The 62,413-nt window shown below is 41.3% G+C and overlaps 2 protein-coding genes across 4 annotated transcripts; one reads left to right on the forward strand and one right to left on the reverse strand.

The window, feature by feature from the left end:
* Positions 1–6,599: 6,599 nt before the first annotated feature.
* Positions 6,600–19,759, reverse strand: CCDC15 (coiled-coil domain containing 15). 2 transcript variants are annotated; one of them, XM_087706311.1, is made up of 11 exons: positions 19,685–19,759; positions 18,126–18,321; positions 17,345–17,494; positions 16,694–16,876; positions 16,461–16,577; positions 15,384–15,524; positions 13,945–14,046; positions 12,790–12,893; positions 10,667–10,867; positions 8,935–9,083; positions 6,600–7,631 (listed from the first exon to the last, which is right to left on the reverse strand). In XM_087706311.1, the coding sequence occupies exons 2-11, from the start codon at positions 18,288–18,290 to the stop codon at positions 7,513–7,515; spliced, it is 1,431 nt and encodes a 476-aa protein (XP_087562437.1). In that variant the 5' UTR covers positions 18,291–18,321; positions 19,685–19,759; the 3' UTR covers positions 6,600–7,512. The 2 variants fall into 2 exon arrangements, with proteins under 2 accessions (XP_087562437.1, XP_013917700.2); XM_014062225.2 differs by lacking the exon at positions 19,685–19,759 and adding an exon at positions 19,469–19,486.
* A 2,915-nt stretch (positions 19,760–22,674) lies between these two features.
* Positions 22,675–49,859, forward strand: HEPACAM (hepatic and glial cell adhesion molecule). Of its 2 annotated transcripts, none has more exons than XM_087706312.1 (7): positions 22,675–22,865; positions 35,117–35,458; positions 37,904–38,185; positions 42,117–42,210; positions 44,716–44,789; positions 46,161–46,231; positions 48,813–49,859. In XM_087706312.1, exons 1-7 carry the CDS (start codon positions 22,778–22,780, stop codon positions 49,116–49,118), a joined length of 1,257 nt encoding a protein of 418 aa, XP_087562438.1. In that variant the 5' UTR covers positions 22,675–22,777; the 3' UTR covers positions 49,119–49,859. The 2 variants fall into 2 exon arrangements, with proteins under 2 accessions (XP_087562438.1, XP_087562439.1); XM_087706313.1 differs by lacking the exon at positions 22,675–22,865 and adding an exon at positions 23,091–23,210.
* The last annotated feature ends 12,554 nt before the right edge of the window (positions 49,860–62,413 follow it).

Here is a 62,413-nt window from a genome sequence, read left to right on the forward strand (position 1 = left end):
GTCAGTGGCAAATGTTCTGAATATTTAAGAAATCATAAGCCTGCATAGTAACTTTACTACATCTGCTGAAGAAAAAAGAACAGCAACAAGCATTTTCTCTATTGCGGATTTAATACTTATTTTGTTTCTTCAAGAATCTAGTAACCAACATTACCAACCTTAGTGGTAATTAGAGTATAATGGGACCAGTTTACTCACCTGTAATGCAACTTGGAACATGTTGAGACCCATTGCTATTTCTGTATATAGGACGGCCAAGGCTGTCTGGAAAATATAGGCCAAAGATGGATACTAACAAAAACATTCTTGATTAATTAGTGTGCCTTTCTGTACCAGCATTTATCTAGCAGTTAGCACTTCAAAGTAGCAGTTAACACTTCAAAGGCAGGAATGCGGAGCTGCTCACTTTCCTCCCTTCCCCCTCCCTATTCCTTATCTCTCTTCTCCTGCCGGGGGGAAGAAGCAGCCCCCCTTGCCACGCACCCCCTCTTTTGCCCAGAGACGAAGCTTTTTGCCACGCTGTATATTTATCATTGGATTATTTAGTCATGTGCTTGTTGATGTAATATTGTATACACCTTTCCTTTGTTTGGGACTAATAAAAAGGCTCTCCCGGGCATTGCTCGGGGCCAGAGTTCATCACAAGAAGGATTTGTCCGGTGTTTCTTCTTCCCATTCAGCTACAAGCATGAGCGGCCCATCAGAAGTGTGAAAAAGCCGCAACTGGTGACCTCCGACGTGATTGCTGATCAATCCGTCCCATTTGGAGTCCTCTTACTCATCGGCGAAGGAACGCCTCTTGCATACCAGGACCGGCCGTCGTAGACGGAGCATCCTCCCAGATTCGTGAGTAATGGGGGCAGAATTCTCTAAGCCTCAGGTTGCATACCTTTTCGAACTTAGAGAATTGTCCAAATCCTCAATATTAATCTTAAAAAACAATGGGAACTTTCTCCCCATCCCTTCAAAAAAAGATCTTACTAATTTTCTCAGGTACATTTATCAAATTTGTCCCACATATCCTGAGAAGGGCTCAATTCGAACAAACATTTGGGCAAAATTAGGGAAGTATTTTCTCCAGCCCCTAAGGGCACCAGCGAAAATATTCTCTACTTGGCAGATTGTCATGGAATGCTTAAAAGTTCATGAAAAGGCCATGATGGGGGGACCGGACCCCCCCCTGCCATATTTGGAAACCTCTTCACTAAATTCACACTTTGAATCCAAGGCTTTCTCTTCCCTTGTATGCATGCCTTTGTCACCCTCAGCCTTTGAAGCTCCCCGGCATTACATTCCTTTAGAGGAAGCTTCTGCCTGCTTTCCAACCTGACTCATAGTCGGAAAACTAAGCCAGCCTCACAGAAAAGGCTGCTTCTTATCTTCCTTCTTATTTCAAACTCTTGGCATGCTCCAATGCCTGGCTCTTCTTACTTTCTTCCGGTCATCCTGGCTACCTCTATGTCTCAAGGAGTTCTCCCTTTCTTACTGACTCTTCTGATTTCTTTTCTGTTGCTTTGATGATATTTTCATGCCTGAGCACCTGAATCTTTTTCACAGATGCTTCAAAGAGCAATTGATTTATAGGATCTGAATTGGAATGGAGAAAAATGCTTTTGTGCATGCATGAGTGTGTTTGTGTGTGTGTGTGTTTGAGGGAGTAATAGAGAAAGTGACTGAAGAATGGAAAAGAGAGTGAAGAGAAAGTGATAAGAGTGGGAGAGAGGAAGAAAGAAAAAAGAGTGACTGAGACTGAAAGAGGCAAAGAGAAAGAGTATGAGAGAGACAGAGAGAGAAGAGAGAAAGAGGAAAGAGATATCCCACAGCCTTTATATTACTCCTGTGTTTGTTATAAAAAAGAAATCTGGTAAATGGCGTTTTTTGCATGATTTGCGGGCTGTTAATAAAATTCTCCAACCCATGGGAGCACTGCAGTGCGGCCTCCCCAATCCAAATTTGATTCCCCAAGGGTGGGATCTCATGATTATTGATTTAAAAGATGCCTTTTTTTCTATACTACTCCATGAAAAAGATCGCAAACTGTTTGCTTTTACTGTCCCAGAATTTAACAACTCCAAACCTGCTTCTCGCTTTCAATGGACAGTCCTGCCTCAGGGAATGCTCAACAGCTCCACCTTGTGTCAATATTTTGTAGACAAAACTTTGCAGCCGTATCGGACGGCACATCCTCACTTTTTAATTTATGGGTGACATCTTGGTGGCAGCATGTGGGCCCCCAGGCACGGTTTTAGCAACATTACCATTTTTAACTAATCTTCTCCATAAAAATGGCCTGCACATAGCTCCAGAAAAGGTTCAAACAGCACAACCTTTTTCATATCTGGGCCATAAGCTTTTGGCCTCTCATGCTGCACCTGCAATGCCAAAATTGGACTTGCCACACACTCCCACATTAGTACAGTTACAGCAATATTTGGGCTCCATTAATTGGGCACGCCCATATATGGGGCTCACAACCCCTCAATTGGCTCCATTGTTTTCTGCATTAACAATGGGCAAAAACCCTGCAGATGTTATTAAATTAGATGAAACACATCAGCAAGTTTTAAAAGAGGTAAATGAGGCCCTTTCACAAATTTGGGTGGATCGTTTTCAGGATAACACTCCCTTAGCTTTCATCATATGTAACACTCTTGGGCTCCCAACAGGAGCCGTGGTGCAAAAAACTTCAAAATTATTAATTATTGAATGGGTACATTTGTCTCACACCCCAAAATCCACAATTTCTCAGAAACCTGCACTTTTTGCAGCTCTAATTACAAAAGCCCGTGTCAGAACAAAATTGTTGGCAGGAATTGAACCTTCCACAATTTTTGTCCCTTGTTCTTTATCAACTTGGGAGACCTTATTTGCTAATTCGGAAAACCTTCAATTTGCACTCGCTGACTGGCCAGGTGAGATTTCTTGCCATGCACCCCCTGACCCAAGATTGGCTCTTTTGAAAACTGTTCCCCTGCAATGGCACACTCCATATTCCCCCCTCCCACTTCCTCAGGCCATGACTATTTTTGCTGACGGAAGCAAAACCTATGGTGCTTGTGCCTGGCAGGAGAATGGTCAGTGGTGTACAAAAATCACCCCCCCGCAGACTTCTGCACAGCGTGCGGAGCTTGCTGCCTGTATTTTGGCTTTTTCAACTTTTCCAAATACACCCTTTAACTTGATTTTGGATAGCCTCTATGTAACTCAGATTGTGAAATCAATTTATGAGGCCTATCTTTCTCCCTCATTGGAACCACAATTACTCTCGCTCTTTTTATCTTTGCAGAAGTTAATTTCTGCCCGCACCCACTTTTTTCATGTTTCCCACATTCGAAGCCATCAGCCCTTCCCTGGGCCTCTCCAGGAAGGCAATGATGTGGCCGACACTGCGGCAGCGGCTGCTGCCAACTCTTCTTCTCTTTTAACCTTGACAGCTCCCACGCCATGGGAGAGTCATTCTTACTTTCATCAGAACACGAAAGCGCTCATGAAACAATTTGGCATTACTGCAAATGAGGCTTCTGCTATTATTCAGCAGTGCCCTTCTTGTAGCCAGCATTCAGGCTACATTATGGCATCCCCCCAAAGGGGCGAAGCCACCAAACATGTTATTAATCATTGTATTCGGACCTTTGCATCGCTGGGACGCCCAAAAGAATTAAAAACAGACAATGGCCCTGCTTACACAAGTGCAGCCTTCGCTGCCTTTTGTAACCAATGGGGCATTGTACATAAATTTGGCATTCCTTATAACAGCCAGGGTCAGGCGTTGGCTGAGCGCGCCAACCAGACATTAAAACATGCCCTGGACAGATATATTGGCAATAGGGGAAAAATACCCCCTGGCCTCCCAGCAGTGCAAGACACGCTTAACCTCTGCCTTTATACCCTGAATTTCTTAAATCTTACCGGCAGCCCACCATCCTCAGCAGCGACTCGTCATTTTGCAGCTCCACCTACTGCAGACACCCCCCGTCCACCTGTCTACTATCGCTGCCTGCCTGACCTGACGTGGCGAGGACCTGCTGACCTGATCACTTGGGGACGGGGATACGCTGCCATCCAGCTAAAAGACAAGGTGCTCTGGGTGCCAGGAAGACACGTAAGACCTTTTCTTCCTAAATCACCACCACACACTTCCAGGGATGGCGATCGTCCGTCAGTCCCCAAATGAGGTACAGCTTGTGGAGGTTGCCTCCTGGCCTGACCTGGAGAACAGGCCTGGACACCCTCCACCATATGAGAACACAGAGGCTGTTTCCTGCCCCGACCAGGAAAACGGGGAAGGACACCCTCCACCGTATTCACCACCAGAAGGATGTCCCTTATTTCGAAGAAGACCTCCAGGTTATCCCCTGTCGCGGTGGCAGGAGTGTATGAAACCTTTTAGTTTTAGAACTTTCTCATATCATTATGTTATTTTTTCACTGTGTGGCATAGTTTTAGTATTGCTTGCACTTTTTATACGCTGTGAAATTTCCCATCGTGCCTCTTACAAGTTACAGGAACCATTATATGTGCCTACTAGATCTCTCACACACAGGGTGAAAAGGTCAGCTGCTTCTCACAGTCTGCACACTCGAATGACATACAACCTGTGGATGCGTTTGGCAGAACAGGCAAACGTATCCAATTTTTGCCTAAGCGAAGCTGTGGACCTGAACATGTTATTAGGGAATTGTTTAATACCAGTTTGCACACCTCTTTCTGTTATTTTAAAAGACACCCAGCTAGCCATGTTTAAAAAAAGAAAGGAAGTTAATTACGGTGACTCTATGGTGTGGGGCCCTTTCACAAGACGGCTCCCAGCTGATGCCATGTCTCTCACCACACCCTTTGTAGCTAGTGGACCCAACGTTACATGTGCACGCATTCAAAATTGTACTGCTTCTTTCACACAATCCTGTATGCCCACGGGAATCTTTCCCGCCAACTGTTCCACCTACGAGAACATTTCCTATAACCGGGCTCACGTTCTGCTTCCTGCTGGTTGGTTTTTCACATGTGGTCAAAAAACTTTTAATTACATACCTGCTAATCTATCAGATACACGTTGCTGTCTGAGTCGCCTCACTGCGGTTCTACCAACCAAACAGGACCTCACTTCACGACCACAGAGGTCGGTAGTCCTTGATGAAACATGTGACAGCTCAATTAATCTTTTTAACGAGGCTGAATATCTTTCCCTTGCTACCTCTATAGTTGGTGTTCCGGCATTAGCAATGCATAACCACAGGACAGCCCATCGCATTGCCTGTTCCCTTGCAAAAACTATAAACATCACATCTGCAGCCATAGCTGCCTTGAATATGGAACAGGCAGAGATCAGACATGCTGTCTTAGACAACCGTGCTGCCATTGATTTTCTGTTACTGGTACATCATCTAGGCTGTGAATCTGTCAAAAACATGTGTTGTTTTAACCTGTCAGACACCTCTCACTTGGTTAAGCATCAGATCAGTTCCTTAAAGGAGTTGGCTTCCCAGATTCGAGAAGACGTCCTGCCAGCCTGGTGGGATGGTCTGTGGTCCTGGCTACCGGATGGCTCCTGGTTAAGAAGCATTTTTTCCTCCATTATATGTATTATAGTAGTGCTGGTGTCCCTTTGCTGCTGCATTCAATGCCTACCCTCCCTCTTTCAGCTATTCAAAGGCCTTTTTTCCTCAGCTAGGAAGAACGTGCTTATCCACGAAACTAAGTCCCTTCTGGACGCTGAGGACGACCATGAGTTGGACAACAATTCGTTTGTAAAGGTGTTTGCTATAACCAGTGATGATGAAGAATCTGCATTTTGATATGTTTGCTTTCCTCCTTCTCATTTTAAAACAAAAATGAGGAGATGTTGAGACCCATTGCTATTTCTGTATATAGGACGGCCAAGGCTGTCTGGAAAATATAGGCCAAAGATGGATACTAACAAAAACATTCTTGATTAATTAGTGTGCCTTTCTGTACCAGCATTTATCTAGCAGTTAGCACTTCAAAGTAGCAGTTAACACTTCAAAGGCAGGAATGCGGAGCTGCTCACTTTCCTCCCTTCCCCCTCCCTATTCCTTATCTCTCTTCTCCTGCCGGGGGGGAAGAAGCAGCCCCCCTTGCCACGCACCCCCTCTTTTGCCCAGAGACGAAGCTTTTTGCCACGCTGTATATTTATCATTGGATTATTTAGTCATGTGCTTGTTGATGTAATATTGTATACACCTTTCCTTTGTTTGGGACTAATAAAAAGGCTCTCCCGGGCATTGCTCGGGGCCAGAGTTCATCACAAGAAGGATTTGTCCGGTGTTTCTTCTTCCCATTCAGCTACAAGCATGAGCGGCCCATCAGAAGTGTGAAAAAGCCGCAGGAACACACTTAGGTCAATATTATTTTGTTATTTAAAAATCTTGGATAAACAATGAAGGAATATACCATCATGTGTTTAGGGAAGGCACATAAACATTAAAAATGTAATTATGTTATAATCTTCTCACTTTCTATTGCGACATTTTTATAACTAATTCAATTTAAAAGAAGCAGATATAGTTTAGTAGAAAATCTTTTTCATATGCTATTATTCCCAGAATTCACAACAGATAAGCAGAATTGACAGTAGACACTTGGATATAAAACATAAAACATTTTTATTGGAACCTCGGGAGCAAATAACTCTTTGTCTGCACGTTACCTAACAGATCTACAAAGTTTGACTACTGGATAAGCTGACATAACAATCTCTTCAGTCAACATCTACCAAAACCTGTTTTAAAGTTTCACTTTTTATATATAGTTCAGAGGCATTCCTTGTTCAAAAAATATATATCCAAATAATAATAAAAATGCATAGAAACATGTATTACTTCAAGACTCTTAGTTCTCCTATGTCAAATGTGCAAATCACAAACAAGAGACTCCCAGCCTACAGCCAACATCAAATTAAAAACAAGTCCTGTACAAGACACCCATTCATTTTATTCTAGAAACTGGGTTACATTCTCAATTTCTTCAATGTGAATATTTCTTCATCTTGTCTTGACGCTGACTAAGCATGTCATGATTAGTAGCAATTCTGTTCTTTTGGAGTAATCCCTTTCAGAAGTTTCCCCAAAGACCAAAGTTTACATTTTACAATTTACACTTCCAAATCTTGGAGGAAGCAGGTATCTTGGTTTGAAATTCAACATGAGACAGAATGTATCTTAATAATATATCCCACCCTCAAAGCACAAAAGCTACCTAAACTTTGAGCAAAGTCTCGCAGGATGACAGGTACAGATCTGGCTGGGCACAAAATTGATCTAAGAACATTTTCCACCCACAAACAAATAAAGAATTTATAGTTTTTGACAAATTATCCTTAGTAAATAAATCACAGAGTGTTACTTTCAGAAAAGTAAAGAAATGTGAGAAGACGTCTCTTCTGAATCTATTTATTTTAATCCAACCCAGGAGAAAATTCAGAAGTGATGTGTTTTTAGTCACCTACTTTCACAGACAACGTTGGGAAGGAGGCACCAATTACACACTTTTCTGTCAGGAATTTTTAGAACGAGCATGTGCAACAGCAAATGTATGGACGGAAAGTCTTGTGTTTGAGCCCCCGTCCAAAATATCGCAAGATGAGATGACATTTTGCAGAGCTTGAGCATACGCTGAAAGAGAAATGAGCTTTATTGGGATATATACAGTTTTGACGGCAAAGACAATAGAAAGCACGATTATGCGCTACTTGGAAAATAAACATTTTTCCTCTACAATAGTAGAGGCTATACAATCAATGTAGTAGTTCAAACCATGTTTATGGATTTAACTATCATAAGGTACAATCAGATTTAATCTTTTTTTTTAAAATATAGCAAAGGAAAATGAATTTAGGGAATGTCTTTTCTAAATGTCAATGTACCAAATTTTAGGAAGGCAGCAGTTGGGGTGAGACTTCCATTTTCATGGCTTTTGTTTTTCCCAATCATATGTTTGGTCAGTTAGCAACAGAATGCCAGTTTCAATAGATTTTCAACCTGATCCAGCATGGCAATTTATGTATTAAGAAAATTCATATGGCCACTCAACTCAGTCATCCTGACCCTAAGGCAGTTTAGAGAATTTCTTATCTAACTGCAAGGCTGTGAGTTTTATCAGTCTGATACAGCAAAATGGTTTCTTTCTTTACGCTGCATTGCTTGTCCATAAGAATCACAGTTCAAAGTCTTTGCATTATACACAAAGTCAGGAATTAAAACCTCCACAAAGGACTTTCTTCAAAGGAGAGAACAGTAACTGAAAATAATTACTACAGTATGAAGCAGCAGGGATTTTGTGTGACCAAACAGAATGTACAGCTGTGGATATAGGCAAAAAAAAAGAAGTTAAGTTTGAGTAACTTCTATTGTGAAGTACAGTATCCCACCTTCTTCGCTTCCTTTATTTCATGACTTTGAAAAGAAATATTGCTTTAAGTTCTGAATGAACAATACCTAATCACAGCAGGCAATCTTGGGACCTGTCTTTGTTTATAGCGTCTACACATTTAGAATCTGTCTGTTCAATTCTTTATGTGGTATTTAGTTGCCAATGTTTTTTTAGCTGGTTACTACAATTGTAACTTAGGTTCAGAGCTCTCCCTTTCACTGAACTGAAATGCTCTCAAACTGAGGCAGAACAGAAGCCGAATTTGTTTCAAATGTTACAATATATCAACAATTGCAAGAGAAAAGTGTGGAAGAAGATACTTCACTCGAAGTGTAATTAACAATACTTTCCCAGAGTTATGGCAATTAGAAACATCGTCTTACTCAATGTCAGTTTGCACATCTGTCATGGACAGTGACATCACTGGTGGTGTACTGAGTTGCCTTCTCTATTGCACCAGCTGTTTTAGAACACACTGAATCAAATCCAATTGTGGAGGATCGGTACTGAAAGTAATGGAGCAAGAGGGACTTCCAAATATGATACCTTTGTGGTTTTTGTAGAACATACAGTTGTTGGCACAGCTATCGGGATGAGTGTCCCAGAAATCTGACCCACAAAAGCACAAGGGAGGCAAATGTATATTATACATGTCGATCTTCTCTCGCATCTGGGCTCGTAATGCTTCCACATATCTGCAAAACACATTTCCCCCCCTGTTCAGCAACAATTTAAAAGCCTTAGTGCTAGAACCAAATTTCCTGGCTGAAATCTGCTCAACATATTTCACCTATTTTTCTTCTGCAACAAACAAGCAAATCAAGCAAGGAGCTATAGGATTTAGGTTTCCTGGGTTACAAGCTTTTCTAGACTAGAATCAAGTTTGCAAGATTCATAAAGTGTCGCTTTCAATCGGTGTGCAAATTAACATAAGCTCCTGAAATGTTTCATGATTAAAATTAAAGTAATAAAAATATTAAAATTAGATTCAATTTTAATTGCTTCAAAAATACTCTGCATCATTACATAGGACATCTTCAATCATATAGTTACAGAAAAGCTATTGAAACCTAATAGAAGTATAGTAAGTTCAAAATACAAACCTCAGATAAGAATCGGCAATATAATGAAGCCTGGATTTCATAGTTTAGGAATATGAGACTTATCGTATTTTCATCTAATGTTATATGCAATTTAATGGGCATTCAGCAATAAGGGACATTCCTTCTCCCCTACTGTGATCTTTTAAACCAGGGCATACTGCATATCTGAAATGCTTGAAAAAATTTGGAACGTCATCCACAATTAGGCCTAAACTTCTACCCATCCTCTCTTTTATTGATAGCTTCCTCACTTCTAATCATCTGGATGCCTACAGGAGAGGGCTGCAAATAAATTGATGGGCTCACAGAGGCAGCCATTTCTCCAAGTGCTTCTTGTATTCATGTTCTACAGTGGATGTGGGGCCTTAGGTGGCCTCGGGTCATTCTGCTTGCCCATAAGCACATGCTGCTGCTGATGCGCCTGACCCAAAGGGATCATTCCTACAACTGTCAATCCTACAACTATCACCAACTTACTATAATATCCTGGAGCAGAATAACCAAGTGAAAAGGTTGGCTGGAGGCATCTGCAAGTATTTTGACCAGGTTATGTTTGCTGGGTTAGCAATGTGATATAACTCTTAGAAATATAGGTAGTCCTCGACTTACAAGTTTATTTAGTGACTGTTACAATGCCACTGAAAAAAGTGACTTATGACCGTTTTTCACACTTACGACCACTGTGACATTCCTATGGTCATGTGATCAAAATTCAGATGCTTGGAAACTGACTCATATTTATGACGGTTGCAGTGGTCAGGAATCATGTGGTCACCCATTTGTGACCTTCTGACAAACAAAGTCAATGGGGAAACCAGTTTCACTTAACAACCATACTACTAATTTACCAGGAACAGTGGTTCACTTAACAACTGTGGCAACCAATGTTGTAAAATGGAGCAAAGCTCACTTAACAAATGTTTCACTTAATGACATAAATTTGGCTTCAACTGTTGTCATAAGTTGAGGACTACCTATACTCAACACCTGGAGAAGTTCAGCTGCCTTCGGTTGTGCTGGTGGTGCTCCCTATCATCTATCTCCTGAATAGATACCAGTGACTAAGAAAGGCCCTGGCCTTTAGGCTTTGTCAGGAGACTGGACTAGGTAAATGTGTCTTCTGGTCCGGCAGTGCTTGCAAATGCATGTTTATTGGATTCCAAACTTTAACTCACCTAGAATATTCTTTACTTTTTTGTTTTTTCTTTTCTTCTGGGTCTTCCAGTTTCAGTTGTTGCAGTTTTTCACAGGTTTTCCCTCTGGGGTGAGCACTTTTTTGGGAAGCCACCTCCTGTGTCCCTTTCTCCTTTGCTCGTTGTGCCTCCTGTATTCTTTGTTCCTCTGCACGGCGCCGATACTCCTTTTCTTTCCTAATTCTGTGGCAGACAAAAATTCCAATCATTCAGAATTAGTTATTGGAGCACAGAATCAAATGTTAGAGGAACGCAGCTGTCCATTCTGTTCTGCTACCAAATCTCTATACGAAATAAAGGGAAGATTATAAAATCTGGCTAAAGGCATATTATTGTTACTTTAGTTTCAGCAGACTGAAAACATAGCAATCAGCTTTGCATCTTATTTAGCATATTTCTGCATGGTATACTTACTTGACTGTGTATTCCACATTACAACTTTTCCCCTTTACCTGCAAATGTTTGGTTTCTAATCAACTATATATTAGAACAACAACAAAAAAATAGCTCCAAGCAATAGTTAATATAAGAGAGCTAGGGGATAGTGCAAAAGAAAACTAAAGAGAAATAAGAGATTGCTAACAAAAATATTGACAAAAAGAGTATTTCAGCTAGAGAATTCTGTATACAGGTAGTCCTCAACTTACAACAGTTCATTTAGTAACTGTTCAAAGCTATAATGGCACTGGAAAAAGTGACTTATAATTTTTCACACATGACCGTTGCAGTGTCCCCATGGTCACATGATTTACATTCAGATGCTTGATAACTGATTCATATTTATGATGGTTGCAATGTCTCAGTCATATAATCAACTTTTGTAACCTTCTGTCAAGCAAAGTTAATGGGGAGACCAGATTCACTGAACAACTGGGTTACTAATTTAACAACTGCAGTGGTTCATTTAACAAATGTGACAAGACAAGGGGGCAAAACTCACTTAACAAATTTCTCACTTAGCAACATAAATTCTGGGCTCCGTTATGGTTGTACATCAAGGACTACCTGTACAGGAATGGTACACCAGAGAGCTTTCATTATAAAATCATAAAAGTCCAATCAAATTCAGTCTCTCGCAACAATCTTCAGTAATACAATTAATGGAAATAGCCATATTCAGAAGAAAGGTATTCCCAAATATTAGGGCACAAAACAACTTGTTGTGTTTATGCCATATCTAGACTACCTAGAGGGGCCTGGTTAGTCACTGCATGAAAAGAAGAATGCTGGGTGAAATCGACCTTCAGCCCAAATCATCAGAGGGTAATTGTGTATCTGCTGCTAGCTTAATAAATGAAAAACTCTTCAAATCAATGAAAAAATACAAAAATTTAAAAGGAAAAAATATTTGTTTTAGAAAACCATGCTGCTTAAGAAAACATAGCCATTTAACTGTTGTTTTCCTCCCTTGGGCAATCTCTTTAAAACTCAATATTTGTCCAGCCTTTACTGCATCATTGTAAAGTTTTCACCAGTAAAACACTATGGGAGCAAAGGTAATTGAACCAAATGCTTACAATAAAAGACAGCATTTTCTCCTGTATAAAAAGAAAAGGCTCTGCCTAAGTAAGAATTTATAAGAGAAGATTCCTCAGATGTTATGAAAAAGTGACTCTCTGCTTCAGTGTACAGCTTGCTCAGGTGACCTCTTTTACCATTTTATTTTTTTTAAAATATATCCAATAAAACAAATTTCTTCTGGAGCCCAGATATGCTTTTAAAAAATGACAACGGCATAACTTGGCACCATTTATTTTACCTCATTTTACTACAGTTCAAGTGAGATACTATTGCACCAAGGCCCCCATAACTATGACAGGAAAGGGAAAGCTATAGGTCAGAACAGCTGTGTTGCCAGCTGTCAGTTATTTCTGATACTCTCCTGGCCACTAAAATTAATGAAATGAGAAGCTGGTTTGCTGAACAGTAAAATACCAGTCTCATCTTTATTTTTGAGCTACATAAAGACATTTTTAGAAACCAAAAAAAGACCTAGTAGTTTGTTAGACCTTTTTCTTTCAAAAGTATAGAACAATGTTAGCAATCATTTGTTTATATTCAAGAGATTACAGGCAAAAAAGAATGGTCATCTACTGAATGTGTACTTGTCCATTTTCCTCTGCCACTCCTTCTGTCTTTGCTGCTCCTTCACTTGCTCTCTTTCGATATCCATGAAGAGGCGCCGATACCTCAGATATTGGCTTTGGTGCTACGGAAAAAGAAGAGTTTCAGTTGGATCCTAACGCTGGATCGTCCTATTCCATGTACCACGGAGGAAATGTTTACTCTATTCTTCTTCCTAACCACACCTAAGGCAAATAAATACAGCATGACCCATACCAGTGATTTAACCTGGACCATCTATCATTTGTTCGTGTTCTCAATGGTTGCATATAGAGTATATTCTTATGAAATAATTAGATGAAGAATTAATACATGATGAACCAGTATATTTTTCTGTTCCTTCGAATCTCATCTTAGATTGCAAGTCAGTGGACATGAACTGTGTTTTGAAAATTTTTGCGAGGTTTCTCAAATATATCATTAAACTCAGCACATAATATACAATTTATCTCTAGTTTTATTAACACAAAAATGTAAAAAATTATCTCTTTTTCACTCCAACCAAGGAACCTGGGGGATTTCATATGTGAGAGAAAATCTGGAATTTAAATCTGGCCTACGTTCAAAGTCTATTGATATTGTTTGGATTTATTTTTCATATACCTGATCACACACTTGCATGAATTGGGACATTAGCTATCTGTGTTATCTTACAGTTTAAGAAAAACTTGCTCTTTTTCCATAATTAGGGAGTTTCATTGTTACATATTACAAGGTTATATGGTATTGCTATAATTTATTGGAGAAGTTCACCAAATATATCTCTTCAGTGAGACTTCATACTGCTGGCTAATAATTAGCCCACAATTAAATAAAGACAACCACAAATCTACTGCTAGCAACTGCACACAGGAACTGTTACAAAAAATTATGTCACTGCTATTTTCATAGATATATATTAAATTTTCACTATCCATTGGAATTCTCAGACAGCCTATCCAACTTGACCTATGCTGATTTTGGTAACATCTGTGATCAGATCAAGCTGCCTAGTGCTGCCATCTATAGATAGAAACAATAATTCAAATTTTTACTCAGGGATCAGCAATGAGATGCATAATTAGGTATCTGATTAAAAAATCTCCCTTTCAGTCATAATAGCACTGAATAAGGTGGATTCATGTAAGATTATATACCTGCTTCTTTGATTGTTCCTCCTCTACTCCAGGCCAGAATATATGAACAGCATGAGCCTCAATATCAGCTAGATTATTATCTTTCAAGGTACCACTATTTACCTGGAAGAAAAAATAAAGAGATTAAACCTTTGAAATAATCATACATGGGGACATAAAAGGCTACCAACCGTTGAAACCTGGATAGCTTTTTTTCATATATTTTTTCAAAATGTTTCTTCTTGTCTGTTATGCAACAGACAAACTTTAACATACCCACAGTATCAAGCAAAGAATAAGGTCCCACATCCTATTACTGTTATTGGTTACTGAAAATAGCTTTTTTTGGTTTTGATAAAGAGCTATACAGAACTGTACAAAATCCCTAATCTCCGGACAACAGCCCAAATATATATATGAGAAATAGCATGGAGAGCAAAATAGAACACTCTTCTGCATCCCACCAGATTAGCTTTTCCTTGAAAAGTATCTTTATTTGTGAAGAAAACAACTATAGAAATTTTGGTGGCAATCCCATTATATATGAAAGATCAAGTCAGAAAATCTCTTATAACCTTCAGCCCTAACCATGGTGTATTTCACTATTGCAAAATTGCCCATGCAAAGAAAACCAGAAACACAATATTTACCTAATACTTACCATATAAAAATATTGCATTATATCAGCAATATGCAATTATTCATTGTTATAGGGCAGAAGAATGATTAGTGCATAGGAAACTTCTGCAATACATCAATAAATGTGTAAATCACATTTCTTGGATCTGTTTTGTTAGGACTAAAAAAATTGAAATGTTTTTTAAATTATAGCTAAGCTATAATAAAGCCATATATTGCTTGAATTTTGAGTTACTTGTCTATACTAAAATAGAAACCATTTTAATGTTCAGTACAAGTATTTACAGGCAAATAAGAATAGCAGCTTTTCATTTCAATAATATAGTCTCTCAAGGAAGGTAACAAGAATAATAAGGCCAATATTTTTCCAAAAGTGTTTAACATAATTGAGGTTATTTTTTCAAATTTACATGGCTGCCCATCTCACAGTCAAATAAAAGAAATGTATCAATGCCATTATACAAATAAAACATATATTAAATATTATTAAAATTAAAATATACATTTTAATGGTATTTACTTATTATGGCCTGGAGACAGTGATCATATCAACTATAATAGTAGAGTCATTTTAGAATGTTACTGGTTCCCTGAGACTCCCAAGCCTGGTGATATAACCAGATATTGAGGGATTTTTGGAATATTAACAGGGATGGAAGTTAACTTTGGGGGGGGGGGGGGAGGAGGGAGACTGTTGTTGCATAAGGCAGATGACATGGCAGAGAAGGCCCACTTTCTTGGGACTATCAAATGTAAAGCCCCCAGCAGATGGTTAGTTGAACTAGATGTTAGTTACAAATCTCATACTTGAGAAGGCTTACTTTTTGAAATTCTATGTTGTCCCAATTCCCTCCCTCTTGTTCTTGAAGTTCTGCTGGAAGATCATGGCGTCCCTTCAGAGGAAGTTCTCCCATATCACCCTCTTCTGGGCTTAGAGTAGTTGTGTTGTAAGGTTCTATGTTCTAAAAAAAGACATTGCAGCCAAAGTATTTTTTATAAATTAATATAAAAGCTAGCCGCCAGCAATAACCCTAAATTGCAACTGTGGTCTTCAAAAAAATATAAAAATGTTGAACAAACCACAAGATAGACACATCTAGCAAGAACAGTGAAGAGTCTGTCCTGGACAAGGTTGGAGGTAGCCAGGTAATTATAAATAATGCTTGGCAAATGAAAATAATGCTAACTCAGCTTTATGACAGAACCCTGCTGTTAAAAAGCAGTATATAGATATCTAAACAAACATTCAGATTCAGTAAGAAACTCATTTGAATCTTGCCTAGGTTTGGGCATCATGAAAGCAAATCAAGTGTAAAGTCTAATGACAGACCTCTGTTCATTGTATTTTTTGCAAATCATGTGGAGATGTGTTCCTCCAAACTTACATAAGTACTTTGGTGCAAGGAAGATCCTCCTCTAACTTAAACTTCCAATTGATTTGCAGCTGCATTTGCTAGAATTCTCAACCAGAATATCTACTCCTATATTTAGGAACCATGGTGGTGTAGTAGTTAGAATGCAGTATCACAGGCTAACTATGCCCACAGCCAGAAGTTTGATCCTCAATGGCTCAAGGTTGACTCAGCCTTCCAACCTTCTGAGGTCAGTAAAATGAGTATCCAGATTGTTGGAAGCAATCTGCTGACTGTAGGATTTGCTTAGAGAGGGCTTTAAAGCACTATGAAGTGATATATAAGTCTAAGTGTTCAAAAGTAGGTGGAAGGTTCAGTGTGGTAACCAGAACTTGCAGCTGCCCAAATGTCCCATTTTCCTGCCATGCCTTGATTTACTGTTTTAAGGAAAACTTAGTAAATGGAAATTTAATTCCCTATTCACAGCCAAACAAATACTACAGTTCTTAGCATGCATGGCATTGTATGCATTTCTGTGCTAATAACCTGTCTTCTGGGCGAATTCCGATGAGCACCTCCTGAGTGTTCTGGAGGTTCATTTCCTTCTGGAACAGCTTTTCGAGAAGCCAGTTTGTGACGAACCTGTTGCACAGTTTTCCTTACCTGAAAGAAGAGATTTATACAAAGAAGCAGATAGCACACATTATAAACAGGGTTTGCTTGTCATTAGTGTATTAAGTCAGAGAACTGAAAACAGAAAAGAAAAAAAAAACATTTACAGTTTTGGCTAGCTCTGAGAACTGCTCCGGCATGTAATCAGCTTGTTGTACATAGGTGACTTTGTCATTAGACTTGCCAATGGCAGAATCTCTGGTATATCTGTAGAGACATGTATTTTTCTTAGGGGTCAACCGCAACGCAGAATCTGAAAATCCTATAATAACAGAACTTTCTTTCAGGGCCTGTCAAAAGAGAAAAAAGTGTGAGAATGAGCTGCATACAAGCTTAAAATGACAATGAGAAAGAAATAGGTATCAAATGATGGGAAAGCAAAAATACACTGTATGAAGAGATCAGTAGTTTTAAACTCAGATGCATATGATTAAAAATAATCCTTGAAATATTGCTTTATTGACAATTGGATGCTATTGTTTTCTAAAAATTTGGAAAAAAGATATCTGATAAGATAGATTGCAGTAAATATGAACTAAAGTAATCTCAAAAAGGTTTTGTAGCCTGTGGAATTAAGGAGTGGTGTCTTTTAAAAATCAACAATTTTATGTTATTTATGTTAAAATAATTTTATTTGTAAGAAAATAAACAGGCAGATTACAATAACTACTCTTCAAACTAAATTGATGCTTTTTTATTGCACAGAAATTCAGTTTTCAAGAAATTCACATGCATATATAAAAGAAATAGAACCTTACAGCTTCGTAAGATGTCTTCAACTGTTGCTTCCTCTTTAGATTAACACATTGGTTCACCCTGCGTTTTACCTCCTGCTGAAAATGTTTCAATGTTCTCTCTTTTTCTTTTTGTTGTTCTTTGTATTCTTTTTCAGTCTGAATAGCTGTAGCCTGTAGAAATAATTAGATAAACAGATAACAAGGGCACCATGCTTCAGAACAGCATCAAGCTTGCTGTTAATGCTTACTAAGTTTTGCTAATACAGAAAGCTTGTCTTGATGAAAGCACTCTTAGTATTACTTTGTATAGGTAGGTACTGTTGATACTGAAGACATATATTAAGTATATACTTTTGATTTGTACCACTAACACAATGAACAAGATGGGTTCTAATTAAAACATGATAGCAATTAGTAGCCTTCCAGATGTTAGATTCCAATATCTCTGGGTCTGAATCAGAATGGCCTATTATCAGAGATGACAGGAATTGGGAGTCTAACAGCATTTGTGGAGTCACAGGGACCTCATTTAGCTTAATTAACAAGAAATGAGTAAATCACAGCCTAAAAGCTATGTTGTTCTGACGTTTACCATTCAAAAGTATGCTACCATTACAGAATCCCTCAGAATAGAAATAGTTGATAGATAACTGCTACAACCTGAAGAAGTTTTAGATGTTAGACCTTAGGAACATCTGGGATTTCAATGAACCACTTGCCAGTTGGAGTAGAAAGTGAACCAGATGGTTTAATAGTCTGAATTTTTCATATTGGTTTAGGTAACTTGACACTTAATACTCACAAAAACTGGGCTCTCTTCTCCATCATCTTGGGCGCTCTCTACCCAGGCCCCAACAGGTGCTATGCACTGAGTTCTTCCTGCTAATACATTCCAGTTGATTGATGGAGGCCTCAAATTAGTCTGGGCAATTTTCTGTTGTTGTAGCCCCTTCCTGAGTGGTACCATCTTAGCAACAGGACAGTAAGGCCAGGGTTTCCTATGGAAAGACACCATCATGCTTAATAAGCATTAGTTTATAAGAAAAAACCCCTAGCTCTATCATGTGCCAGAATCATCCTTTAAAGATAGCTGATGCTAATTTAACTGGAAATACAAGCTTACTTAAAAAAAAAGCTGTCTTTCCCTGTTTCTGTCAAAGCCAGCAAGCAAAGCTTCTTGTGACATTTTCTAAGAGATAAAGTAGCTCTACAATGGTGAGATTCCCAGAGTCCCCTTATTGCCCTAAGGTCATTTTCCTACTTGCCAATTTTAACCTTTCTTGCATAATCATTACAAATATCTCCATAACCACACAAGTCCTTGTTTGCTTAGCATCATCTATCAATAATGTCTGTCTCATTATATGAATTCCCCTTAAAAGGTTTAATCAAAATAGAATTAAGTCTAACTGGCTTGGACAAAAAAAAATGGGAGGTGAGAAGAAGGTATTTCTCCTGAGTGATTTAAAGACTATGGGCTTTATGGAACTACAGCTAAATACAATTCTTTTCTTTGTTTGGGGTCTATGTACGCACAGTGTATCCTTTTCCTATGTTGTGCTCTAGGGCAGTGTTTCTCAACCTTGGTGACTTTAAGTCCTATGGACTTCAACTCCCAGAATCCCCCAGCCAGCATAGCTGGCTGGGGAATTCTGGGAGTTGAAGTCCACAGGACTTAAAGTCACCAAGGTTGAGAAACACTGCTCTAGGGCAAAAAGATGGGAATGTAAAAATTAAAAATTATATAGTTGCATTGCTCATTTGCTTGAACGTCTGCAGGCCTGTCTGTACACCTGCAAATAATAAAGATCTGAACAATCTTTAGCATTAAAGGTGAATTTTTCTGCAAGGGACTTTATTAAAGGTGGGGCACAGTCTAGGTAAGGAGAAGCAGGTGCGGTTGTCACGTGAAATCACTGCATTGGGGCTTCATACTGTTCTGGAACCCCTCAATTACCTCCTTTAGGCCCCCACAACACCCGCCCGAAGTTCTTAAATGTGCTTCCTGCCAAACTTTTTAATACCGTAAGGCCATTTTTGCGAGACCGTGGAAGGGTCGCCATCATCAGCCACGGCACCCTCCGCCCAGAGAACCCACTGAGGAGCCCTTCATTCCGGTCTCGGGCCCGCGGGGAACCTTCCCACCTGTTGGCAACAGCCCCCGCAGGGTTCACACCATCCTAGAGGCCGACCTCCGTCCCGCACCTTCCCCGCTTGGCTAGGATTCGGACTCAACTGCTACCATGGCAACCCCCTCCTCCCGCGAGATTTGGCACTCGTACGGCTTGGTCTGTGGCGCCGCTGCCATGGCAACCAGCTCCCCCTCCGCTTATCCCCGCGCGCTCACGTCTCTTTCCTCACCCTCAGACGCAGCCCGCTGTGCTTCTCTCGCCAACCGTCGTTTTAAAACCTCGCGCCGCTTCCGCTTCAACCGCGCGATGGCGCCTCCCCGTCTTTCGCCGGGAACCAATCCGGGCGTAGAAGCGGCAGTGATGTCATAATAAGCCAGGGCCGGCCGTGTGATTGGTCGGTATTCTTACAGCCTTTGGCTGCGCTTTGGAAGGAGGGTCCGTTTGAAGTTTGACCCCGCCCTTCAACTCAAGGCCGTTCCCACTAAGTATTGGTTGCGCCAATCAGCTGCCTGTGTTTAAATTAAAGTCCTCATCCCACTTTCGCTGTTAAAGCTGTTATAGTGGAGCTGATAGGCTGGGTAGCCCGAACGCGCAGAGAGTTGGGGATGCCTTAGGAAGGGCTGCAAAAATACAGGCGGCCACTAGAGGGGACTAGAGAGATTCGGGGAAAACGTCTCTTGGACTCCCTCTAGGCGTGATTTGGAGTTTTGCAATGCAGCCCACATTTATTTGCCCTTGGTATACATCATAATTATAACCCTGAATCAGTCTGCTACAGAATGCAAATCTCAAGGTGTGTTTCAACTGCTTTGACATCTTGGAAAAATATCCCAACTAGTATCTTTGAATTGAATGACATCATATGCCCAGCATTGCCTGGGAGTTTTAAGATCACTTGGTATCTAATGGAGAATTGATGTCCAGTGTGGACATCTGTTGCGCAATGTATGCTGCATTGCCATTTCTTTGAATCTTTTGCTTCATTATGTGACATGCTCCTATAGGGATCTATAAATAGAAATCCCTATATTTCTTTTCTTGTCATGTTCCCTGAACCTAATTATGTCAGGCATGCGTAATTGATTTTATTCTGTTAACTATTACGTCTAGCCTGCCTTTCTTAATGGACCTATATTGTTTCTACTTTTCTCAATGAATGGGGTTAAGGTCCTGTCCTGTCCTTAATCCCATAATTTGGAAATGAAGTTGTTTTGTTTATGAATAGGCACATTAAAAAGATGAGGGCTGCTTTCTGCCTGTTTTTCCATTTCTTCTTTGGGGAAATATACTATTCTGCCTCTTTTAATATTCCCCCAAATATTTAATTCTTCAGGGGGTGGGGGGTGGGAGGCTTTCCACAGTATGATATTTCTAAGGCATTGTTCAGAGGCAATCTTGTTATTACTTTAGGACACTTCTAAAGGGAACAGCAGTTAAGCAGATTAAACTCATAGATCAAGATATAATTTTAAAACATTTGTTCATGCTGAGTGGCACGCTTATTATTTGGATGAAAGCTTTAGTTACAGTATTTACATCCTCTGTTTCTATCAATTTGTACTATCTGGTTCCCTCCACCCTTTCAATCATAATATCTATGAGATGTGCCAAATTGTCTCACTGGAGGAGACAAAATCTGAAAGCAGCTTCATTGTAATCCTCTAAATCTATGCTACATCACGTGCAGTGTTTCCATTTCTACATTGTGCTTTCCTTCTTAGTTCCTGGAATGGAATTTAGTTCATTATACAATCAGAAATACTTTTACCAAAAATATTGATAAGCTAGTTGAATGCAACTTTCAACAGGATGCAGTACTGTCTTCCTTTTCTATAGACTATAAGTTCCTGACTCTGTGGAGTTATGGTTGCAAATTTCAGTTGGATAAGTTGACTGTTTCTACAGAAACCTCTGGATAACATTGGAAAAAATATTTCTTCAAACAATCTCTCATAGATCAAAACATTTGGAAATGGGTTCAGCATCTTTTAAAGGGAAAGATTCCCACAGAAGACATCTTTTACTGCTGGAATTTGGAAGATGTACACAATAAACAATGTTAAGTCAAATGAAAGACATTTCTATCCCCCGTTTCCCTTTCCCTTTCCTTTTCCTTTTTTCTTTTCTTTTCATCAGCCATTTTTGAAGAATTGGTATGTTTGCTGGAGCACTAAATATTGAATGTCATTAACATCAACAAAGCTGCAATCAGCTGGGTTCATTTCAGCCATTGGCACTATCTGCTAACCAGGCCTTATTCAAAAGTTTGGGGATAACAAAAGGAGTCTAATTGGCACCCCAAATCTGGAATGCTGGCCTTCTTAGGAAGATGTAGGATTAAGGACTATGCAAGCAGAGCTGGCAATAGAAAAGGCTTAAGGGAGAAAACAACTATATTAAGGTGGCCTTTGTGCCTAGCTAGACTGCAAAAACATTGAAATCTGGAGTTGGCACATGTTCCTTCTAATAACTTCTCAAAGGTAGCTGTTTTTATTTTGTTCATATGAAAATTGTCTTCTTTTTAAGATCCTTCTAGAATCAATTAGCTAGTGAGAGTGGAAATAGGTTTTAGTGCTGGAAAGCATCGTCTTTTCTTATGCCAAATCCACTTTTGTGGGGGTGAATCCTTTGAAACAAAGACCAAGATAAACCAAGTTTTCCTCAACCTCATTCTGGGCTATGTATGCAAAACATTGAAGGCTGAACTGAGGCTGTGACAAATATGCCTACATTTTAAAGCCCCCCAAATCCAAGCAATTATTATGTTATGTCATATATTGTTGGTAGAATGTGACGTGCATTTAAATACTTTTGAAATATAAGCTAGGATAGCCTTCTCTCTGATGTGATTCAATCTGGTACTTCTCAGCATACGGGGGACTGTGCAACTTCATCTTGGTTGGAACGGTTGTGGGGTTTATTCCAGAAGAATGTGAACTGGGAAAATCGGAAATCTTGAATTCCTGGGTCTTTCCACAATTTTAAATCAGGAATTTCCCGTGAAGCTGCCTTTGAAAGTCAGAAATGCACCCTGTGGTTTTTTTTTATTTAAAAAAATATGATTAGCTAATCCTTTGGCACTAAGAATCTCAGCTCATCAAGTCTTAGGTCTGACCCAGAGGAAAGAAAAAAGGGTAAAAACATAAAATCCAACAAACCCTTCCACAACAATCCACAACAACACACAGGGCTCTGTCTATTGAAAGAGGACTTGGCAGAGTTCAGTGGTAGCAGAACAAACTCCAAGCCGTACTAAGGGACGTGCTTGGAGTGGACAAAACATGCTAATTGTGTGTGAGAAGGCTCTAAAGCTAAACCCAAAATGAAGACAGAAAGAGAAGCTTTGTCCAGAGTTTTCAGCACTCCGGGTTTCGTACATATCGTTTGCCTTTTTGTAATCTACTACGCAGGTAGGAAACTAGCCTTCATAAAAACATTTGGGCGAAAGGTATTTGAGTTATGGATTGAGCAACTGCTCCTGTGAAAGCGAGGAAGGTTCTCTTTGGATGCTGGAACACCAGGGTGTGAACTGCCCAGCTTCTAGGCAGAGACGTCAGAATGGTCCGAATACCTACTCTGTCCCTTCACAGCTCTGTCCCTGATACGAGATGGCTTTAAATGCATTTCAGTGTCTGTTTTTAAAAAAAATGAGTTATTATTACACTGTTTTTTTATAGAATAGTTTCCAGATCTGTGCCTCTCTAAATCTAGGGAAGTCTTTGAAGGAATGCATCTTGAATACTGGTTCTGGTCAGGTATGTTTTTAAAACAAGGCAGTTTCGACTTTCAAGCAACGCTGGGAATATTTATAGAAAAAGGATTGATAATGGCATAAATAAAAGGATGATCTTAGCAGTATTTAAATTCCCTATGTGTGTATACAACTTGACATTTCAGTGAATTTAGTAGAATTTTCTCTTGAATCAATATGTGGAGAAACTGTGTCTAGTTGCTTATTGGGACGATAGATTTATTGAGTCCCTGTGGGAGTTCTACTTCTGAGCAATTGCACACAAGTGTTGCATTGCTGATTTTGTGATTTGCACTTCCTGGATTATGGAATATGTTAAGATTAAGTTGCCGAGGAGTGGATAACTATAAGATTCCCAACTGTATAGTGAAGATACTTTTTCAGTAGTTTTCCAAGTAGACTAGTTAGAATGGATATGTAAAAGATTAACATGGAGATAATAACTACTACATAATTTATGGCAGCCTTTCCTGGTTGGGATCATTAGCTGGAGAGGATGTGAATCTGTAGCCTGGAAAAGATGGTTGACAGGTGGGTGTATGGATAAATAGATCATTTAAAGGTAATTACCGGTATGTCACACTATAACATATTATGTCAATCTGTAATTTAGAATGTCACCTATCTTGGACACAGAAAAAACATTGTACCACATTGTTTAATCCGCATTGCCTTCCTTCCATGCTTATGTATTTTTCTATTCTTTCTATTTGCGATAGTTAGGAAAGGAATTTGAATGAAAGTTTATTTAAACTTAACATGGTTGTCTCAGGTGAATTATAGGTACCACTAGCCATGATTAGTCAACGAATTATATTATTTCAAAAAGTGTCAGTATTTATTAAGCCATAATTTGTTGCATTCACATAACACACAATCATAAACCATGCATTAGGAGCTGCAGTGAAGGAAATATGTTCATGTAGCTTTTTACACACCTGGTTTCCCAGGTTCCCAGGTTTAATGCTTAGGATTTGTGGCTTTTGCCCTTGAAAGTACTAGATTTGTTTGTTCCTATGTAGACATGAACAGGTGTAGTCGGACGGTCTGTTTCTTGGGAAAGCATCTGGGGGAAGCAAACAAGCTAGGGAATTTTCAAACAGGTCTTAGGTAGGTTCACACCTGAAAAACAAACAAACACATGTAGCTCTTTGAAGAGTATAAGCCACAAATCCCACGCATTAATTCACATAAACTAGAAGATCAGGTATGTCACAAGCCATATGAACATCTTTCTTCACTGCAGTTGCTAACACATGGTTTATGGCTTGGTGTTATGTGAACCCGTAAAATGAAGGCTTAATTAATATTGGGGCTTTCTGAAATAATAGCTGCATAGGTTGTAGGATCAAGTCTATGCCATTACATGAGATGTTAAAGAAAAAGGCTTCCTTGATTTAAACTGGATTCCTGACAACTTCATGGACATGTCAATGCCTTTTTTTTGGCAGTGATATGGTCATCTACCACTGTCTTCTGACTTCCTAGACCTTTTGACTTTCGAGTGTAGCTGATAACTCTGGGATTTGCTAGTAGTTCCTCTATCCTTGTATGAATCAGGCACAACCCTTCTTAGCTTTTGTGAAGGCTTAGTCAAGGTAAACTAGATTTTGCCATCAGCTAAATAGTGTATTTCTATTTGAATACAGTAATTATTCCATGCTAGCTAAGACCAAGAAATCAACACATTCATTTTATGCAGATTAATGTCTTCTTGTAACCTGGGTTATTGGATTGAATTGTTTGTTTCAATTAATATAATAGGGCATTCGATCTTTTCTTGGCCATTTTTAAATGGCTCCCTTGTTAGGAATCCAACCTTGTTTTATTTGACCAGCATATGATTTGGGGAAAATGCATGGAAAGGTAACTTGTCTGGATTGTGCATATTCACTACTAAAATACAGTAAATATAGATGGACTAGAATTCTCCAGGGTTGAAGGACATCAACTTGAAAAAAAAAACAGACTTGAAGCTTAAGTGGACCTCAACAGTCTAAATGCTCAGAAACCTATATGGGAATTCACACATTCCTAAAATAGTAGATATGATGAGTGGGAAGCTCTAGCCCACGGGTGAAACTCGCCATGTCACGTTGCTGCCATGTGATGTTTCTGGATGTTTTCCCCATTCATGGAGCTGGGCTGGGCGTGGCCTGCGTGTAACACATCCGGCCCATGGGCCACCAGTTTGACACCCCTTTTCTAGCCCAATGTTTTGTTTTGAACTAGAGCCCCCTCCCCTCTTCAGAAGAGGAAAAAGAACCGAAGGAAATGTTGTCCTTCCAGTCAAGATGACTTTATGCAGAACTAGGCCTAATTTAGCCACCATTTTGCTCTGAACGTGCTCTCAAAATTCCAAATGCTTTTATGGGATCAAAAAGATTGCCTATTTCTTCAAGATACGCTTCATCTGATTTAGTTGATGCTAATTTAGCAAATTTAACACTCTCATATTCCCAACAGTGGCTGCTAAAAGCCACGAGCAGGTGCATTGCTACGAGGAGGCCATTTTGGGTTCTATTGAAGCCAGGCCAAACCAGAAGCATCCCTATCTGAGGCTGCCTCTGCTTCCTTTGTCTGGCTGGTGATGTTGCCAAGCCTTTCATGTAACTTGATGAATCAGAAATGCTGCTGTTCCTTATACTACAGCCTTTTAAATTAGAGCCAGGAAGGAGCTAAGCCCCACAACCGAAAGCTTTGTCCTTGGCTCCTGGCAGTCTCGAGTCTACCCCCAAATGTTGGATCCGATGCCTAGGAGACCAGCACGCCCTCCCTGTTTCCAGCAAAGAAGCTCCTTTGCCCAGGATACAAAATGTACTGGAAGTACACAGCTTTCAAAACAGTCAGCTTGAATGACTGCCAACTGTTTCCAAACGTCTTTCAGCGAACAAACACTCCTGATTCTATTCATAGTGTCCCAACCCTAGAAGAATTCCCTCAAAGGAACATCTAGGGGCTAGCCTAGCCCACCTGCAGTGAAGCAGAACCACCCAGTTATTTTGACCTCCCTTCCTCCAGTCGTCTAAACTTGTTTTCTCAACCAGACACCCTCCAGATGGGTTGGGACATCAATTCTCATAACATACAGGCAACGGAGAGCATCACATTGGGGGTAATTAATGGAAGACAAAGCATAGATTTTGTTTATTTAGCCTACGGCATCTACAGAGGTCATTCAATCACTGATATACAACTGTAAGTTTAAATAAAGCATCAGGATGGATGGATGGATGGAAAGATAGATAGATAGATAGATAGATAGATAGGCAGCTAGACAGACAAACAAACAGACAGACAGATAAACAGACACAGTATCTGTCTGTCTGTCTGTCTGTCTCTATCTACCTACCTACCTACCTACCTACCTACCTACCTACCTACCTACCTACCTACTACCTCCTATTGATAGCTATCTAGCTAGCTAGTTAAATAGCTAAATACAATAGCTAGCTAGGTAGATAGCTATATAGCTATATACAGTAGCTAAGTAGCTAAATGACAGATGATAGATAATATAGATAGATAGATAGATAGATAGATAGATAGATAGATAGATAGATAGATAGATAGATAGATAGATAGATAGATAGATGGGTAGATAGGGTAGATAGATAGATAGATAGATAGATAGATAGATAGATAGATAGATAGATAGATAGATGATAGACAGACAGACAGACAAACAGACAGACAAGACAAGACAAGACAAGACAAGACAAGACAAGACAAGATAAGACAGAGATCGTCTCCCAGATGAGGCCCTTGAATGCCATTCATCCTTCTCACAGGAGTCTTTCGCTCTCGGGAAGATCTGCTTTGAGGTCTTTCCTATAGGGATGGAGAAGAAATCTGTCACCAAGATCTTGGAGACTGAGATTGGCCATGCCCCAGGTAAAAGCCACACATCAATTCCACAGGAGTCCACTTCTTCTCATTCTAAACACCTTTAGAAAATAGCATTTTCTGGAAAGATGAAACGTGAATGAAAGCATGTCTTAGAATACTCAATGTTTTTGAACATGTATGAGAAATGATTGCCTTCTTTAAAGAATATATAGTAAGAGATGTGTTGAAATAAATTTAGATTGGGGAAGTTACTTAAAAAAGCATGCAACTTATTAGGGACGTATGTACAAGATACTTTACCACAGGCTGAAGGATAGAACTGAAGCTGGTAAGGCAAAGAACAGAGAGAACATGGCCATCATCCAGTCATGGAGTACAATTTAATAAATGCTTTAAAATTGGTCCGTCCCCCCATGCACTCACTATTCCTTTCCTTCTTGTGATTAAAATCTTATACATTGAGTTTATAAATACAGCCCCATTTTTTCCCTGATTGAATATATGCCACCTGATTTTTAGCCAAATGGCAGGAAAACAAATATATTAATAAATAATTCAATAGGATTCAAATTAGAGAAAGCAGGTGTTACCAGACAGAAAGCAGAGCTCTGGCTGGTGTGTCATTTAACACTTCCTAGCAAGAGTAGAAAGACAACTGGTGGTGCTACACAAGAGACAGGATCAACTACTATCTGAAGTTAAAACAGTTTGAGAGTACTTGATCTTACTTCTGGCTTGGTTATGCCCCAGAGGTGGGTTCCTACCAGTTCGAACCTATTCAGTAGAACCGGTTCCTCAAATTTACTGAACCGGTTAGAAGAGGTTCCACCAGTGGACCCGTAAAGCAGGCCACACCTACAGAAGAGGTTCCAAAAGTTTTTGAAACCCACCACTGCCACACACACACAGACACAGAGAGACAGACAGACTGACACAGAGAGAGAGAGAAAGAGAAAGAAAGGAAGAAATAAATAAATAAAGAAAAAAGAAAGAAAGAGTGAGAGAGAGATGAAAGAAAAAAAGAAAAAAGGGACAGAGAGACAAAAGGAAGGAAAGAGAGAGAGAGAGTAAAAGAGAGAGAAAGAAAACACATGGCCAGCAAGCCACTCCCACCAGGTCACATGGCCGGCAAGCCACTCCCACAAAGGAGGCCACACCCACAGAGTAGGTTCCAAAATTTTTTGAAACCCACCACTATTATGCCTTCACCAGCAAGTAAAAAAAATTCTAAAGGTAGAAGGAGCTGTATAGTTAAGTTCTTTTTCCTCTCAGATTTATGGAACTCATGATATAGCCTGAAAATCTGTTTTAATGCAGCTGATAAGAAGCATCATAGCTAACTGATCAGGGGTCTCCACGTGGAATAATAATAAAAAGCAAAATGGCAACCATGATGCCTATAAAACCAGGTAAGGCTTCAATTACACAATTACATCTTTATTTATTCTTTTACCATGCCCCGTGGACAACTACACAGTAATTGATTCGGTCTTTGGATGGTCTGAATTGTAAGGAGACTTGGAATAAAATTACATACCCCAATAACAAAGTCACACACTTTGCCTCTTCAATGCAATAGTAGATATTTTCTGCACTGTACATTTCTGTGAGTCCTACAAACATATAACTGAGGGCTTTTATAAAAGAAACCTAATGCTGTGTCTGCGATGACTATAACATTCAAACCCCACAAGCAGAAATATCAAGGATATACACTGATGTAGATCTCTTCTTATTCCTGGTGATAAGTTATCCTACAGCTTATTAGAAAAATTAAAATATTTGGGTAATTTGTAGAATTCCAAAGCTGCTATTGGCTATCAAGGAACAGGTGCATTATTACTCCTTAAAAGTGCCCATCTCATCCTTACATATATTAGTTATATAACCCTAACCTTATCCCTAATATGGCAAGATATATAGAGACCATATAGATCTAAGAAAATAAACCTTAAAAAACCAATGTTGAGAATGTGGGAAAGAAACCCTAACCCTAACATGGCAAGATATATAGAGACCATATAGATCTAAGAAAATAAACCTTAAAAAGCCAATGTTGAGAATGTGGGAAAGTGTCTGGAAAAAATATACATACCAGTGAGTAATTAAAAGCTAAAGATGTCCTTGAGCTGAGCTGAACTCTGGTGAGTTCATCCATTCAGGGGTGGGATTTTTTTTGGAGAGAGTGAACAGAAATGGCTTGCCATTATTGCCTTAGTATATTTTTAAATTTCCCAATCCGTCACCTACCTGTCCTTAGCTGATCTTCAAAAGTTATCCAGGGTGAAGCCTAGTCGTTGAATGACCTACCTCTAGAGGGAATCCCAGATTGTTTTTTCCCCCCTTCTTCTAAGAAAAGCCCCAAATAGATCCGAAGAAAAGAAAAGCCGCATGAATGAGAGGACACTGCTTTGATTTGCTTTTCCTCCACTGTTTGACATTATTTGTTCTCAACCCAATTGCTTTTGTTCCTGTGCTTCTCCCTGATCTGTGCCCTTCCACATGGGTGCTTTCACAGAAAGGGAAAAGGAGATCTCCTCAGAAACCTCCCATCATGCAACAAGGAAGTCGATTTAAATCAGAAATGCTCGTTCTTTTTTTAACCATGTCGTTCTTGAGCATAGGGTTGCCTTCTGTTTGCCCTGAACTGACAGTGTGAGATAAAACAATAGAAGTTTGGGTATCGACAAATCTCATGATCTTGGGCTTCATTTAGTCCTTCCATGCTGCGTACATAGTTCCTAGTTTAGGACTCGATGGTTCCCCCTCACGATCCACATTTCTACCTGTTACATACAGGTAGTCCTCGACTCACAACAGTTCGAAGTTACAACGGCACTGAAAAAAGTGACTTATGACCAGTTTTCACACTTATGACCGTTGCAGCATCCCCATGGGTTAACATTCAGATGTTTGACAACTGCTTCATATTTATGACGGTCGCAGTGTCCCGGGGTCGTGCGATCCCCTTTTGTGACCTTCTGAGAAACAAAGTCAAGGGGGGAAGCCAGATTCACTTAACCAACTTAATAAATGCAGTGATTCACTTAACAACTGGGTGGAACAAATGGGTGGAAACTAATCAAGGAGAGAAGCAACTTAGAACTGAGGAGAAACTTCCTGACAATTAGAACAATTAATAATCAGTGGAACAACTTGCCTCCAGAAGTTGTGAATGCCCCAACACTGGAAGTCTTTAAGAAGATGTTGGATAGCCATTTGTCTAAAACGGTATAGGGTTTCCTGCCTAGGCAGGGGGTTGGCCTAGAAGACCTCCAAAGTCCCTTCCAACTCTGCTATTGCATTGTATTGTAACTAGGGCAAGAAAAGTCATAAAAAGTCATAAAATGGGGCAAACTCACTTAACAAATTTTTCACTTAGCAACAGAAATTTTGGACAGAAATTGTGGTTGTATCTCGAGGATTACCTGCGCTGCTCCTTGGATAGCTGAAACTTTCCAAAAATGACACCTAGGACACTAAGTGTGTTTTGTGTCTCAACCGTCTGGTCTGATGTATCCTGGTTTCTTGACTCTCCCTCCATTGTAGGGATATCTTCAACTTACAACCACAGTGGAGCCCAAAATTTCTGTTGTTAAATGAAACATTTGTTAAGTGAATTTTGACCCATTTTACCACAGTTGTTACATGAATCACTGCCGTTGTTAAATTAGTAACCTGGTCGTTAAGTGATTCTGGCTTCCCCATTGACTTTGCATGTCAGAAGATCACAAAAGGGGATCATATGATCTTGGGACATAAATATGGGTCAGTTGCCAAGCACCTGCATTTTGATCAGTAATTAGTAATTTAGTAATTAGTAATTTAGTAATTTAATAAATGTGTATGCCGCCCAATCCCGTAGGACTCTGGGCGGCTTAGAGAAACAAGATAAAAGTTAAAAATAAAAAAGATACAATTTTAAAAACAACACACCATACATTCCATCTAGATGGGGCTGGACCTTGTTCAACAGCCCCAGGCCTGCCGGAACAGCCAGGTTTTAGTGATCACATGGCCATGAGGACACTCCAATGGTTGTAAGTGTGGAAAACAGTCATAAGTCACTTTTTTCAGTGCCGTTGTAACTTTGGTCACTAAACATACTGTTGTAAGTCAAGGACTACCTGGGTCCTGCATTCCTGGTTCCATCTACAGAAATAGAGTCATAGGAATCAACTCTTCTGAAATCTCAAGATATTTATCCCAAACAATGTTGGACTGAAAAGCTGACTTAAAACAAAAGAATCTCTCTTCTCCCATTCATCTCCCTTTAACATTAAAACTTGAGAAACTGGACAAGTTTTGCCTCCTATCAAAAATTTTAGGGCAGCCTCTCCAGCCCTGCAGTACTCAGGCAAATCAGAATTGACGCTTGTCATGGCTTCTTGCCCTTTCAATTAAATGCTTCCTTCTTTTCACCTCTGTTGTAACATAAGTGTAGGCATGCAAAGGTATGCTGGAACACTATGCGAATCAGCAGTAATCACTTACCATAAGGTCAGAGGTTGCAACTTGTTAACTCTCAGCACTAAGTAGGGCAGAGGTTACACCTGCTAACTCTCAGTATTAACTAGGGGTCAGAAGTTTGCATGCTGACTCTGCAGTATTAATTAGGGGTCAGAAGTTTGCATGCTGACTCTGCAGTATTAACTAGGGGTCAGAAGTTTGCATGCTAGTAAAAGATTTATTTGCTGACTATGGGCATTCTCTAGGTTCAGAGGTCTACATGGTAGTAAATGAGTTACCATATACCATAGACTTGTACAACCATGATTGGTCCACATAGACCATGTGACTCCACCCTTCCTTTGTGTATGCTCAATAAAAGAGTCATCCAGACTATGCTCTGGGTCGTCTCATCCCGAGAAAGACCTGCCTCCAAGTCTTCCTTCATCATTGGCCTCATGGGCGACCTGCGGAGAAATCACACACCTCCACTTTTTTTTTAAATTGAAAATTTTAGAAAAAAAAAAACTTTTACAAATATTTATCTCCCTCTCCCTACCCTCCCCACCCAAATCCGACCCCCCAACCTCCCCCCCTCCCCGACTTCCCAGAACCAATAGAGGGTATAAATCTTTAACAAAGATATTCTAAGATAAACTTTAAAAAAAAGGTAATATCATCTTTCATTTGAGCTTTAACTCTTCTTTGCTAGGCTAACTCTAAACAGATTATATCATTCCTTGTTTATCCAGTCATAAACTATCTGGAATTTCTTAGTCCCATATTTATTTTGAGTATAATCAATCCATCTTCTCCACTCCAGTTTATCTCTGTCATTTGAATGGTCCTTGAGATATGCTGATATTTTAGCCATCTCTGCTAGGTTTGTTACTTTTAATGTCCATTCTTGAATAGTAGGCAAATCTTCCTTCTTCCAGTATTACGCCACCAACAGTCTTGCTGCAGTTATTAAATGCAAAATCAAGTTAGTTTCTATAACTGTACAATCAGTAATTGTGCCTAACAAAAATAACTGAGGGGTAAACTTTATCCTTTTTTAAAGAACATTTTGCATAATCCACCATATTTTTATCCAAAATGTTTCAACCTTTTTGCAAGTCCACCATATATGATAGTATGCAGCATCAGCCCAATCACATCTCCAGCATTTAGGTTGTAAATTCCTTTTCATCTCCACTTTTAACTTCTTCAGTTTAGTGCCCATAGGGAAGTGTTTTCTTAATTATATCTATATCTATATCTATATCTATATCTATATCTATATCTATATCTATATCTATATCTATATCTATATCTATATCTATATCTATATCTATATCTATATCTATATCTATATCTATATCTATATCTATATCTATATCTATATCTATATCTATATCTATATCTATATCTATATCTATATCTATATCTATATCTATATCTATATCTATATCTATCTATATACACACACACACACACACACACACACACACACACACACTAAGTGGTATCGAGTAAATGGGATCAAACTTCAAAAGTGACCTCTTACACTTCAGGTGATACCAGCAGAAGCCTGGTGAGATCCACCTTCTAAGAAGAGGTTCAGCAAGTGGTGGGGATGAGGAATAGATTTCACAACCAGTTCTTAATTTAGTTTGAAGGACGTTCTCCCACTGCTGACTTTTCCCGCAAGGCACACCAAGTGTAATCCAGCTCAATCTTTATCAAAGCCTATTGAAGTGAATGAGAGCTTCAGAAAAGCATGTATACGATTCGGTATTTCCAAACAACATGGAGAAGTTCAAGGCATGTAGAATTTTTTGGGGTGCTGGATGCAAAACCTCTGAGCGAATGTCTTCTTTTGCCTGTCTTGTTGTCAAACATACATCTGTTCGTTATCATTCTGACACTTAGCCTAAATGTCACTGAACTCATTCTTTTACACGAGAGCACACTTCCGAGCCAAGGCTGTGACACTCTCACTGCATTTCACAGTCTCACTCTTCTGGGTGCTAAGGAAAGGAAAGGTCAACCGTGTTATATCTCGGATTCTCTTTAGCTTATATCAATCTCTGAAGCAAAAAACAAAAAACAAAAACAAGTTCTGGCAAGTTTCTGAACAGGGTTTAAATTATGTTGCATTTAGGCACAGTGAATTAATTGTTTGTGCAGCACCCATCAGCACAGTCTAGCAGTCAGCCCTTCTGGCTCTTTGCGGAAGGGTCTCATTAAGGCCTCTGCTAGGGAGCTGTAGGAACCCCTGTTAATTAGCCAGTTACATTAGCAGCCCTGGAATGAAATGTATGGTCTATAATTAAACAAGCATGCCGTAATGAACACATCATGCAATGCCAGCCGTATCCTATGGCATTCATTAGTGTTTACACTCGAGCGTGCACATGACTGCAACCTAAACTTTTATTTTCTATTGAATTTAATTAATTATCCAATCGACTTGCTAAACCTCATCCTTGCTCTTTTTCTCCTTTGCATCAATAACACAGATCCTTCAGCCCATCTGGTAACATCCGCACAACAAAAGCTCTCTTCATCCAATATTGGTCTCTGTAAGCTTGGAGTTAAATCGGTGCCATGATTTTTAAATGAAATATCAGCAATGGGGTACTCCAGTTTTATGTTAGCCTATACACTAAGATCACTTACAGTGATCTTAGTGCACTGGGTCCTCACAACTGAACCTTCTTTTCCAAGTGAGTTGCCTTCTGGGTAACTGGACTGCAACTCCGTCATCCACATTCGGCATGGTCTTTGTAATCAGGGAGGTCTTGATTATAATCTCATCGGTTCTGGATATTTTCTTGGCTAGCAAGTATTAGTGACTTCAAATAATACATGAAAGCATGTATTAGTGACTTCAAATGAGTCAGCAATAGCAATAGCACTTGGATTTATATGCCTCCCCATCAGTGGCGGGTTTCAAAAAATTTTAGAACCTCTTCTGTAGATGTGGCCTGCTTTGTGGGAGTGGCTTGCCAGCCATGTGACCGGGTGGGAGTGGCTTGCCAGCCATGTGACTGGGTGGGCGTGGCCAACTTGTAAAGTGTGGTGAAACTCACTTAACAACGGTCTTGGTTAGCAACCAAAATGTTGGCTCAGAAACTCTGGCATTGAAGTGTGCAAGTCTTAAAGCTGTCAAGTTACAAGACCCTTGCATCCCTAACCCTTTAGGGGAAAAAAACCCCAGGGGTGTTTAAATTTGACAGCTTTAAGACTTGTGGACTTCAACTCCCAGAATTCCTCCTCTCTCTCTTCATCTTGATGATGTGTGGACGGGTGGGGGGAGGGAGCTGGAACCGGTTCTAAACGGCACTGTAGATTTGTGGAACCTCTTCTATAGAAGAGGTTGAACTGGCAGGAACCCACCCCTGCTCCCCATAGTGTTTCATAGCACTCTCTGAGTGATTTACAACCTTAGCATATTGCCTCCAACAATCTGGGTCTTCCTTTTCTGATCGTGGAAAGAGGAAAGGCGGAGTTGTCAAACTCCAGACGGTGGGCAGAGTTTGCCTGCAACACTACATTCTAACCACTGCACCATCAGGATTCCTTTTTAATATCAGTTATATTTTTATTTCCTTTTCCCCCCATTAGAACTGATAGACGGAGTCAATATCACCAGTCCGGTATTACTGATTCATGGCACAGTCGGGAAGCCTGCCCTGCTCTCTGTGAAATACACCAGCACAAGCCATGACAAGCCTGTGATCAAATGGCAAGTGAAGCGCACCAAGGCGGCAACAGTGGTGCAGTCCATCGGCACAGGGATCATTGGGAACCTCCGCCCAGAATATAGAGATCGGATAAAAATATTTGAGAATGGCTCCCTCCTGATCAACGAGTTGCAGTTATCCGATGAAGGGACCTATGAGGTGCAAATCTCCATCACGGACGACACTTTTACGGGCGAGATGAACATTAATCTCACAGTGGACGGTAGGTTGGTCTTAGATTTATTGCTTTGTTGATTTTTGTTTACTTGCATACATCTTGACTTAATATCCCTTGGCCCAAACAACGCGTCAATTTATTTATTTGTTAGATTCTTACCATGTCTTTATTACTTAATAGATAACCCAAGGTGACAAACATACCTAATTGTTCTGACCCCCCTCGTTCCACACCCAAGCACACTCTGAGCCAAAGATAAGTTACGGCATTTAATTAACAGACAGACAGGTCCTTGGCAGCAAACTGGCACAGACAAGCTTGGGCAGCAATAAACACAGATAAGGCTTGGCAGCAATCCAGCCTGCCAAGCTTCTAACAATGTTCTCCGACGTTCGATCCTGTGTTGCCTTCTGTAAGAGGGGCGTGTGCACAAGTAGTCTGTTTATAGTCTGGAGAGGAGCCTAATGACCACCAGCTGAGTGCAATTACCTCCTGTAACTGCACAACTGTTCCTGACGCCTATTAGCTCTTTGGTACCATGCATCCAGGAACAACTCACTGCTGGCTTCCGGCTCACTCTCCCTTGTAAAAGGGGAGGAAACTGCTGAACTATTCCTGGAAATATATTTGAATCTTTAGAAAGCATAAATGTAAGAAACTTCAAGAAATTCCATCGCGTTACGTATAAGTCCAAGTCAAAAGAGCCTGTGATAGGCTTTCAAGATTTTGCTAAAGTACCCTAACTATATTAAAGTACATTGTAAAACTCCTAGAAATTCTCATTTCCTGATCTGGCCTATCTAAAAAAAAACATGACAAGGAAATGAAACCTTCATCCACATCATATCAGTTCAGATCTGTATTGATATAACTTCCCCTGGCAAATATTTAATTGGAGTCTTCCATCATCGGGGTTGCATGGTTAGGGATTATGCTGCTTTCAGAATATATTTATTTGAGGAACTGGTACAGTGGAAATATAATGAACATTATTACCAGCGCATGCTGGAGACACCAAGCTACTTTGTCTTCTAAATGTTCTGAACTAGTCTTCCCCAAATCACGAAACAGACTCCTTGTCCTGAAAAAAAACCCTTTTTATTTGGCTAATGTGAATTCCTAGCATTCACATCCTGCAAAGTCCTGGCAAACAGTCTTTCAAGGGTGAATTGAAAACACAGACCTTATCAGTCCTTGGATAGTTGCCAGGCTGATAGTTTCCAGGTGCAACGCTATACAAGGAAATACTTGGCAAGGAGTCTCTCAGATAAGCAAATCTTCACTAATTGTCTCCTGCAAACACCACTCCCTTTTGCTCCTATTTATTCCCTATGGGAGGGGCCATTCAGCATCCTCTTATGCCTTGACTCCCGAGTCGACCTCTGTTCCTTAATTGTTCCCTTCTCCTAACAGCTCTGTGCATGTGCACATTGGGAACAGGTTCCAGCTGTTCTTCAGCCCCACTTATCTCCGACTCCGAAGGTAGCTTATAAGTGTAGGACGGCCCTGGCCCCATCTCTGCCTCCGACGCAGAGCACTATCAGAACCTTCCCAAGACTCCAAGACTGGCCCATGTTCCTCCCCAAACTCTTCACTGTCCGAGTCTGCCGCCAGCTCTGCTCAGGGCCACAACACTAGGTTAGATCCTGCAGCTGACTTGGTTTTAATTCAGGGGTGGGTTTTGGCAGCCGCGACTGCCGGTTCACTCAGGGATGTGCCACGCATGCACGTGCGCTTGATGTGTGCGTACGCAGTACAACAAAAATCGCTCTGTGCATGCGCAGAACCAAAAAACAAGATGGCGGTGCCTATGGCGCCACCGGAAGAACCAGTTCAGGGGCATGGCAAGCCTGGGTCACTGCCAGTCCCAGCGACCCAGGCCACCAAAGTACTACCGGTTCAGTCGAACCGGTCCAAACTGATAGGAACCTACCACTGGTTTAATTGTAAAAGGTCCATCTGGAATCACTTTCTGCTCAGCAGACTATATATAATCAAGGTCAATTAAACAATGGCTTTGTGAATTATTGTCTTTCTCTTGGTGATGGGTGAATAATCTATAACAGAAGCCAAAAAAGTCCTGAGTGATTTCACTAAACACATTTCCCATCGGTTCCACCACAAAACCGCGGACGACAAAATCGCGCTCGACGAAAGCGCGCATTTGATGTCATCACAGCGCGACGAAAACATCGCGCTGTGATCGATAAATGTAAAAATAAAGCAAAAACCTTACCCTAACCCCCCCAAACCAAACCCTAAACCTAACCCTAAACCTAACCCTTAACCTAACTGCTTTAATTTTATTTTTATTTCAATTTTTAATTTTTTTCCGTCGCGCTGTGATGACGTCAAATGCGCGCTTTCGTCAAGCGCGATTTTGTCGTCCGCGGTTTTGACGGGTCACGTTCCCATCAACCGTCTTCCTCATCCATCATCTGCGTCTTCAAGACCAACAAGATGCCATTTTATTTCTTTTGTTGATTCTAGTTCCGGTTTCAAAGCCTCACGTTGCCTTGGCCTCCTCAACTGTGCTGGAGCTGAGTGAATATTTCTCTTTCAATTGTTCCCACGAGAATGGCACTAAGCCCGCCTATACATGGATGAAGGACAACAAGCCTCTTAGCAATGACTCTCGGCTGATCCTCTCCCATGACCAGAAGATCCTCACCATCACTAGAGTTCTGATGGCCGATGACGACACTTACAGCTGCCTGGTAGAGAATCCCATCAGCAAAGGACAAAGTGCGCCTGTAAAACTGACAGTGTACAGTAAGTACGGGATGCACAAATCTATGCACATGGCAGTTGCACAAAATCTTGAATTGTAATATTTTTATTCTTGTTTTAAATTGTTTTTATTGTAATATTTATGCAGCGTTTTAATGTTTTTATATATCTATTTGTTCACTGCCCAGAGTCACTCTGTGACTAAGATGGGCAGTAGATAAATATTATATAAAAAAAATAGAATAATTTTTTATTAAGTTTTATGTTAGGATAAAAATTAAACAAAAATTAGAAAGAGAAGAAAGGAAGGAGGAAAGAGAGAAAAAAAGGAATGATTTCCAATTTTATTTTGGTGCAGTAGCAAAAGAGCCGAGGTGGCGCAGTGGTTAAATGCAGCACTGCAGGCTACTTCAGCTGACTGCAGTTCTGCAGTTCGGCGGTTCAAATCTCACCGGCTCAGGGTTGACTCAGCCTTCCATCCTTCCGAGGTGGGTGAAATGAGGACCCGGATTGTTGTTGGGGGCAATATGCTGACTCTGTAAACCGCTTAGAGAGGGCTGAAAGCCCTATGAAGCGGTATATAAGTCTAACTGCTATTGCTATTGCTATTTCAAAAATAACACAGACTCAAAATTTAGTTACATTTCACAACATTTCAAAGCCATTTCTGTAATGGTAAAATCGTTCTAATCACCAAAACCTAAATCAAGGTTTCATTTTTTTCAGTTCTGAGAAAAATCCAGAAGCAGATTCCTAGTAGAACCAAAGCCAGCTAAATTCCTTTCTTTAATTAAAGTACTCAATTTCACCATCTCTCCATCACCTTTGTCATCCATTCTTCCATGGTGGGAATGAATGTCTTTCCATCTTCATGTTAAGAAACGTTAAGAAAGAAATATAAAGACGAAGATAATGATGATGGTAATAATAACAATAAGGACTTCGAGAATTGGCTAGCTGTTTTGATAAACTCAGATTAATAAAGTGCCCCCTCTTAATGATGCTTCAGATTTGGGTTGTGTCTTCTCTTTGTTACTTTTCCCCTCAGCCAGACCTTTTGAATTGAAGTAATGATGATTATTTAAGTGCTGTTTATTGTTTTGAACTAGAGTCTGACTGTTTAATAGCTCTGTGTGAGTGTAGTTCTTATGTGCATAGTTTGATCTGTTTGCTACTTGGAAAGCTTTTGAAAAGACATTTGCAAATTGAAAATAATAGAGTAATGAGGAAGGAGATGCCGTGGGAAGAGTAAAGATTATAGTGGGGTATAAATCTAAAGAATAAAACAGGGGAAACCTTGAGTTGGAAATCAGCTTTGGCATTAGCAAAGCGCTACGGTACCATTGCCAAGAAAACAAAAGTGTTTGAATGCTCTTCAAGGCAGCCCTTGAAGAGCATTCGGAGACTCCAGCTTGTCCAGAATGCAGCCGCGCGAGCGATTGTGGGTGCACCTCGGTACACCCACGTTACACCTATCCTCCGCGAGCTGCACTGGCTGCCTATTGGTCTTCGGATACGCTTCAAGGCGCTAGTCGTCACTTATAAAGCCCTTCATGGTATTGGACCTGGGTACTTGAGAGACCGCCTGCTGCCAATTACCTCCAATAGACCGATTAGATCCCACAGATTAGGCCTCCTCCGAATTCCATCCACTGGCCAATGCTGACTGGCGACCACCCGGAGGAGGGCCTTCTCTGTGGCTGCTCCAGCCCTTTGGAACGAGCTCCCCGTGGAGATTCGAACCCTCACCACCCTCCAGGCCTTCCGCAAAGCCCTTAAAACCTGGCTGTTCCGACAGGCCTGGGGCTAATGAGCTTTTGTCCCTCCTCGAATGGTATGGTTGTTGAGTGTTTTAAATTGTGGTATTGTTTTGTTCGTGTTCTTTTTTTCCTTATTTGTACACCCCCCCCCCACTTGGGTTGTGAGCCACCCTGAGTCCCCTTCGGGGAAAAGGGCGGCATAGAAATATAATAAATTCAATTCAATTCAATTCAACAGGAATCAAGTTTGATTCAAGGAAGAATTTATTTTACTGCTCACTTTGCCTCCTTCTCCTAACCCAAAGGTGCTTTTTCAAAAAGCAACTGGAGTTTTCTTTGCTCCCCCCCCCCTTGAAGAGGTTTTGTCTCCCATCAGAGCTGAAAAATCTTCTTGGGTCAGGTGGAAAACATTTTCAAGGAAAAACATAAAGAAAAATTCAGTTGCCTTTTGAAAAAGCACCTTTGGGTCAATCATGGCTTGGATAACTGAGAATCTCCATAGACTTCTTTCCCTGACTCACGTCCCATGACCATTCCTACGTTCTGTTGCTTTGTGAGCCCTTGGAATCTACATAAATATGTATAGGAAGCAGTAATGGGATTCAGCCAGTTCGCACCTATTCGGGAGAACCGGTTGTTAACTTTCTAAGCAGTTCGGAGAACCGGTTGTTGGAAGAAATCTTGTTTTTTTCCCACTTTACAGGGCTAATCCTGTAAGGAAGACAGGAAGGAAACATTCTGGTGTTGTTTCTAGCCTAATCTTTATTGCCCTGCTTACAGAAACTGCCTCTCCGATTAACCCTTATGACATTGTAACAGCTAAGGCGAAGTGCCCATCAACATGAATGATGTTGAGCTGGCCATGCCCACCCAGTCACATGACCACCGAGCCACGCCTACCCAGCTGGTCATTAGGGCAGGGAATCAGTTGTTAAATTATTTGAATCCCACCACTGATAGGAAGAGAATCTCTGTTCGACTTTCATAACTCTTGTTATACAAATAAAATTAGCAATAGCAATAGCAATAGCAGTTAGACTTATATACCACTTCATAGGGCTTTCAGCCCTCTCTAAGCGGTTTACAGAGTCAGCATATTGCCCCCCACAGTCTGGGTCCTCATTTCACCCACCTCGGAAGGATGGAAGGCTGAGTCAACCTTGAGCCGGTGAGATTAGAACCGCTGAACTGCAGATAACAGTCAGCTGAAGTGGCCTGCAGTGCTGCACCCTAACCACTGCGCCACCTCGGCCCCTTGGAATTCCAGTACTTCATGCAGAGTCTCTTTCCTGACTATCTCAAAGTGTTGATACAAGCATTTGATGGTTGTATTTGCATTACAGCATCACTGCACTGATACCATCATATTGGCATCAACCTGATTTGCAACTTCCATGGACAAATAGCCCACTCAGCTCTCCACAACTTTCTGTTCTTATTCTTTCTCCAGACTTAGGTACCTACTATTCCCCCTACAAGAATATGGAGAGTAATATCTTTAAAACAAAACATTATTTTGGTTCAGAAACTTGACCTGACCCAGGCCTGACCCTCCCCACCCCACTTTCTTGACAGTATCCTACAAAATAAAAGGGAGCGCAGAAGAATGGCGATGCTTTGCTGGCTAGTAAGCTGGAATTGGCAGGTAATGCCAAAGAAGGCAGCCAGGTCTCCATGGATTCTCTAAAACAAGAGCGTGAAATATTGCCTCTAAATAAAACTCAGGAGGTACCGTAGTTATAAATCAAGGGTAAGGCCACAGTTGTACAGACTGTAGCCAGATGGCCCTGGATTCTTGCATGTTGTGAACGTCCAGTTCTTCAAGGAAACACATTATTTTTGGCTACCCCTTCTTAAGGCACTGCTTTGGAAGAATAACAGCTTATAATAGTCATAGGAAGGAAGGAAGGAAGGAAGGAAGGAAGGAAGGAAGGAAGGAAGGAAGGAAGGAAGGAAGGAAGGAAGGAAGGGATTTTAGTTCTCAGAGATTCCAGCCTGCAGTTATAGAAGTCCATGTACAATATGTGTACAAGTATAAAAGTAGAAGCTTTTATCAAATATCTTCTGATAATTTTACCTTTCCCCTCAGAGTTCAAAAATTCAGCATAAAGCCACAACCTTTTAGTTTAATCCTTGAGGTTTAGGTGAATCTCAAGTGTTACTCTTTTCATTTAATGAATCACATCTCTAATTCAATTTTTGTCTTTTTTCAGGAAGAAGCTCCCTCTATATAATCCTGTCCACTGGGGGAATTTTCCTTCTGGGTACCTTAGTGACTGTCTGTGCCTGCTGGAAACCATCCAAGAAGTATGAACCTGAATGCATATTATCTATAACTTAAACATAATTTCCCTATTGGGAAATATAGACCTGCTCATTATCTACAATTACCAATGTCCTCAGTCCCCCCTCCCCAATGAAACGAAACACATTTTAAGGCAAGCCATCTCCTAATAGCAGATGGTTTAATTTTTGCTTTATTGTAACCTTGGTGAAACTGTGCTGGCTCTGGTACTGCGGTGGTATCCAAGCTAGGCCACATACTTGAGATCTGAAATAATCCTACTTTCAAAATAGCAATAGCAGTTAGACTTATATACCCCTTCATAGGGCTTTCAGCCCTCTCTAAGCGGTTTACAGAGTCAGCATATTGCCCCTACAGTCTGTATCCTCATTTCACCCACCTCGGAAGGATGGAAGGCTGAGTCAACCTTGAGCGGGTGAGATTAGAACCGCCGAACTGCAGATAACAGTCAGCTGAAGTGGCCTGCAGTACTGCACCCTAACCACTGCGCCACCTCGGCTCTCATGATGTATATCATGTTGAAACGCACCCATTTCTCCACTTCCCCCAGCAAAATTGTGAAGGGAAATTATGGATTTGCCTTGGAACAACACTTTATTAAGAAAACCAATCCATGCTTTTAGAAGGCATTTAGCAGTGCAGCCCAAGGTACTTTTAATAAATCAATCCTATTAATCAGCCAAACAAGGGAAACAAAACTGGGGTTCAGAGATCCATTCTGCAAAACTGTTTTTTTTTTTTCAAATGACAGTCGTTTTCACCATTGCTTGCTCTCTTTGTCACTTCTCATCGCTTATATCTCTTCAGCAGCTTCAAATATGTACAGCTGGGTGCTTTATAAAGTTGTTGTACATGTAACTGGAGCAAACCTCACATCTTGAAGTGGAAAGAAATAATTTAGCCCAGGTCTTCCTTTTCCTTGGATTAGAGTAGATGGATGTGAAACTGCTTCCCGATAATGCATGTTAGTGAAATTCTGGATGAAATAAATTCCTTTACGGTGATTACAGATCAGAGCTCTATATAATAATATTTCAGTTAATGAGAGGTAGCCTAACGTTTCAAAAATAGGAATTGTAAAATGAAATTAAAGTTAGCGGAAGAAATCAGCAGTTCTCACCACTTCATTATAAATGGACGATAGATGGCAACACTCCTTGCTATATCTTGATTGGTATCTGACAGCAGCAGTTTAGTGTAAAATTCATTTGGTTTTGTAGGATGGGTGGAGGTGCTAAGTTCTGGAGAGTCTCTGTAATGATCACAACCAAGGGCCACATGTTGAACTCTCTTTGTCTCTCCAGAATCAAATAGGCATAGGGATTTTGTTATAAACTCCAGATCCAGTTTATTTCTTCAGAACTCTGGAGAATGGCAAAGCGTGGTAGACCAGACCCACTCTGGATTGATCCAGGATAGACGGTTAATCTCTGCATACCATAATTCCTGGCTCAATAGTGCTTGAGTTGTCCTTAAAATGAATCCATAGTTTGTATATACCTCAAATTGCTATGGTACAATTTTAGCTTAAGGAGTCCTTCTTCATGAGACTTGTTAAGTGAGCTCCCCGTTGGGAGAGCGAGTACATTCAGAGAAGAGCTGTTAGAGTTGTGTTAGAGAACACACAAACCAGCATACCGAGATACTGCAGTTTAAGTAGGCTTTTACTTTCGTGGAAATAGAGGTAGCAGAGTCCATCAAACAGTCCAAGTCATACACGGATAAGACAGTCAGTCATCAATGTCTTTCAGTTAAGGGATAATCCAAATAGCATAGTCCAGTAACATATAATCAGTCCAGTAGTCAAAGTTTGCTAACAGTTGCAAAACTTACAATAGCTCACGGCACTCAGATCAGTTCAGCCCAGCATCTAACAATCAGAGAGAGAGCTAACAATCATTCTGGCTCCCTCTTATGGCCAATTGAGGAAAACAGCAACCAATCACATTTTACAGTATGATTTAAAGTAACAGGTACAACATTGTTACATGATTTATATATTGCCAACCCAACCGTTAGAATTATATTCCTAACAAGACTCCAAAAATGTTGACTAAAGACTCTTACACAAAAGAGAGGCCATCTGCACCCTGCATCATGATTTTTGTAATTTTTCTCCAGTGTTTTCTTTGCAGTAGGGGAGGTACCAGCAGATATTGGGAACTAGTGGAAAATATGTATGTGTATGAGAGAGTTTCTTAACATCTCCCCCTCCTAGTAGTAATTTCTTCCCAAATCTATATTGCTCCATCGAGAAAAAGACTTTTAACATCCATTGCTCTTTCTGGTTGGTGGAACATTGAGCAAATCTGGAGAGAGTTCAGCATACAAGTCTGGCATTTTCCACAGGTCATCATGGGACATATTCTGCTCAGCTTTGTTGGAAGGTAGCATTTGAGACTGAAATGCCAGCTGTCCATTGCATGTGGCACATAGAATATCAAGATGGCTTTACCATAAGCAAGCAATATCACTAAGACAAGCTCCTGGGCTCTCTTTCATTGTAGGAACAAAAGGAAACTTGAGAAGGAAAGCTCCTCAGAATATCTGGACCAGAACGAAGAACACCTAAAACATGATGGTAAAATAATTCTCCCTTACTAGACTGGGATCTCTCTATGACAACCTTTCCCATCTGATGCTCTCCAGATGTGTGGGATCACAATTTCCAGAATTCCTAGTCAGCATATATTTTTTTAAAAAAATGTTTATTTCCATTTCATTCCATACAATCACATGTATACTGTGCATAACCGGGGCATATAACATTGAATAATAAACACAGCCCTCCCTTTTATAGACAATACCCCACAAAATACAAACCCAGTATACCACCTTGACCCACCATACACCCTCTTTCACCCCCCTCCAACTTTCGTTCTTCCTTCCAACATTCCCCTCTACTTCCTACTTCCCCTCCCCCTCTATCACTCCTCTCTCCCAATACATTCCCTCCCTTCCTTCTCCTCCTGCCTCCAATCCTCTCTCCCACCCTCTCTACCCCTCTTTCTTCTTTCGCTCTACTCCTCCCTTCGGTGTATTTCTATTGTCTATCAATATATTCAGCTTGTCCTATTTTTACGCTAACATTAAAGAGCCACAGTATACAAGTGCAATCATGTGCTTTAGGATCTAACACATATTATATTTCCCCCCTCCCCCTCCCCCTAAACCCCCCCTCCCTTCCCTCCCCCCGACTTCCCAGAGCCCGTACACGGTATAGCTTTTTAACAAACACAGTTTAAAATATCTTAAAACAAAGGAGATTAAAGAAAAAAAAAAGTCGATAAGATCTCTACGTTGGACTCAGCTTCTTACTGTTACCCAAACTTTAAACAGTTTAACTTATTGCTAATCTTAAGCATAGGCTATCTGGAGTTTCTTAGTCAGCATATTATTGACATCCCATCTTACTAATGTCCGGCTGGGCCCTAAGTTGTGAGAAGGATTCTTAATTTACAGAATTTCTTAATGAGGTTTACACAAATGTATAGAGGATGATTTTTTTTTTTAATCAATGAGAATGAAAAATGGAACCTTGGTTTAATTTGGAGATATGGGGATTATGCTGCTGAAGAAGTAGAGGAAGAGAGAGGCTATTTTAGACAAATTCAATTGAAGTAACTCAGTCAAGTACATCAAATTGGATCAACAAGAGCACCAGAGGCCAAGGCAGGCTACTTGACTGCAGATTCAGTCTTGGTAAGTAGAGATGCCGATCACCCACAACCATAGATATACAGTATATTAACAGAGATGGACAAGGGTGTTGCGGGAAAGATTTATAACCAACAGAGGACTTAACGCAATTATAGAAGTTGGTCTTTTTAGCAACAAGGTACTTATAAGCTGCCTATCACTGGCACATTCCCAACTTGTCCACAGGAATTGTTTTTACACATTAAAAAGACCCTGAGATAATATCAATTTCCATTTTTGCTTTATTATGCAGTTGAGGTTGTTCCTAGAAGCAGCGAACACGAACGCAAGAATCCAGTGGCTTTGTATATCCTGAAGGACAAGGTACAGTATATCTCATGCTGTGAGGTTCGGGGACTGCTTTTAACTCACATGTCAACAGTTAACCTTCATGCAGATGATGTCGGCAAGCCTACTGAAAGATTCAACATTATAATGTGAGGATTGATGTGAACCAGGAAAAGATTGTGGCTTTGTCTCTCTTTGCTATTGGAGACAACCTTGTTTTCCTTGGAGGTCTTTAAGAAGAGATTGGACCACCAGTTGTCTGAAATGTTGTAGATGTCAGCGTTCCAAATATCGGTTCCACCACAAATCCGCGAAGCCTTTATCCGCGGAGACATAAGTGCGAAGACTAATTCGCGCGGTTCAAAGCGCTAAGGAAAAACGCGACCCTACCGCGATGACATAATCGCGGAGGGCAAATCTGCGCATTCCCAAGCACTCAGTACCCTAACCCTAACCCTAACCCTAACCCTAACCCTAACCCTAACCCTAACCCTAACCCTAACCCTAACCTTAAACCTAACCCTAAACCTAACCCTAACCCTAAACCTAAACCTAACCCTAAACCTAACCCTAAAACAAACCCCTAAACCTAATCCTAACCCTTACCTTAATTGAAATCGGCTTTCTGCTGCGGCGCCGTTTTAAAGCGCCCTTCTGTTGCCGCGCTGTTGTTGCGGCGGTGATGACGCGTGGTGATGACGTCGCGGCTTTAGCGACGCGATTTTATCACCGCTATTTTGACGAGCGCGGTTTTGTCGTGCCACGCCAAATATCATGCAGAATTAAATCAGAGTTGAAGGCAAAACTATGCTTAAAGTTCCAGTTTAATAAGGCAGGCATGTTGGCATAGTGCTGTGGGAATCCAACTCTGGAAGTTACATCAGAATCCCACCCAGTTAAAAGTTCATGATCTTGTCCCCACACCCACACTGTCCATCACATGGTCCAATCTCCTTCTTCCACGCTGGTGTCTACGTCTAACTGCTTCCGGTCAGGTGTAAAGGTTTGGGAGACAAAAGATGACTTTGAGCTTCTAGGAAGGAATTTTTTATTTTGAAAACAACACATTTTACCCCTTGCTAAATCCCCCCTTAATAAGAGTGTGGCAGGCCAAAGATTCTTAAAGGAACCGCTGCAGGCCTGACGGTAGGGTTTCCTGCTTGAGCAGAAGATTGGATAGAAGACCTCCAAGGTTCCTTCCAATCTGGTATTCTGTTATTCAATATTAATAATGTAACAATTATTCCCCTAATAATATTATTTTGTTAATAATACATCAAACCATTCACCCATGGCCAGCAAATACTTATTTGATTTATTTACTTAGTTAAAGAACTGATAGGGCCTCCTGAACCAGCTAGTGATCTCATCTAGTAAGCAGCTCAGAACAACCAATAAAAACAATGGAATAAAAATACCTTTCCCAGGAGAGGAGGAAGGAAGGAAGGAGAGAAGAAAGACAAGAAAGGGAGGGTAGGAGGGAGGGAAGGAGGGAGGGAAGCAAGGAGGGAAGGAAGGAGAGAAGGAGAGAAGAAAGGAGGGAAGGAAGGAGGGAAGGAAGAAGAGAAGGAGAGAAGGAAGGAGGGAAGGAAGGAGGGAATGTAGGAGAGAAGGAAGGGGGGAAGGAAGGGGGAAAGGAAGGGGGAAAGGAAGGAGAGAAGGAGAAAAGAAAGGAAGGAAGGAAGGAAGGAGGGAAGGAGAGAAGAAGGGGGAGGGAGGGAAGGAAGGGGAGTAGGAGAAAAGAAACGAGGGAAGGAAAGAGGGAGGGAGGGAAGAAGAAGTAGGACCGTTGTAAGATAAGATGGATCTATGGGATGTTAAAAAAGCAATCTTCAAGTATATTGTTAACAGTAGGGAAAAATTGTTATAAATACATATTATTAATAACAGTTATGAGATCATATAATTGTGAATGTACATATGAAATTGATAAAATAAAATAAAATTTAAAAAAAAATACCTTTCCCTCTTCCAACCAAAACTACTGATCTCCTGACAGCCCCATCCAGGCCCAACACCTGGGGGAAGAGGCGGGTTTTCACAGCCTCCTGAAAGACTAAAAGAGTGGAGGAGGCCCCTCGAATGCCAGGTGTAAGGCTATTCCAAAAGGCTGGGATGGCTAGAGAGATTATGTCCCAAAGGTGCTTTTTGTTTTCTTCCAAAAGGCAATTGGACTTTCTTGCTTTGGAAATGTTTCGCTTCTCATCCAAGAAGCTTCTTCAGCTCTCAGTGCATTTCTCTTCAGAACCGAAGAAGCTTCTTGGTTGAGAAGAGAAATGTTTTCAAAGCAAGAAAGTCCAGTTGCCTTTTGGAAAAAAAATGCACCTTTGGGACCTGGATAATTCAGAATCTCCATAGACAACAGTAAATTAGCCACAGATGATATCATAGTAGTAGTTCCCTACCGCTTTCCCTCTTAAAGCAAGCTAATAGTGAAAATTCAGAGGTTAATTTGGGAACCTGCATCATAAATGAATGGCATATGCAATTGCTTAAACACTAATAAATCCACGAATTCAATCTGCTGGTCTAACAGTTGTCAACCCCGCATGTGGATGTTAGAGTCTATTCATTGTTTCTGACTGCAGCTATATCTGTATTTTCCTGTTTTTCAAAGGATTCTCCTGAAGCTGAAGTGGAATCCATCCCTGACTCCAGAGAAGCTGTTCAACCTTCGCCACCCAGTTACTCCAGTTCTCCACCTCCTCCTGCAAGATCCCCTGGACTGCCCGTTTGGGCTGCCCGTAGGCACCATCGTTCCCCTGCCAGGTCTCCGGTCACTTCCAGAACACAGACCTCCCCCACCAGGCCCCCCAGCTCACCGGGACGGGTCCCAAACGCCACTCGCTTGGTTCGGACTGCAGGGCCTCATCTTATCCGAGAGCAACAGGGGGAGCCCAACACCATGGAAATCAATGCTTAAAGACAGCTGGCAGAGTGTATATCTGTGCCTGTGTATATAGAGACAGCGCCCCTTCCTGTGGCCGTTTCCAGAAGTAGCAGTAAGTCAACTCTAGGCATTTTTTGCACATGCCAATGGGTTTTGCCTAGAAAACGGAAGAAGTTTGGATCCTGCTTCTAGATTAAAAAGTGAACCCCAGTGTTTTCACTGATTGTCTGGATTTGCTTTATGTAATTACGGTAGGTTTGATGCTCCAAAGTTCTGCATGTTTCAAAGGGCCACTAACTTGCTATCTGTAACATCCGCCAAACAGCATACAATTATTGCTTCAGCCTTTTTTTATTTGCAAAAAAAAAATGGTGATGACCAACTAGTTGCCATAAAATCTGGTGATTCCATCCAAACCTTGTGAGACTTATGAATGTATTGCTAACAGGTAGGAGAACTGAGAGACTACGCAGTTGCTACTTCTAACAGTGAAGAAAGTATGTCTGGAGTGCCGTTTTACCTATGTTTATTCTTAGATGTTGCGTTCAATCCAATCTGAGTTCTACACAGTGAAGAAGTTTCAGGATTGCAACCATAAATAATTATAAAGGACATATTTCATCAACGAGATAGTCATCTACTGCAGCCAACATGATGAAGCATTGTGAGACATCTTAAACATTAACATGTTTTTCTTCCCCTGAACCCTTTTCATAAAGCATATTAAATATTTTACAACATTCCTCCTCCTCCCCCCTCTTCTTCTTCTTCTTCTTCTTCTTCTTCTTCTTCTTCTTCTTCTTCTTCTTCTTCTTCTTCTTCTTCCTTTTCTTCTTCTTCCTCCTCCTCCTCCTCTTCTTCTTTCTCTTCCTCTTCCTCCTCTTCCTCTCTGTTTCTCAATAAATAAATAGTTCAGCCATTATGCGATACAAAGAGTATCTCTTTAAACACACTAGCCTTTCTTAGCTTAACACTTTCCAGCTTCCTTGGAATCCTCGGTGATAATGCTGGAAGTTGAAACACAACATGTCCTAGAAGAAATGAGATTGTAGAAAATTGTGTAAGAGGTTTAGTGATTTATTCATAACAAGTTTGATTGAAGACGCTAGGTGGCACTCTTGTATAAACTGATATGGAGCACTACCCAAAAACTGTGTTCTGAGCTCTTATGCTTCTGATATGGGTTGTTAACTCTTATGGATAAATTGAAAGCAGAACTGCTGGGCAGACTTGTGATTACGATCCAGCAGGCCTTGTCGTGTGCTCTGATGTTGCAAGAGGGGTTTCTACATCCTACAGTAGGAGCTTGGGTGATGATGACGACAACATCTTTGCAAAATCAAAGGTCCTTCAAGCCAGCCAAATCCAAAGTAGAGAAAGGCAGATCTGTGAACAGCATTTGTTTAGCATACTTCGCTACGCTGTAATTCAGATTTTGACTCTATAATCAAAACTGGAGGGACGTGGTGGCTCAGTGGCTAAGACACTGAGCTTGTTGATTGAAAGATCGGCAGTTTGGCGGTTCGAATCCCTAGTGCCATGCAATGGGGTGAGCTCCCATTACTTGTCCCAGCTTCTGCCAACCTAGCAGTTCGAAAGCATGGAAAAATGCAAGTAGAAAAAGTAGGAACCACCTTTGGTGGGAAGGTAGCAGCGTTCCATGCACCTTCAGCGTTTAGTCATGCCGGCCACATGACCACGGAGACGTCTTTGGACAGCGCTGGCTCTTCAGTTTTGAAATGGAGATGAGCACTGCCTCCTGGAGTTGGGAACAACTAGCACATATGTGCAAGGGAAACCTTTACCTTTGCCTTAATCAAACTGGACTAAACTGCATTAGAACAGATAGTTTGACAACAGTAGAACAGCTATCTTTTGCTCTATGTTCTACTTGTACGAGCTATGGTGGCGCAATGGTCATAATGCAGTACTGCAGGCTAATTCAGCTGACTGCCGACTGCCAGCAGTTTGGTACTTCAATTCCCACTGGCTCAAGGTTGACTCAGCCTTCCATCCTTCTGAAGTTGGTAAAATGAGGACCCAGATTGTTGGGGGCAGTATGCTCACTCTGTAAACCTTTTAGAGAGAGCTGTAAAGCACGGTGAAATGGTATGAAAGTCTAAGTGCCATTGCTGCTGTTCTGCCACAAATGGCCACAAGTGGATTATTCTTAAATTAGGCCAGCCTTCCAGAAACGTTGAATTAAATTTCAGTTCCCGGAAGTACTAGCTAGCATTAGTTACATGAGACAATTAAGTCTCAAATCATTTAGGAGAAAGATGCTGGATGTGATCTTTGCACACTTTCTCCGTCTAATTTAGAATGTCACAGGAATAGTGATTGGATTTAAAAGGTGGATGATATGCAGCCCAAACCTTTACAACATATCTGTATGATGCCTATGGATGGCATTGTATGTAAATACTGTATGTAGCAGTGGTGGGATTCAGCCGGTTCACACCTATTCGGGAGAACTGGTTGTTAACTTTCTAAGCAGTTCGGAGAATGGGTTGTTGGAAGAAATCTCCTTTTGTTTTTTTCCACTTTACAGGGCTAATCCTGTAAGGAAGGCAGGAAGGAAACATTCTGGTGTTGTTTCTAGCCTCATCTTTATTGCTGTGCTTATAGAAACTGCCTCTCTGGTTAACCCTTGTTATATTGCAACAGCTAAGGCAAAGCGCCCATCGAAGTGAGTGATGTTGAGTTGGCTATGCCCACCCAGCTGGTGATTAGGGCAGAGATAAACTTTCCCTCATACATATGTGCTAGTCGTTCCTGACTCTAGAGGGCAGTGTTCATCTCTGTTTCAAAGTCAAAGAGCCAGCGCTGTCTGAAGATGTCTCTGTGGTCATGTGGCTGGCATGACTAAACGCCGAAGGCGCATGGAACACTATTACCTTTCCACCAGAGGTAGTCCCTATTTTTCTACTTGCATTTTTGCATGCTTTCGAACTGCTAGGTTGGCAGAAGTGGGGACAAGTAACGAGAGCTCATTCCGTTAGGTGGCATTAGGGATTCGAACCGCCAAATTGCCGGCCTTCAGATCAACAAGCTCAGCATCTTAGCCACTGACCCACCGCGTCCCTATAGAGTAGAGAACCGGTTGTTAAATTATTTGAATCCCATCACTGGTATGTAGGCATGCAGAGAGAGGAGAGAGGTAGAGAAAGGGGTGGGGAGAGAAACACAGAGCTCTGGATGTGTTAAGAGGTCCTTTTATTTTGATTGGCCTTAAGTATGACGTTTTATAATTGTATTCACATAATTTAATTTTGAATCCAGATAGTTCTTGACTTACACCTGCCATTAAAATGGCACTGTGAAAAATGACTTATGACTGGTCCTCACATTTAAAATCATAGGAGCATCCATCACGGTCTTGTGATTAAAATTTGAGTGCTTAGCAACTGGCATGGATTTCTGACAATTGCAGCATCCTGGGGTCATCTGATTGCCGTTTGAGAACTTCCCAGCCAGCTTCCAACAAGTAAAGTCAATGGGAGAAACCCGGTTCATTTAACAATTGCCTGATTCACTTAATGACTGCAGCAATTCACTTAATAACCACGGCAAAAAGGCCATAAAATTGAGCACAACTTACTTAAAAAATCACCTTCCTTAGCAATGGAGATTCTGGTTCCAATTATGGTCATAAGTCGGGATTTCCTGTCATTTTTCACATAAAAGAATTCAAGTGTCTCTTTGTACCACCCACTGGTGGTTAGAAGGCATCTGATCCAGGGATGTTAATACAATACAATAGCAAAGTTGGAAGGGACCTTGGAGGTCTTCTAGCCCAACCCCCTGCCTAGCCAGGAAACCCTATACCGTTCCAGACAAATGGCTATCCAACATCTTCTTAAAGACTTCCAGTGTTGGGGCTTCTGGAGGCAACTTCTGTTCCACTGATTAATTGTTCTAACTGTCAGGAAATTTCTCCTCAGTTCTAAGTTGCTTCTCTCCTTGGTTAGTTTCCACCCATTGCTTCTTGTTCTACCTTCAGGTGCCTTGGAGAATAGTTTGACTCCCTCTTCTTTGTGGCAACCCCTGAGATATTGGAACACTGTTATCATGTCTCCCCTAGTCCTTCTTTTCATTAGACCTATCCAGTTCCAGCAACCGTTCTTCATATGTTTTAACTTTAACTTTTAATAGATTTATATGCCGCCCAATCCCGTAGGACTCCGTTTTAACCTCCAGTCCCCTAATCATCTTTGTTAATTTTCTTTGCATTCGCTTTAGAGTCTCCACATGTTTTCTACATCGTGGCAACCAAAACTGCATGCCGTATTCCAAGTGTGGCCTTACCAAGGCCTTATAAAGTGGTATTAACACTTCACGTGATCTTGATTCTATCCCTATGTTTATGCAGCCTAGAACTGTGTTGGCTTTTGGGGCAGCTGCTGTACACTGCTGGCTCATATTACTCATGTTACTCATCCTTGGTCCAGAATGAGATACTTAAGAGAAAAATCCTTTTGGTTCAATCCTATAAGGGAAGTCATTTGCGATAGGCATCATTGCCCAGTTCTTCCCTCCCTTCATGTTTAGCTATGATTCCAACACTTCACTGCTCTTCCACACCTTAGAATTTCTGCTGGCCACATAGAGAAGAGGCCACAAGGGGATTTTAAAGCTGATGAAAAGGCTGTCCTTGCACGAGGAAAAAGAATATGGGTATGGGAGGAGGAAGAGGAAGAAGAGGATGATGATGTTAAAACCAATGAAAAAACTGTCCTTCCGTGAGGGAAAAGAATATGGGTATGGAAGGAGGAGGAAGAGGAGGCAGAAGGGGGGGGGGTTGCGTTATTTAATCTTTTCCTACAACCCTTCCCAGCCCCTTGGCAGACTCAAATGCCTTCTGTCCTGTGTCTGGCTTGAAGAGTGCATCGGCAGTTCACATTAGCTCACTGCATTTCTTAATCCATGATAAATGTGGGGTAAGATGTGTTACGTGTGGTGGAAATCCCCTCAGAGCACATGAAAGGGAATTAATGAACAGAGTCTATCCTATTAGTTCCAGATTTTGAGAGAGAGAGAGAGGGAGGGAGGGAGGGAGGGAGGGAGGGAGGGAGGGAGGGAGGGAGGGAGGGAGAAGGAGAGGACGAGGAAGGCTCGTTGGGTTGATTTATTAATTTATTTCTAAAACACATTCCTCTCCTACTAGACACAGCTCTTCAAGTTTTTTTTTTAAAATCCAAATAGGCTTCAAAATGGCAATTTGACCCAGGTTAAAATGAAATACAAGCAAGCCTTTGAGAGAAGTGCTAAACAGAAAAATGAAAAACCAGCTTTTTGTTTTTCCAAAAAAGTAATGACTCGATTGCAGCCCAGAAGAAGAATATTAATATTGATTAAAGAGGGGAGCGTGTCAAAAAGTTTCTGGTGTGGGAATTCGGTGGCTAAGAAGGCCGACCTTGAGAACGGTTTCGTTCAAGAAGCTCTGCTTGTACAACACATTTATTAAGGATTCATATGATGGATCTGATTCTGAGGGTTTGCAAAATACAACAATGCAGTCAGACTGGTGGAGGGCAAAATCGTCATCCTTCCCCCCCCCCCCCCGGTGTTGTGGGTGTTGGAGGGAATTCTTGAAGACTTCTATTTATGCCTTACACCAGGGGTGTCAAACTTGATTTCATTGAGGGTTGCACCAGGGTTGTGTTTGACCTTGCGGGCTGGGTGGGCATGGCCAGCTTGACGTCACTCATGTCGGGGGCGCTTACGGTGGTCTGAGGGCCTCTGCCAGTGAAAACGGAGCTTGGGAGGCTGCGACGGCCTCCTGTAACCCTCTGCCAATGAAAACGGAGCTTGGGCGGGCCGAGCTCCGTTTTCACTGGCAGAGACACTGAGCGGCGGTCCTTCGCTGTTACCAGGGCAGCCCTGCAGGCCAGATCTAAGCATCTCGTGGGCCGCATTTGGCCCATGGGCCTTGAGTTTGACACCCCTGCCTTACACTATAAAATGGACACAGTCATTCATCTTGCCAGTTGGACTACTAACTTTCAGCCTGTGTTCCTGAGGGCTTCTGGATGGCTACCAATCACGAGGACTGGATTCTTCCAAAGAAGCTGAGCCCAAAGAAACCTCATTATGTAGCTTTGCCAGCAGTATTTTAAGACCAGGATTCAAACTGGTTAAATCTAGTTACTTGCTAGCACAGGAACTAATGTTCCAGTTTTATCAACTTGGTCACTTCATGGAGAAAAAAAGATCGCAAAACATGCCCAAACATTGATGACTTGGTTGTGAGATCTGCTAGGTCAGCAAATGAAAACAGGAGGCATACAGGTAGTTCTCGACTTACGAACAGTTCATTTACTGACCATTCGAAGTTACAATGGTGCTGAAAAAAAGAGACTGAAGGCCATTTTTCATACTTATGTCTATTGCAGCATTCCCTCGGTCACGTGATCAAAATTCAGACACTTGGCAACTGGCAAGTATTTATGATGCTCCCTGCAGCCTGGGCTCACGTGATCCCCCTTTGCAACCTTCCCGCAAGCAAAGTCAACGAAAAAGCCAGATTCACTTAACAACCATGTTACTAGCTCAACAACCACAGTGATTCACGTAACAACTGTGGCAAGAATAAATGGGGCAAAATGCACTTAACAAATTTCTCACTTAACAACAGAAATGTTGGGTTTCAATTGTGGTCTCTAAGTTGAGGAGTACCTGTATTACAAGGGACACAAGGGTGGCTCAGTGGCTAAGACGCCGAGCTTGTCGATTGAAAGGTTGGCAGTTTGGCGGTTCGAATCCCTAGTGCCGCCTAATGGGATGAGCTCCCGTGACTTGTCCCAGTTTCTGCCAACTTAGCAGTTCGAAAGCACGTGAAAAATGCAAGTAGAAAAATAGGGATCACTTTGGTGGGAAAGTAACAGCATTCCGCGCACCTTCAGCATTTAGTCATGCCGGCCACATGACCATGGAGAACATCTTCGGACAGTGCTGACTCTTCAGCTTTGAAACGGAGATGAGCACTGCCCCCTAGAGTTTGGAATGACTAGCACATATGTGCAAGGAGAACCTTTAACTTTACCTGTATTACAGTTCTGAACCAACCTAAGGACATATTTTACTCATCGCATTTAGCAATAGCAATAGCAGTTAGACTTATATACCGCTTCATAGGGCTTTCAGCCCTCTCTAAGCGGTTTACAGAGTCAGCATATCGCCCCCACAGTCTGGGTCCTCATTTCACCCACCTCGGAAGGATGGAAGGCTGAGTCAACCTTGAGCCGGTGAGATTAGAACCACTGAACTGCAGATAACAGTCAGCTGAAGTGGCCTGCAGTACTGCACCCTAACCACTGCACCACCTTGGCTCTTTGACTATAATGTGGTTTGTTCGGCATGTTTATGATGTTTACAAACCACTGTGTGACATACAGATAGTCCTTGATTTACAACCATTCATTTACAAACCATTCAAAATTACACCATGGTGGCGCAGTGGTTAGAATACAGTATTGCAGGCTAATTCTACTGATTGCCAGCAGTTCGATTCTCACCGGCTCAAGGTTGACTCAGCCTTCCATTCTTCCGAGGTGGGTAAAATGAGAACCCAGATTGTTGTGGGCAATAGGCTGACTCTGTAAACCGCTTAGAGAGGCTGTGAAGTGGTATACAAATCTAAGTGCTTCTTGCTATTGCTACACCAGTGCTGAAAAAAGTGACTTACGACTGGTCCTCCCACTTACAACCATTGCAATGTCTCTGCAGTCATGTGGTTACAATTTGGGCCGTTGACACCCAGCGTGTATTTACAGTGGTAGCAGCATCCCAGGATCGCCTCACAATTTGTGTCCCTTCCAACTGCTTTCTGAAAAGCAAAGTTAACAGGGGAAGCCCAATTGCGTTAACAACCATAGTAAAAAAAAAAGGTTGTAAAATCACATGATGACTCACTTAATGACCACATCGCTTAGCAATGGAGGTTCAAATCCCAGTTATGGCTGTAAGTCAAGGACTATCTGTACTGTAACCTGTTCTGACCTCTCTCCTCCATCTAGTAACGAAAGCCGAGACAAGCGTAAATGAGAATGTTTTTTAATAACAAGTCCAGATTCTCGGTAGCTGAAAGCCAAATCAACAAATAGATAAAGACTTTGGCAGCAAGTCCTACAAACCTTGGCAGCAATGCAAACAAACTCTGGCAGCAATCCAGCCTGCCATGTTTGTTTCTCTTTAGTCCCTAACGTTGACTTCTGCAAGAAGGGCGTGGCACAAGCAGTCTCTTTTATAGTTTGGGAGAGGAGCTTAATGACCATCGGCTGAGCGTAATTACCTCCTGTAATTACGTAGTTGTTCTTGACGCCGAGTAGCTCTTCGACGGCGTGCATCCCGGAACAACTCACAGTTGGATTCTGGATCACTGTCTCTTGTCTCCTCCCCACTGATCCAAGGCTCAGGCGCCACCAGGTGGCCAACCAGCCTCTCTGCGCCCTGCTTGGAGTCGGAACTCTGTCCAGGGTCCTCCACATCCTCCAGGGCCGACTCATAGGGCCCCTCGCTGTCGGAGTCTGGTGGCTTCTCCAACGGCTCCTGCCGGGCCACAACAGAACCATTATTCAAGAAACTGTTGGGCAAAAACAGCTTAGCATAAGACAGGGAAATAACCATCTTATGCATGTTTGGATTCAGTCATGATTGGAACGATGGGCAAATGGTTAGAAAGGAAAACTGGATTACTGCAATGCGCTCTACATGGGGCAGCCCTTGAAGAGTATTCGGAGACTTCAACTCGTCCAGAACGCAGCCGCGCGAGCGATTGTGGGTGCACCTCGGTACACCCACGTTACATCTATCCTCTGCGAGCTGCACTGGTTACCGATGGGTCTCCGGATACGCTTCAAAGTGCTAGTCGTAACTTATAAAGCCCTTCATGGTATTGGACCTGGGTACTTGAGAGACCGCCTGCTGCCAATTACCTCCCAAAGACCCATTAGATCACACAGGGTCGGCCTCCTCCGGGTTCTGTCTACCAGCCAATGCCACCTGGCTACTACCCGGGGGAGGGCCTTCTCTGTGGCAGTTCCGGCCCTCTGGAATGAACTCCCCGCAGAGATTCGGACCCTCACCTCTCTCCAGGCCTTCCGAAAAGCCGTCAAAACCTGGCTTTGCCGGGAGGCCTGGGGTTGATGAGTTTCCCTCCCCGCTCGACTTGTGTGGTTATGTGATTCTTGGCTATTTTAACTACTTGTATTGTGTTCTATGTTTCCCCTTTTCCTCTTTTGAGTTGTTCGCCGCCCTGAGTCCTTCCTGGAGAAGGGCGGCATACAAATAAAATAAATCTAAATCTAAATCTAATCTAAAACAAACCATGGCAGTTAAATATAAGGAAGTATAAGGAGTCAGACTCAACATCAGTACCACTTTTTTAGGCAATTGAAATCCTCCTCCTCCTCTTCCACCACTACAGAATCCACTGCCGCCAATGGAAGCCTGGAGAAACAATGAGCTAGATGTTTATTGGAAGCCTGCTCAGACCTGATGCCAGCCTAGAAATGGACATCAAAGGGATTCCAGCTATTTTCTTTTACACTGGCTCAACTGTGGAGGAGCAACAGCAAACTAAGGGACTGCAAGAGCTTTTGATCATCCCGTTCAGAAGAGGCTCAAAAAACAGTTCCAGAATGGGGGATAAGTTCGGGCCCTTCTTCATCCCCCTTTGCCGAAAGACCCATACCACAAGTCCCCAAGCTCAGGGCTGTTTCTAATGCCCTTTCCTTTTTTTTTCCATGAAAAGCAACCCACTACCACTCCTCTCTCTCTCTCCCTCTCTTTCCCCTCTCCCCAGATCACTTTTCCCTGAGTGGGAAAATAGCTGGAACAAAGCCGGGCTGCATTGGTATTAGAAAGGGGGGGGGGTTTCTGAGCAGCTCCCCTTTTGTCTAAGACCAGCTGGGAATGTGGAATAAAGAGAAGCCCCCTTCTCTTACAGCCGGGGCGCCATTTCCATTGAGCCGCAGTCAAGCAGAATCCAGCTCCGATTCTTGCTTCTTTATTTCCTTCCTACTCTCCTCTCTCTCTCTCTCCCCCCTTCTTCGCCATCCTGCCTGCAATCCAACAATAACACCCCCACCTCTCCCCCACTTCCCCCGCCTGCTCTTTTTTCCTTGGACGTCCTCCCCTTTCATGGGGCCAACCCTACAAATGAGTTGTACTTTCTGATTTAACTAACTTGGGGAAACAACTTTGGACTCTATCTTTCTTTTCACAGTAGGGAAGCTGGCAGCCAAAGGGATGCGAGGGAGCTGGAGAAGCAAAGGACTGGGGCAGGAGGGGGGGCAGACGGGGTGGGGGGGTCTTATAGGGGAAAGGTGGTTGCTACGGGGATGATGCGCAGGCTGCCAAGAGATGGGGTTAGAGCAAAGGGGGCCATCAGACTTAGAGAAAGACCTGTCCATCAACACTGCTCACCTGCAGGGAAGGGGTAGGGGGTAGGCTGTGAGGTAGAGCGCTCTCTCTCTCTCTCTCTCTCTCTCTCTCTCTCTCTCTCTCTCTCTCTCTCTCTCTCTCTCTCTCTCTCAATTTTTTTTTAAGAACCAGCCCTGATATGCTCTACCTCCCACTTTGTTGTTGTCAAAGCCTCCCAGAATGCAAGCCAGACCTGACAATGGCTTCCTTGCTGGAGATGGGCGTGAGGAGAAGGCATCGCCTCAGGATGTCTTGAAAGAGGCCTGTCCTCCTGTGGGGATGATTAGGGGCCAATGTAAAGGTCATTTGGGCAGAAAAAAAGGCCCACGCTGGTTGCAGTTATGCCGGGACTACCTGCCTACTAGGCAGGAGTGTGCCTGGGCAGCCCCCACTGGGCTGAGGTTCACAGGTGAAAAAGAGAGGGGCCTACAGCCGCACTGTTTCCATGGCCCTGTGCCAAGACGAAGCTCCATGAACTTTCAATGGTTGCCCTCGTTTGTTGCAGAATGTCCTCGCCGGAGCCACTTCTGGATGAATTATAAACTTTTATACACAAACAAATGGGTGGGGAGGAGTATTTGATGAAGGGCACTTCAGGCCTCATACATCCCCTTCCAAAGGGGTTGCAATGCATTCAAGTGGCACCTTTTCCTAATGGATAAGTCAACCATGCCTTCTTCAGCCCATCCATTTGTGGAAACCTACACAGAGCCATCAGCTAACTGTACAGGCCTGGTTTGAGCAACATGAGAGCTAAAATGGGACTAACTAGTTTGGGGTTTAGTGTGACAAGTCAATGCAGCTTGGTTCGAATTTAATGCCAGACGATACCATGTTTAGCTAGTCTGATATACACTGTATATTTCTGTTCTGTGTATTTCTGCTGGGTGTATGCTACATCACCCAGGATCACTCTTTGAGGGAGGAAGACCACGAGAAACACATAATACATAAATAAGTAAATAAACAAATTGTTGACAAAAGCGGCTTTCTCTTCTGTTCTATTCTATTCTTTATTCTATTCTAAACGTCACCATTCAGAAATGCTAAAAACAACACAAGCAACCCCAAAACAAAACTCAAACACTTCCCTATAAAGAAATAGCAACTTCAGAGATGTCTCACCGAAAGGAAATGTAGTAAGTGAAACTATAAAAAGGTTAGTAGGGAGGGACCAGGGCTCACAAATAAATAAAGCAAGCAAACCAAGACTGCTCTACTATTCAGCCAGAGGCTAAAGAAATGTAAATGCTTTGATTAATAGCATGCAAAAGTGGCAACACTCACACAAAGACTGTAAATCCTTTGGGGGGGGGGGAGGGAGAAGGTGTGAGGCGTGACTGGACTTTTTTTATATACAGAAAATAGCTGCATTGTGCATTATTAAATAAGATCCTGCAAAGGAATCACAGTTTTCAAGTTTTTCAAACAATATTTTTTATAAAAAAAATATTTTCAAAACAAACATACAAATCCTCCTTCTTTACATACTGTAGAAAGTGTATCAGTTGGTTACAAAAGGCTTTTGTGCATCTCTTCCACCGTCATCAAATATAATTCATATTAATTCTAATATCTTAACTCAGATATTTATTATATTACCATCATCATACCTCCACATTTATTTGACTATAATTATTTAAACGTCCTTCATCATAAAATATACCAAGATTTAATACATAACCACATACTGGCATTTCATTTACTTATTTAAAAAATCCTCCCTTAACATTAAATCCTCATATCCTGTTTTAGCTAAATATCCATAATATTTAATACCAAAATTTTCTAATCCTCCATGTATGAAATTTATTATCATTATCCTTTCTTTATTTAACTATATCCTATATCATAACATTTCCCCCCTATTAGTTAAAACTTAGCTGTGTCTAATTTTGTTCTTTTTTATTGTTATTGTTATTGATAACCTTTATATATAGTCCAAAAATATTTCTAACCTTCCCTTCACGGGAAACATTCAATATTCATATCCAATTATTACTTATCATAACAGCTCAACATTATATACATTACTATCGTTATCAATTTTTATTTAACTATACCTATTATCACCGAATTTAACTAAGTGTAGCTAATTTTAAATTATACTCTTCCATCTATCAACCTGTATCTCTCCAATAGCAAAACAATCTTATGTCTTCTGCCATTTGTGGATCCAAGTTTTTCAAACAATTTTTTTGATCAGGCAATAGTTAGCAATATTACCAGTGCAGTGAAAATGCTTTTTTTCAGAAATTTTATTAGCTGATCAAAATATAAAATACAATAAAGTATAAAGAAAATGAAAATAATGGGGAAATAACGGAGGAGAGAAGGAAGAGAAAAAAGTATTAACATAAAACCTCATCCTTTTAGTTTTATATAATATATACTAGCCATTTCTATAGCAACAAATCTATCTAAAACCCAGAATAAAAATAAAAACGCTATTTTGAAAAACATTACATACCCCACCCCAATTAAGTTCCTCGTACACTACAGAGTGTTTCATACTAATTCAAAATGGATGCTGAACATACCTTAATATGACCTTAACCTTAACGTAACTTTCTTCTCTGACTTAGCAGCACATTTGAAGCCAACCTCCTAACTGGCTGCTCTGTTATTAACATGCAATCAGTATTATTTCCCCTGTCCTTCTGTTGAGGAACAAAGCACCCCCACATAGCTGGATCCCAAAGATGAGAAGAGGCTGTGGTTGTGGGTTTTCTCCTTGCCCAGCATGAGGAAGAAATAATTCAATAGCCTCGGGAGGTGGAAATGAGGAGCTTGTAAGCCATTCATGTATGTCTCCATCTTTGTCACTAGACAAGTTGTCTTAGCTAGGAATGCAAGACCTTGGCGATTAACAACAGGATCTGCAGCCCATCCAGATCCAAGAC

The sequence above is a fragment of the Thamnophis sirtalis genome, unplaced genomic scaffold, assembly GCF_051295495.1.
Source record: "Thamnophis sirtalis isolate CommonGarterSnake01/CBP01778 unplaced genomic scaffold, rThaSir2_p1.2 scaffold_2, whole genome shotgun sequence".
Lineage (NCBI taxonomy): Eukaryota > Metazoa > Chordata > Lepidosauria > Squamata > Natricidae > Thamnophis > Thamnophis sirtalis.

What these genes read in the sequence shown, in the direction of transcription:
- CCDC15 (XM_087706311.1), bottom strand. Translation starts at nt 18,290, where the DNA reads ATGGTACCACTCAGGAAGGGGCTACAACAACAGAAAATTGCCCAGACT. An exon ending in GAGAAGAGAGCCCAGTTTTT is followed by an intron (nt 17,495 to 18,125) that starts GTGAGTATTAAG and finishes TTATTTCTACAG; the next exon opens with GCTACAGCTATTCAGACTGA. An exon ending in TGGCAGAGGAAAATGGACAA is followed by an intron (nt 10,868 to 12,789) that starts GTACACATTCAG and finishes TGTCTGCCACAG; the next exon opens with AATTAGGAAAGAAAAGGAGT.
- HEPACAM (XM_087706312.1), top strand. Translation starts at nt 22,778, where the DNA reads ATGAAGACAGAAAGAGAAGCTTTGTCCAGAGTTTTCAGCACTCCGGGT. An exon ending in TGTAAAACTGACAGTGTACA is followed by an intron (nt 38,186 to 42,116) that starts GTAAGTACGGGA and finishes GTCTTTTTTCAG; the next exon opens with GAAGAAGCTCCCTCTATATA. An exon ending in TGTATATCCTGAAGGACAAG is followed by an intron (nt 46,232 to 48,812) that starts GTACAGTATATC and finishes TGTTTTTCAAAG; the next exon opens with GATTCTCCTGAAGCTGAAGT.